Here is a 68,581-nt window from a genome sequence, read left to right on the forward strand (position 1 = left end):
CTTTGTTGAGTTTAACGGAACGGGACAGCGGCGTGCGCCCCGCGGCTGGGCTGCTCTGGCCGCGGGTCTCCCTGGGCGCCCCCTCCCCCTTCCTCGCCCCCTCCCCCTCCGGGCACTGGGGCGCGGCGGGGGTCCCCGGCCCCCTCCCCCGCAGAGGTCAATGCCAACGAACAAACGTCCCTTTTCCCTTCCTCCCCACTCCGAGCGCCCTTCTTTGAGCCAGACGCCAACTTGACCCTCACCAGCATTAATCAGGAGCGCGCTCAGCAAGTTGGTAGTTTCCTCCCCGACCCCTTCCCACGGAACACTACTCTTCCCCTCCCTCCGGGAGGTTCGATGCTCCAGGACAGGTCCAGCCACGCTGACAGGTCGATTTGCCCAGGCCCGCGCCCGCACGCACGCACGCACACAGCCCGGCACACATCCCCACCCCACCCCGCAACCAGCCCTGTCGACTGCCTTACACACCCGCCCCCGCGCTGGCCGGCCGACCTAGTGCCTTGTTCTCACCCCCGTGCTGGCGGAGCGGACGCCGCGCTCTGGGTCCCAGAGGGGCCGGGTGGCTCAGACGACCCACCGTTTCCCCACCCCGACCGTGCTGAACGGACCCCCCCACGAGAGAAAAATAAAGGAGCAATAAAGTTATGAGAACTTTTGTCCCCCAATCGAGAGCCCTAGGGGCACCCCAGCCCCACCTCTGCTCCCCCATCCCATCCACCCAAGGGGCGCCCCCCCCCCCCGCAAGCCAGCCGGGGCCAGCCCCCGCTTTGGCCCCTCTTGGGAGATCCGTGCGCCCCACCAGCACCAGCATCGCGGACCGCAAAGGCCGCCCGTCCCGTCAAACAAGTTTCTTCTTAGGCTAAGAAACGCAGTATATACGAGTATCTCTATATATAGTACTAATGGATTTGGTGTGCTTCCCCCTTAGCGTCCCCTTCCCTCTGCTCCTCTTTCAGCCTGGTCTCCCTTCTCTGCCCTCCACCCCCCGTCTCTGCACTGAGATACATAAGAAACAAGGGTAGTTTACTGTCTGTTTTGTTTTCTGGGTTTTCAGTGTCCTAGCGGAATGCAAGTAGGCAGCCAGCCCGTCTGTCCCCTCTCCGCCCGCCCCGCCCCACCCCCGTCACTGCGCTTCTGTTATACCATCTTTGCCTGACTCTCTCCGGCTTCTCCATTGAATGGCTAATGTGTATGTGAAATAAAGAAATAAAGAAAAACAAATTCAAGAGTGTCCGAGTCTTCGTTAACGCGCTGAACAGGATCATGGATCAAGCGCAACCAGTTGGGCTCGCTGGGGTGGGTCCTCCTCCCACACGCTGTCCTGGGCTTCCCGCCTCCAGCAGGGGGCGCCGCTGCCAAGGCTTCCAGACCCTTCCCTACCTCTCCAAGCACCCCTAAGGATCCCAGAGTCACTTTGCTTTGTTGAGTCTCTGGCCTTGGCCCTGGGAAGAGGACACTGGCCAGGCCACCTCAAGTAGCCTGTGGGAGATTTTTCTTAAAAGTCTGCGGGGCCCCTGAGTCGCCGGTCACCCTTCCAGAGCTACAGGGCGTTTCCTCCTCTGGGCGACCTCAGTCCCCTTTACAGGGAGTTCACTGCGCAGCAGGTGAGGGGCCACTGCCTTGGGTCACCGCACCTCAGGACTCAGGGCCGTCTGCTCCATCTTGATGGTTCGCACCGACCCGTTGGGGTCGCCGTCGCAGTCCCCAGGAGGAAAGGGCTGCGAGCGCGCAGCCTCCACCCTGTGTCGGGCCCCGCAGCGCGCACCGCCCTCCACTCCCCGGTGCGTCGGCGCCTTGCGGGGCCCGGGAGCGCTGGGGCCAGAGGCCAGCACGGCCGCCTGGTCTCGCAGCAGCCGCACCAGAAAGCCAATGTACTTCATGGCCAGGCGCAGCACCTCGTTCTTGCTCAGCTTCCGGTCGGGCGGGTGGGTGGGCAGCAGCTTCCTGAGCTCCGCGAAGGCGCCGTTAACGTGCTGCTGCCTCCAGCGCTCCCGGCTGTTGGTGAACACGCGGCGAGCCACCTTCTGGGGTTGGTGCCCTGAGGACCCGAGGCATAGCGTCAGCATAGAGGCCAGAGGGCACTCACTGCTGTCCTCGATGAACACCACCAGCTTGGGTTTGAACCCAGACTGTGGGCTGTGTCGACACCAGAGCTGCTGAGCCTGATCATGCCTTGATGACAACGATGTGATCCCTTAAGAAGTCTATCCTGTGGCCTCATTCTGAGCGAGCGTGTTCCTGGGTTTGCAGAGGTTCTCTTGCCTGCCGTGGGCCTGTGGGTGACTGGTGGCCTATCTGATGGCTGTGGTTGTGTGAGATCATGCCATGTGGTTGTGGGTGTTGTGTGTGTGGCTGGGGTTCTGAGGAGGACTGTGGTCTCATCGCTCTGTGTGATTCTAGTCCAGGGTTGCCTCTTTCACCACTACGTTTTCGGCTTGGGGAGCGTCATCTGGTGGCTGCAGTGTCTTATTGTGGCCATGACTAGCTATAACGCTTGGTTTGTTGGGACTCATTATGTAGCCCAGGCTGGCCTCTGAACTGATTCTCTTGCCTCAGTCTGGATGACTGGCAAACCACCACCGAGCTAGGCTCAGTACTGCGGGGTTGCATTGGCTATGACTTGTGTGAACTGTTCCGTGTTGGTGGTGTGTGTGTGCATTCCACAAAACACCTCTCCCTGTGGCAGAGTACAGGCCAGTCAGACCTGGGCTGCAAGCACCCACAAGTACACACACGGATACACACTCACCCTCAGCCAAGTTCAGCTCACCGTGGCTTGGTCTTCGCTTCAGCCGGCTATTAGGGAAGATGCTGAAGGGTCCTGCTGGCCCAATGTAGACGCTGTAAGGGGTTGTGCGCCATGAACGCCTTGTAGGCAAAGACCCTGACCACCAACCCTCAGCCCTGCCCACAGTCCCAGCTCCTCACTGACCTGTTGAGGAAAGGGTGGGGATGGTAATGCAGGGCCAGGGTGGGCGGAGCTGTTCCCAAGGCAGCTAGCTGCAGCAGGGAGGGGCGGAGAGCACTCAGCTCTGTGGTGGGCATGGCTGCCCCTGTGGGCCTGGTATGACCCAGGTTTATCACGGGCACACCTGGAGGCAACCAGGGCGTGCATGTGTTTCGGTGGTCCACCTCTGCAGGAAGGGGCCCAGGTGAGGCCAGATTAGGGAGAGGAGCAGGCGCTGGGCTAGAGGCACACACCAACTCAGCTTTCTCAGCCATGGCGGAACCCACCTCTGCCTGGGCCTGGGGTGGGCACATGGACCCAAGGTTGGAATGCTAACCTGTGGGAGGGAGCACAGTTACTGGGAAGGCCAGAGACCATCTTTCTCCCACGTGTTTGACCTAAGTGAACCCTTCAGTGAGAGAGCACCTTGAGGAGAGGAAGGTGCTCTCTCCTCAGGAGTCAAAGGCCGCTGAGTAGACTGCAAGGACATGCAGGGAGGCTTCCCCCACAAGAGCAGTGTCTCCTAGTGCTAGGCAGCACTGGCCCTCTGCCTGCCTGCCCAGGGTTCTTTGTCAAGGGCTTCTTGCCTCTGAGCCAATTCCCCACCTTTCAGAATCTCTCCTACCTGCAGCTGGGGTACGGCAGGGATCCCCTAACTAACTCTGAGACCCCCTGAAACTCCAAGATTCACCCTATGCCACCTCTCCACGGTTGGTCCAGGAGCCCCTACCCTTGTTGAAAGTTCCTCTCAGTAACCCTAACCCCATCAGCATCCAGATTTTTGCACCCTACATAACATGTTTGCTGGACTCCAGGGTCTCGTGTGTCCTGAAAGGGTGTGACCCCCTATCTCTCTGCCCTGTCCTCCCCAGCTGGAGAAGATCCCCTGGCTCCTCAGTTAAGGGGCCCCACCTGATGAATGAATAAATGAACTAAGGAACGCAGAATGCAGGAGCAGACTCTCCCTCCTAACTTTCAAAGTGTCTTTCTTACCCTGTATCAGTTCTCACAGCCTGGAGTGCTGTATGGTCAGGGCTGTCAATCCAGGTTAGGAGGCGGTTTCCACCGTCCAGTCCGGTCAGTGTGCCCCAGGTGGTCGCGTTGGGCCTCAGAGCTGGGCTGCGCCACCTCCCGGGCTCCGGAGGGCCTGAGCAGTCTCAGAGTGGCGGCGGCGTGGTGGGTAACCCCGAGAGAAAGTGAGCGGCTCCTGGACCGACCCGCCTTTTCCCCCGCCCCCGACAGCCTGGCTTCCTCCCTCTTACCCCCAGGCGCAGAGGCCAGAGGATGCTGGGCCTGTACAGATAAGGGTCTGGCTGCCTGGCCGCGCCTGATAAGGAGCTGGGCCGACCCCGGAGGAAACCAGCAGACAGGGATCGCGGAGTTTGCACCTCCTGGCCCACCCTGGCCAGAGCAGGCAGTCACCCTTCAGGGCTTGCTGCTCCCCTTGGCACTGGGAGACCCTAGCCCTCAGGAGACCCTGGAACCAAACTCACACAAAGAGAAAACAAGGCAAGGCTGCCTCTGGTGTCCTCTGCGGTTATTCTGGCTTTGAACCCCACCCCTTGCCCAGTGTCTGTGCTGATGGGGGTGGAAGGGGCCCCTTTCCGGTCCTCTGACGCCCCATTACCCAAGGGCCCCAGCCTCCAGCCTAGTTCCTCTTTTTTACAGATCCCCTGTGGGCTTCCCCCCACCCCCCACCCCCAGGAACAGGGCTCCAGCAGAGAGTTCTGGCAATTTTGCCTTGCTGTGTCCTGACGGCTTGTGCAGGTGTCCTGAACCCTGTGGCCCCTCCAGGTATTCCCAAGCCCAGGGGAGTTGGATCAAGAGTGTCAGAGCTGTGTTTCCCAGAAGCTGCTCCAAGGCTCCCCAAGACACCAGGCCACTAGGCCACGCCACAACTGGGTGGTGTCCCTTGCTGGCAAGTATTCTGGAGTGACATTCTGAATTCTGGAAACCTGGAGGCTGGAGAGATGGCTCAGTGGTTTAGAGCACTTGTTGCTCTTGCGGAAGACTCAGGTTCCGTTACCAGGATCCACATGTTGCTCACAATCACCCCTAGCTCCAATTCTACGGGATCTGACACCCTCTTCTTAACTCTGAGGGTCCCAGGGAAGCACATGGTGCACATACATTCATACATGCAGGGAAAAAGTCATATACATAAGAATAAATAAACCTTTTACAAATCCTGGAAACCCTGCTGAAAGCTCCCAAGAGGGCCAGGCATGTTGGCTCATGCCTTTAATCCCAGCACTTGGGAGGCAGAGTCAGGCAGATCTCAGAGTTCAAGGCCAACCTGGTCAGTCTGCAGACCGAGTTCCAGGACAGCCAGGGCTATGCACAGAAACCGTTTCTGGGGTTTAAAAAAAAAAAGGCTTCCAAGAGGAGCTGAACTGTAGGTAGTACAATATGCCTGTCCTATGTCCCATGTAATGTATCTGGTTAATTGTAGGCACACTCAGGGAGGTGCTCAGTGGCCATCCAGCCTGATTAAAGTGCTGAAGTCACTACCCCACTGACTTCCTCTAAAGGAACTGTTGTAGTGGGCCTCACTTTATAGCTGGTGGTGAAGGGTGCATGTACCCCCAGAACTCCCTCTTAGCATTACTAACCCTCTACTCTAGGGGAGGGGGAGAGTCTCTTCATTGGATGTCTGGGCAGTCGCCTGCTCTGCCTGTGTTCTCGGCAATTGTACCCCATGGAGGAGCAGGCAGGGCAGGAAGCACCTGGTCTGGGGCGGATGCACAGAGTGCCTGCTTCCGGTTTGGCTTCCGCCACCACACCAACTGGAGAGAGCTGGGCCCAAGAAACCAGGCAATAAGAGACTGCAGGGGGATTTGTGGGGTGCTGGGGAGGTGGGGGGTGGGGTGGGGAGGGGGAAATGCCTGGATAGTCACAGGGGAGGCAGCAGGGTGACAGGCGAGCATGCTTGAGGCTGCCGCCCTGTGGCCACCTGATGAACTACTCTCCTGAACTGCCAGATGCATTTCCATGTCAGACAGACACAAAGCTGCAGTCGGGCAGGAACAACAACCCCTGTCCGCCCCGCCCCCAAACACAGGCAGAGTCCCTCAGGCAGACAACCTCCCCACTCAAAATGACAACCAGCAGAAAAGGGTTTCTCTTTATTGTCTCAGTCCACACCTGGCCCAGCAGTGCCCCCCCCAGCAGCAGCATCTGGTCCGGGGAGGATCTTGGGGGTGGTCTCTGGACAGTCCGTGAGGGGAGGATCCGCAGAGGCCTCAGGTGGTGTAGGGTTGTGTGAATAACAGCACTGCTCCCCTCGCTGACAGATGCCCTGGTAGGAAGATGGAGGGTGTGAAGTCCAGGCTGTGAGCACGGGGCTGGGCTTCTTTCCTTAGTCCCTAGCCCCTGCTGTGCCAGTCAGCCTGGCCCTTGGCTCTGTGGCAGGGAGGGTGGAAAAGAGACTCACCTCCTTGAATCGTTTGCAAGGAAATGTCTTGAGGCGAGCTGCCCTCTGGGCCGGGTCCTCAGCAGGCTCCTTCCGCTTATTCTGCAGCAGCCTCCGCCTCTCCTCCAGATCTTTACTTGCTGCCTTGCCCCTGAGCAGAGACAGGGCTGGTACCCTATGTCGCCTCTGCCCAACCCAGCCCTAGCCAAGCCCCACCTCTGCAACAGTACCACTTACCCTGGCCGGGCACGGGGCCGGGGACCCCAGTTGGCTTCTGGATTGGCCTGGAAGCGCTTGAGTCCTTGCTGGCGGGAGCTGGGGTTGGCATCTTCCCGGATGTTGAAGTTGGCCTTCAGCCTGGACAAAGGGTGGGGGCTGGAGGCAGCAGCCATGCAGGGTGACCACAGACAGACCTAGAAGCTGCCCACCCTGAGGCAGCACCGTAGGTCTACCAGGCTCAGAGTTCTTCCATTTGTTGAGTAACACCCGGATTTCCTAGTGAATTTCTGACAAAGTGGCCTGGATCTGTCTCAATGGAGCTGGATTTGCAGCATCAGAGACAGACAAGCAACAAGACAAATCAGAAGTAACGAGGGCTAGGGGTATGGTCCAGGTAGAGCGCTTGCCCAGCATGCACAAGGCTCTAGGTTCCATCCCCAGCACCACAAAGAAATAAAAAATAATAACATCATACTGTGTCAGGACATGCCACTCAATAACTATTTTGGTAAAAGACCTAAGTCAGGATGCAATGCTTGGCAGGGTGGTCTAGTCCAGAAGGGTTCTCTGAGGTGAAGTGAAGTGAAGGGATGACCCGACTGTGTGCTGGATTCAGGCTGCTATGAGGAAAAGAGCCAGCCAGCCATAGAAGGGTCTGTGCTTTGTCCTGACCCAGACACTCACGGGTCTGTAGGGCTGAAGGAGAGTGGGAAGGGTCCGAGGCAAGGACAGAAGCGGGAGGAGCGGTTCTGGATCTCCCTCCAACAGCGTCGTCGGTCTGGCCTGCTGTGCCTGTGAGGTAGCTTGTCCCTCCCTGCATGTCTGTCCATACCTGGGCTCCACGGCCAGAATTCGGAACGCCGGGCTGGTTTCCGACAGCCGCTCCCGTTTCACAGGACACTCCTTCTCCTGGGGAGAGAGGTCAAGGAGATGCTAGGCCTGAGGTGCACCCAAGTCACCATCCCTTCCTTGCCCTCCTGCCTCGAATCATGGAGTCATCTGCCCTCACCCAGCAACGCATGATGTCCCAGAGAGCTAGCGGGGGAGCGTCTGTCTTCACTGCATTCTTACAAGCATGGGAGAGAGAGACTCGGAAGCCAGCGTGGAGGAGAGCTGACCTGGGTGCACAGAGACCACAAGGGAAGGCTAGACCCCAAAGCAGGTCACGTGGAATGGCATGTCTGTTTCTTTCACAGGAAAGACATGTCACTCAGTGTGACACCAAACCACCTGCTGGGGGCTAGGGAGATGACTCAGTGGTTAAGAGCACTTGCTGCTCTTGCAGAGGACCCTGGGCTTGGAACCCAGTATCTGTATCACAGCGCACAGTCCTCTGTAAGTCCAGTCCTGGGGAATCTGACACCTTCTTCTGGCCTCCTTAGGCACTGCATGCACATGGTGTACATACACATGTGTAGGCAACACATACACACATAAAAATTAAAAAAACAGCACCTGCTGGAGGGCTCAAGGCCTCTCAGCTCTGCCCTGGGCACACACTAGACTCTTGATGGTCCAAGCTGCCCCCAAAGGCCCTCACCGAAGCTGCAGAAGGCGGGGTGTGTTGCAGTGGATGGTGCTGCTCAGTTGGTCCAATGTGTAGTAGAGAGGGACATCGGGAAGTTCCTGAGAGGCAAGGATGGAGTAGCATCGAGTGCTGGCAGGGAGATGGGTCCCCTCCCTGTCAAGAGTTCCCTCCCTATGTATATACCAGTTCATACCTCAGTAACAACACTCAAGACACCTTGGATCCGCTTGGAGGTGTGGAAGCGGCCAGGATTAGTGGTCACTGCCTCAAGAACTCGGCCCACAAAGTCCAGGTCATGGATGGGGTCTGCCCACATGGGGCCTCCAAGCTGCGGACACACAGGGTACAGATGAGCAAGGGGCATGAATACATAGGTACTGGGACCCTGGGCCCACTGCCTCTCTGACCTGGGCCCACCTGGTGTCGCTGTCCACAGTGTTCACACTCAGGGGTCACTGGAGGACCACAGGCAGCAGAGAACTTGACCCTGCAAGGAGAGGCAGTTTGAGGAGAGGCTGCTGGAGGAGTGGGAACCTAGGCCGTCCTTCCAATCCAAAATACCCTTGTTCACCTGCCAGCAGGGTCTCGCGACGCTTTGCCAAGGCGTTGCAGGTAGAAGGCTCCACAACCCACACACTGGTACACCAGGGCCTGCTTGCTGTAGAAGCCCAGGAGAGGCCGTGAGTCCCTGATGTGCTCACAACACCTCAACTCTTCTCTCAGACCAACTCAGTCCCTTTTCAGACACCAAGGTCCCTTGGGCAAGACTTAGCTCCCCCATCAATTCATCAGGTTCCTGCCGCTGGGCTTACCTGGCTGAGGACTTAACCTTGGCCTGGCCTGTGAAAACGCGCACAAAAACCCGGACATAGAAGTCGGCACTGATGCTGAGCAGTGGCACCACGAAGCGCTGGTAGCAGTTGGCGTGCAGGTCCAGGCTATGCAGCACAATTCTCAGGGCCTGGCAGCAGGGTGAGCATTAGTGCTGGAAGAACAAGCTTGGGAATGCAACTTGGGTTTAGAGCCCACATTTCCTGGCTGTGTGACACTGGCAAACAGTGTTTTCTGTTCCTCAGTTTACCCATGCCATTCCGTTTCTGTGGCTGGTAGCAGGCACATGAATGCAGCCTGCACAGGTGACCCCACCCTGAGCTGAGAGCGTGCCTTCACTATAGACAACGGGAGTGCTATCAGGAGTACTTCGAGCCTGACATGAAAAGATGGTGGCACTGTCCAGGCTACAACAGACAGCAAGGGATCTTATGCAACAGGACAGGATGCCACCTTTGTCTCCCCCACCACTTTACCTTCCCATCACAACCACACAGGGTAGGCGCCATGACCACACCTGTTCTGTAGATGCAACACTAAGGCCCAGAAAGGCGAGGTCAGCAGAGTCAGCAACTAAGCCAAGATAGAACTCAGACCTTGGAAAAATCACTCCAAGATTTCTTCTTTGTCCCAGCATTTGGGAGGTGGAGGTGGGAGGATGTGGAGTTTGAGGTTATCTTCAGGTACAAAGCAAGTTCAAGGCCAGCTTAGGCTACACGAGAGCCTATCTCAAACCCTCCACACAACTTCTGTGGTGGGGATATGGCTCAGTGGTAGAGCACCGTGCATGCACAAGGTCCATTCCCAGGCACAACATGAAAACCTAGTTTCATTCTGAGAGCTGTGCCTGTAATCCAGCACCTGAGAGGTAGTTGCAGGAGACCTCTGCTTGGGGTACTCAGTACCCTCAATTTGGGATGGCAAGATGGCTTAGTAGGTAAAGGCACCTGCCACCAAGACTGATATAGGACCCAAATGGTGAAAGGCAAGAATGGACTCTAGGAAGCTGTCCTGACTTCCATATGTTCACCATGGGCACATATGACCCATAACACACAAAAAGTGTGCACACAGAAAATACACACCAGACTGGTCTCATAAGAGATCCATCTGGTGGCCGGGCGGTGGTGGCGCACGCCTTTAATCCCAGCACTCGGGAGGCAGAGCCAGGCGGATCTCTGTGAGTTCGAGGCCAGCCTGGACTACCAAGTGAGTTCCAGGAAAGGCGCAAAGCTACACAGAGAAACCCTGTCTCGAAAAACCAAAAAAAAAAAAAAAAACAACAACAAAGAGATCCATCTGCCTCTGCCTCCCAAGTGCTGGAATACACCAACACACCTAACAAAAATATTTATTTTTAAGGTTATACTGTCAAATGCTAGGGGAAAAAAAAAAGATTGCCTAACCACGCCTGCCCATTGACAAAGGATGTCAAGGATCTGCTTGCCAGTCACGTCACAGCTTGGGATGGACCAGTCCTGGCCATCCGAGGTGTGCTGGGAGGACCAGGGTGGAGTGCTCACAGCCGGTCCCCGCCCCCAGGACAGCTCGGGAACTCTCACCATCTCATGGCAGGCCCGGCTCTTGAGGGCCATGGCTCCATACTTGCTGTAGCACGTCTCCCCGCTGTTCCCTGCCAATACTGCCATGTCCGTGCAGGTGACACACAGCAGTCCTGTGGGGAAGGGCGACAGTGATGACCCTCGAAGCGCTGGCCCTGCACCTGCTTGGGCGTTCGGGATGCTCCGGCCCAGCCTCACCTCCGTCACTCACAGCCTGCACTGCTGCGTCCAGGAAGGGGGCAGGGCTGCCATAAGGGTCCAGGTCAATGACATCAAAACGCTCAGATGCCTTTTGGTGTTGGTACATCAGCATCCTAGATGTAAGGAGTCCAAGTTCTCAGCCTCTTACACCAAGTCCCTGCCCTGTCCCCTATGGCACGGTGATTCTGGCCTTGGATCTGAGGCCAGCTTAGCCATTTACGGCTTTCTTTATATCTTTTAGCCATAGGGATGGAACCCAGAGTCTCGTGCATGCTGGGCAAGTGTTCTAATGCTGAGCTAAACTCCAGCCTATCATTTTTTTTGTTTGGTTGGTTTTGTTTTATTTGAGACAGGGTCTCACTACGTAGCTCTAGCTGTCCTAGAACTCACTCTGTAGACCAGGCTGGCCTCAAACAGATCCACCTGCCTCTGCCTCCTGAGTGCTGGGATTAAAGGCGTGCATCACTACACCTGGCTTCCTTTGATATTTGTTAGCCAAAAGATTTTTCTGTTTTACACAGGTCTCAGTCCCCCACCTATAACCCTGACAAATAAAAGCCAATAGGAAGGACAGTTCCTTGACTCCTGTAGCCATAAAGAAACCACACTGCAGGGGCTGGTGATGTGGCTCAGTGACTAAGAGAGAAAGCTGCTTGTACACAAGACCCAAGTTTGTTCTCAGCACCCATGGACACCCTGCTCACAGGTCTCTCTCTCTCTCTCTCTCTCTCTCTCTCTCTCTCTCTCTCACACACACACACACACACACACACACACAATAATAGATAAACAAGCAAACAAATAAATAAATGGGGAGCAAGAAACTGGGGTCTGTGCCAGGCCTGGTAGTGCAGACCTAGCTAACTGTGAGGCTGAGGCAGGAAGACTGCAAGCTCAGGCCGGCCCAGAAAACTGAGATCATGCCTAATGCAAACCGACAGCACCAAGAACTCCACTGAGTGGAGCCGGATTCAGCGACACCTACACCTGGACACTCCAGGGAGCTGGACAAACCCCGAGCGAAGGCCAGATCAACCAACAGCATTAGCGTCGCTTACCTGGTGACATTAAAAAGAAGATTCACAGCTGTATTTTTTAAATATATATATTTTTTGTATTTTATGTTCATTGGTGTTTTGTCTTCATATATGTCTATGTAAGGGTGTTGTAAGTCCTGGAACTGGCGTTACAGACAGGTGTGAGCTGCTGTGTAGGTACTGGAAATTGAACCCAGGTCCTCTGGAAGAGCAGCCAATGCTCTTAACTGCTGACCACCCCTCCAGCACCACCACCAGCGTATTTTGAAAAGTCCCTTGATTTATAACTTTTTTTGTTCTGTTACTATAAAAACTCAAGCCGGGCGGTGGCGGCGCACGCCTTTAATCCCAGCACTCGGGAGGCAGAGCCAGGCGGATCTCTGTGAGTTCGAGGTCAGCCTGGGCTACCAAGTGAGTCCAGGAAAGGCACAAAGCTACACAGAGAAACCCTGTCTCGAAAAACAAAAAAAAAGAAAGAAAAAGAAAGAAAGAAAAAAGAAAGAAAGAAAGAAGATTCATTTGTTTAATATGTACAGGCATTTTATCTGCAGGAATGCCTGCTTGTGCAACATGTGTGTGTTTGGTGCCCTGAGAGGGAACCAGAGTGCAGGTCCTCTGGATGAGCAGGCAGTGTTTTTAACTGCTGAGTTCTCTCTCCAGTCCTACCCGTTGACATAGCAATCTTCTCTTGTGTGAGTACACTCTACAATGTTCTCATGACAGAAATCATTACCAGCCCAGAAGGGCAGTGCACACCTGTACTGTTAAGACAGTCTACAGCTATCAGTTCCCATCTGAACCCAAGGCTAACACACACTATGCAAGCATCCCACAGGGCTGTAAGCCATGCAGCCGAGGTAAGGGATTGTCATGGGTTTTAGACTTCCTCTGCTATATAGTAAGGCCCTGCCTAAAAAAAAATAAAATAAAATAAAAAATAAAGGAGGTGGGGGGAGTAGCAGAGACAGGGATGGGAAGCTAGTTCAGAAGAGCACTTCCTGCTCTTCCAGAGAATCCAAGTTTGGTCCACAGCATATAAGTTGGGTGGCTCATAACTGCCTTTAACTTGTTCCAAGGGATCTAACACCCTCTTCTAGCTTCTGTGGGTATCTGCACAAAGGTACACACATTCACACAGATACACATATCCATAAATAAAAAATTTAAAAAATAAACTGAGGGGGTGTAGAGAGAAGACTCAGCAGGTAAAGGCTCTTGCCACCAAAACTGACAACCTGAATCCCTGGGGCACGCATGGTAGAAAAGAACCAACTCTCTTACATTATCCTCTGACCTCTACAGATGAGCTGTGGCAAATATACCCTTTATAAATAAATAAGTGCAAAAAACTGATATTTAAAACAAGACACCCAAATCTCAAATTATATCACTGTTCAAACAAATAGCATTATAGTCACAAGTTTTTAAAAAGCCAGGTGTATATCTTTAATCTCAGCCCTTGAGAGGTAGAGGCAGGCAAATCTCTGTCAGTTCTAGGCTATCCTGGTCTACACAGTGACTTTCACGCTAGTCAGGGCTTTAGAGTAACAACCTATTCAAAATCAAAACAAAACTAATACAGCTGGAGAGATGGCTTAGCGATTAAGGACATTTGTTGTTCATGCATAGGACCCATATTCAGTTCCCAGCACCCATGAGGTGGCTCACAATGACCCATGACTCCAGTTCCAGGAGATGCAATGCCCTCTCTTCTGACCTCCTCGGACATTCATCTGCTGTACATGTATACATACAAGCAAAACAATCACACACATAAAATATTTAAAACTGAAAAGCAAGATGAAGTAAGTACAGCACTTGGCAAAGGAGGTGTGGCAACAGAGTGGGAACAGGTCCCAGAAAGACAGCCCGAGGCAAGAGAGGTTGGCAGTGTTACTACAAGGTGTTAGAAAAGAAAGTGATTTCTGGAGCCTGCTGGTATACATTTATAATCTTAGTTACTTGGAAGACTGAAGAAAAGCATGAGTTCAAATTGGTCAGACCATGTGTCAAAATTAAGTCCCTATAGAGAGACAGTTCTCATCACTAAACACCCTTGTATAGAGTCTGGGCAATACACTTCTACTATTTGAGAATCCTGCTATGGGCCTGTGTGGTAACTCACACCTTTAATCCCAGCACTGGGAAGGCAGAAGCAACTGGATCTCTATGACTTTCAGGCCATCAAGGGCTACAAAGTGAGACCGTTCCAAAAATAAGTAAACAAACAAACAAACAAACAAACAAGACTCCTGCAATCAAGCCTGTAATCCTAGCACAAAGGTGGGAGCAGAAGACAGAAGTTCAAGGACACAACCACAGTTCACGAGACCAATCTCACCAAAGGGGCTTTTCGTGCTGGGGATGTAGTTCCGTTGGCAGAGTGCTTACCTGGCTCTAGGCTCCATCTGATCCCCATCACTGAATAAACCAGGTGTGGTAACTTGCGCCTGTAATCCTAGCACTCAGGTAAAGACTCAAGTATCAGAAATTCATAGTCAGAGCCAGGTGTGATAGTAATCCCAGCACTTGGGAGGCAGATCTCAGAGTTTCAGGCCAGCCAGGGCTACATAAGGTCAGAGCCACCTAGTTTTATCCCCAGACCCATAAGTAGAAAGATAGAAATGATCCCTGTAAATTATACATACACATAGGTACACGTGTATATATGTACACAGGTATACACATACACACACACACACACAAACACTAAATGAATGAATGAATGAATGAATGAATGTAATTTAAAGTTTTAAAAAGGGCCAGAGAGTTTGCTCACTGGTTAAGAGTGCTTGTTGATCTTGCAGAGGGTCTGAGTTCATTTCCCAGAACCCATATGGCTCAAACTAACTGTAATTCTCTTTCCAGGGTATCTGACACCTTCTTCTGACCTTGGAGGGCCCCAGGCACACATTTGTAAGCTAAACATTCATACATATAAAATAAAGTACATCTTTTTTTGAATTATAAAAAAATCCAAGGTCATCTTCAGTTACAAAGCTAGTTCTGGGCTATATATTTCAGCACCATGACAGGCTCTGAAGAGACTACCCAGATGGCTGGGTGGGTACCAGCACTTCCAACACAAGCCTGAGGACCTACTGGTGCTTTCTCAAACACAAATAAAACAAAAGTTAGAAAAATATAATTGTATAGCTCCCGTGAAATTATTATTCTTTTAGAAACAAGGGAATTAGAGTCCAAGAGGCCAACCCACCCAAGGTCATACTTGGAGGCTAAACAGGACTTGGGGTGTCATCAGGTAGCCTTATTCCAGGTGTAAGCTGCAGGCTCTGGGCAGGCCTGACTAGAACCTACTGGGAGCTATTGCTTAGCATGCATGAAGCCCTGGGTTCCATCTCCAGCACCACCCCACCAATGACAACGGCCAATCAACTTACCGGGCATCCGCCTGGTTGGGCTGTACAAGATGTGCTACCCCATTGAGGTGCACGTTTCGGTCTATAAGCTCTACAGCCCGGGCAGAGGCATCATTGGCAACCACAGACTGGAGGCCAGGAACCTCTAGGGCGAATCGGATGGAGCGCAGACCAGATGCTGCCAGGCCTTCCAGCACCCGTAGACCTTCCTGTCAGAAGTAAGCAAAGATGCTGTCTGTCTTCTTTTTTTTTTTTTTTTTTCGAGACAGGGTTTCTCTGTGTAGCTTTGCGCCTTTCCTGGGACTCGCTTGGTAGCCCAGGCTGGCCTCGAACTCACAGAGATCCACCTGGCTCTGCCTCCCAAGTGCTGGGATTAAAGGCGTGCGCCACCACCACGCCCGGCTGTCTGTCTTCTTTTTTAATATCACTTACTATTGAGTCAGTTTTCTCTTTCCACCACGGATTCTGGGGACCAAACTCGGGTCTTAAGGCTTTCTTGGTATGCGCTTTACCAGGGAGCCATCTTGCTGGCTGACGCTCAGGCCTCCATCTTCCTTCTGGGCCCTCGTGACCTCCCACAACCACCCTCTGTAGTTCCTGGGCTCCTTCCTGTCACCCAGACCCCCAAGCCGCCACCCCGCTCACTCAGGCCCTACCTCACAGATCTCACCAACTGCAGCTGTCCGAGGCTGGTCTCCTGGGGTCAGGTTTTCACCCTCTTTCTGTTCAGGCCTTTTCCTCTTCTTGCTCAGACAAGTTCACACACACTTTCTGCAAGTTCTTCTCTCCTGGTACCTTGACTGCAGACACCCAGGCAAACAACCAGAGGCTATCAATGATTCTTTTAAGAAATTCCACCATAATTTTCAAATCGTCAAACCTCCTGATGATACATGCCAGAAAAGTCTTTCCCCAAATCCCAGGAGAACGGCAGAAGGAGCAGAGAGTCTAGAGGTCTTCAGGAGCCCAAAGAGAGCCATGGATAAAGTGGGAAATGCCGGGTGGTGGTGGCAGCAGCGCACCCCCTTTAATCCCAGCACTCAGGAGGCAGAGCCAGGCGGATCTCTGTGAGTTCGAGGCCAGCCTGGTCTACAGAGTGAGTGCCAGGACAGGCACCAAAACTACAGAGAGAAACCCTGTCTTGAAAAACCAAAATAAAATAAAGTAGGAAATGAACTTTATGTGACCCTCTCCCCCCTCGGCCTGAGCCTCCACTTACTCTGGATTCCCTTGGCCCCAAGATGAGTTCGAGCAAACTCAGTGATCACGGCACATCTGGAGGAGGGGACGGCAAGAGACGGTCAGCTTGCAGACTCTTGTATGCCAGCTCCTTAGCTGGGAGCCAGGTCTGAAGTCCTCCCTTCGACATTCTTGAAAGGTTATTGTCCCTCCCTAATCCATAAAATTCATCCCCTCTGTTGCACCAAATTCTAAATAAAGAGAAACCCCACCTCAAGGGCTAAGATGTTAACTGTTGCGTCTTTAGATCTTTAGACCCAGAAAACCTGATAGTGACGTTTGCAAGGTCGGCCCTCAGTCCTCAATTCAAAGCATGTAAATTGATGTGAAATTCGACTTGCAGAAAAGTAACAAGTCTGTGTAAATACAACTACAGGAACCAGCTCTGGGAAGTCCAAGTCCACCACCAAGTTGAAAGAAAAGGGAAAGGGGGAGACACGCCTTGAATGCCCAAGAACACTAAAAGGTATGTATAACCTTGTCCCTTACAATAAAAACCCCTGGTGCGCGCCTTCATCTTTCAAGATGCGGGCCTTCGGCCTTCGATTAAAGCTGACTCCTCCCTACCAACTCATCTCTCCCGAATAGTGCTTCGAGTAGTGCGCGTCCCGAACTGATATTCCCAGAATATCTTCTACCTCCCTGACCCTTGCTCACGTCAGGTCCCGGTTGAACTCCTGCACTGGGTTGTAGAAAACCTCGTTGGCGTTGGGGAAGACGATCTTGGCGGCGCCCTCGGTGATAGTCGCCTCCGGGGCCGCGGGTGGGCGCTCTTCGCAGGGCTGTGTGCCGTTCTCCATAGCTGGTGGAGAGGGCGGTCCCTGGGCCTTCTGTTCCATGAACTGAGTTCTACAGAGGATGCGGGCCTGACGGAGAGGGCGGCTTAGCCACAGGACCGTCCTCGCGTGGGACATCCACGGGCGCCTCAACCCTCCTGCCGTTTTCGAGGGAAGGGGAAGGGCACAGGGAGGTCAGAGTGCTGCATTCTGGGTCGGGGGTGGCCTACACATCTATAAAGTAGGAACTAAACCCCCCTGGCCTCGATAAGGCCTGCGTTTCCAAAGGCACTGGACTCAGTAGAGCCTGAGGCTAACGGCGCAGATCCACCCCCAGCCAGCCAGCCAGCCAGCCAGCCAGCAACCCCCCCCCCCCCCCACACACACACACATCCACACCCGGGCACGCTTCACCTCTCTGCTCACAGGACACAAGTCGCGGTGCACGCTTCGCGCATTAGGACCTGGAAGCGGCCATGTTGGCAAAGAGGGCGGGCCGATCACATGACAATAGCTGACCAATTAACGACACGACTCACGGTGGGCGACCAGGATCAACATTCTTCCAGGAAGGGAAGTGCGGAGTTCGCTGCATGAGCGGTTTTTTATAGTGCAATTCTTCTACAAAGGAGTTTCATTGCAGTTTAGTTCAGGACAAAAGCCGGAGAAACTTGGCACCTTTAGATGCCCATGTGTGCACTTTACAGGTTAACTCAGGCTGGGGAATAGATCCACTGGCTTTGAATCTCAGTCCCACCACATACTCTTTTGAATAAGTTACTTAAAATGTTAGACTCTCATTTCCTACCTCTAAATAAGAATCTTACCTTCCAAGAAAGAGCAAAGATCAAACAACCGAGTGCCGGGGAAGTGTGCAGAGGAGCCACTTAAGACAGCAAGCCCTCTGAGTTTTGGCCTAATGTATGAAGGCAGAGTGTGGCCATCCGTGATGTGAGCTGTCCAGCTCGCCTCGCAAGTTCTCTCTCTCTCTCTCTCTCTCTCTCTCTCTCTCTCTCTCTCTCTCTCAATGGGGTGTAAAAGGTACTCGTAGTCCAGGTTGTTCTGGAGCTCACTATCTAGCCCAGGGCGGCTTCGAACTCCTCAGATTTTCCTGCTTCAGTCTCCCAGATGCTGAGATTACAGACATTAACTACCAGGCCCGGCAGTACTTGCTTTGTTTTACATTTATCTTATTCTGAATGTGTGTGTATGTATGTAGGTATGTGCTCTTGTGTGCAAATCCCCGAAGAGCAAAGAGGTGGTGGATCTTCTAACACTGTAAACAATTGTGAGCCACCTGACATGGGTGCTGGGAACTGAATTCTATACTGCAAGGGCAGTATACGCTCTTACTCGCCAAGTATTCTCTCCAGTCCGAACTATTTGTACTTGATTCTGCTTCCCCATCTGAAAAGTAGCCAGACCGCTTTAACGTTATGAAACATAATTATCCGAGTTAGTGCAAAATGCTAACAACTTGACATCGCGTAAGCACCTTAAGTCTTAGTTAGCTTCATTGACCTCTTGAGCCTACGCTTAAACATCTTGGCATTCACCGTCACTTCCCTCTGTGTGATCTTGAGCGAGTTCCCTCAGTTCCATGAAACCTCATTCCCATAACGAGCTTAAAACTGGAACAACAATCTGTCCCATAGTCACGCAACTAACTAGACAGTCTACAGAACGGAGACCCTGGAGGAAGAAGCCGGTGAGAACTAAAGGGCTCGGAGCGCAGCTAAGTTTGCCTAAGGGGCGGGGCCGACGCCGTTTCCTCCCTGCCGGCTGCGCCGTGCGCTTCCTCGGCGCTCGGCTGGGGCGGCCTGGCCCACAATGAATGGCCGCCGCGGCTACCACTGCTGTTGAGGCGGAGGCCGCGGAGGCCGCAGAGGCGGAGGCCGAGGCCGAGGCGCAGGGGGGGCGCGCCCCGGGCCCAGGCCCGGCCCCAGCTGCCGCTGCGGAGCCCGCCGGGAGGCCCCGGAGCGCGGCCACAGCGCAGGTGAGATGGCCCGCCCCAGGCCCAATTCCGGCCTCCTCCCGCCGGGGCGGCCCGAGGACATCCGAGGTTCCGGCCGAGGGCCGAGAGGGGGGCCCCGGGGCGCCCGGCTAGGAGCGAGAAGCCGAGTCCGCGATGCTGACAGCGGCGGGAGGGCGAGGTTGAGGTGGCCTGGCCTCAGCTGGCGGCCTACAGCGTCCAGCCCCGGGCCAGGCCCGTGGGGCTTGAGGGCGCCTCGAGGGAGGCGGCGGTTGCCGGCTCCTGGAAGTCGCAGGGCCGGAGGGAGTAATTGTAAGGAGGCGGCGGGCGAGGCCGGAGGGGGAGGGGAGGCCCCAGGCTGGCCGGGGCGGGGGGAGGGGGAGAGAGGCCTCGCCGCCCAAGGGATAGGGCCTGGAGGGGACCCGCAGGGCCGGAGCCTGCAGGTAGGGAGCACGGGGGAGGGGGTGGGCGGGTCAGGTTACAGGCCTTGGGGGACAGCAAGGAAAAGCCCGGGAAGTAGGACTTGGTGGGTGTGGGCGGAGCCTGCTCGAGTGGGGGCGGATTGGAGATCCCAGGGATGTTTGCAGGGGGTCATGCGAGGTCAGGGCTCAGAGACGTGAGGGTAAGGGACATCGCGGGGGTGGGGGGGCACAGGTAAGGCTGGGGACTACGACAGAGTGTTGGGAGTTTGGAGGAGGCGCAGGGCCTATGGACTAGGCTGGTGGGGATGTGGGGGCAGGTGAGGAAAACTAGGGTGACCTAAGGAATCTGCCTCCCCCTACCCCCATTCCTCAAGTGTTTGCCCAGGGTCAGAACCAGGGGGTTTCCTCTTTCCCACGCCTCTTCTCTGAAGCCTCGGCCAACTGCTAAGCAGGGACCGGCCGGCGGGTGGGTGGGAGTTTGCGTGGGCTGCACCGGATACCTAGCTCAAGCATCGTGTTTTCCGTATGGATGGCCCCCGTTCATCCCCCATCCCACCTCACCCACCCTGCATAGAGACAGCCCAGCAGACTTTACCTGAGTGTTTTAGAGTCCTGTATTCGTTCTCAGCCCTCTGGCGCCGGAACCTGGGGTCTCAAGTCTAGGAGACAAGACCTCACAGCCTGGTAGTGCTCCCTAGCTTTCCAGGCCCAACCTGCTGCTTAGGCCTTAATTCTATGTCCCCTCGGAGGTAAAATATTGGGATGGTGAGTGCCTGAAGCTCTGTTCTATCTTTTGAGACCAAGCAGGCACCTACACATCCTGACTCTTGCCTTGGGGGCTCCTGATTCCGGGACCCATCCTCCCTCCTTGGTGCTCCTTCTAGGCCAGGTAGTATGCTAAGCCGATCGACGAGTAAGCTCATTGATAGCTCACCACCGATGGGTCTTAGGCTTTCTCTTCAGAGAAAGAAGCTGAGGTTCGGGGCGGGGCTTGTCCCTGGTCATATGACTACACTGTGGCCTATGCCTAGTAAATCGAGTTGGCCCTCCAGGGCACCAGCAGAGAAACTCCTGCTGGTCTGATTCCCTGTTGATGGACTCTTCTTGGACCTGGCCTTTTCTAGGCTGCCTGGAGTGGCTCAATCAATCCCTTTGCAGATGGATCAAGTTTCCCTGGAGCTCAAGGAAAAGTGTGTGGGGCCTGTCAGCTGAGGCCTGCTCATATTTTCTCTTCCATTCCGCATCTGGGAGCCAGGGGCACAGGCTGTAGGAGGTGGTTATAAAAGTGGGTCTTGGTGGTTTGGGAGTGGGATTTTGTTTTGCTTGCTTGCCTAGGCTTTGTTTCCCCGCTTCGATTTCTTATCAAACTGCTCCAGCTCTGGACTAATTGCAAGGTTAACAGTGTATTCCTGGGCAGGGTGTGTGTGTGTGTGTGTGTGTGTGTGTGTGTGTGTGTGTGTGTGTGTGTGTGTGTGTGTTGGGGGGTTAGGTTTTGTTTTAGTATTTTTTTGTTGGTTTTTGGTTGCTCTTGGGTTGTGGGGGCAGTGACAGTGTTACTCCAGCTCAGGCTGACCTTGAGCTTACTGTGTGGCCTAGGCTAGCCTTGAACTATGGCCCTCTTGTCTCAGTATCCCAATGCTACGATTATATAGGCATGAGCTACCAACACAGGATGTCCTGATGGCTCTGATTGGACATCCTCAGCACCAGAGGCAGGAACCACAAACTTCTGGGTGCCTGGTACCAGCCAGTCCTGGGTTTGATGATGACTTTTCTCCCTTTCTTCTCATCTCCTTGAAGTTTCCAGACCACGACTACCACCAGTTGCCTCTGCCCTGGTCTCTTGGTTCTGTTGGGGCTGAGGACTGGACCAGCCACCTGTGTGAAGAACTTAGTGCTTACTTGCATTGTTCTCCCCACTCTGCTGCTGCAGCTCTCCTTAAAGCCCTGCCGCTGTTATCCCCTCAGTATCCCCTCAGAACCTTTATAATTGCCTTTATTCCTACCACTGGTTGCTACTGCAATCTTGTGCTTTGGCTGTTGAGGGACTATTTCCTGCCTGATTGGACCAAGGGAAGCTGCTAGGGCATATATGGGCTGCTCCCAGGCCTCAGCTGGGTGGATTATTGAGGACAGATGGTGTCAACTAGTCACAGCTGGAATGCAGAACTAACTGGTAGGAGTTAGTTGGCCCTGAAGTATGGAGGCGGAAATGGTTAGCCAGCACCTCCACCTGAAACTAGAACAGAAGGTGCACTGGTCATATCTGCTTTTCAGTGAGAACTCAGGCAAGCCCAACAAGCAGACAGGCTGAAGTGGACAGTTTGAGTTCAGTGTTCTGTGCCCGTTCCCTTGCTGGGAACTGAAGAAGCCGCTCTGAGTAACACATTCATCAGAAGTTGGTTCTGGCAATTCCTGTTCAGATGGTGACCAAACTTAGACAAGGAAATGGTCCCTGGAGGTACAGAGAAACTAGGCTGCTCTGTTAAAGACAATGGTATACCAAGGCGAGGAGATGGTCAGTGGTGTGGGGGCAGAGAGATTTCCATTGGGTAGTCAAAGAAGAGTCATGATCTGAATAAGAAGGAAGTTAGGTTGGGGGTGGTGGTGTTCTGGATGAGGACAACACATTCAAAGCTTTTATTGAGTGCGTGCCAGGCTCCTGCTGAGTTACCAAACATTCTGTCTTTGTGGGAGTAGAGTGAGGGATGACCCTGGTGTGGGCAGAGATCCTTCATGCTGTCCACAAGAAAGAAGAACCCAGTCAGAGGATCCCATGGGTCTCCCAAACACCTCCAGGCAAAGTTCAGATCCCTTGACTTATATCCAGACCCCCCCCCCTTTTTTTTTTTTTCAAGACAGGATTTCTCTGTGTAGCTCTGGCTGTTCTGGAATTCACTCTGTAGACCAGGCTGGCCTCAAACTCACAGAGATCCGCCTCTGCCTCCCAAATGCTGGGATTAAAGGCGTGCGCCACCACAGCCCAGCCATTCAGTCTCTTAAAATCTGTCCACTACCACCCACCTCAGGTTCATGAACTAGGCTTTCTGGAAATCTGTGTTTAGGCTGTACAGGGCCCATTAGAAGGCTGGCCAATGAGCTCTGACCCAGGGGTTCATTGCCAGAGCCAGCGAAACAGCACCTGCCTGGCCCAGCTGCACACCTGAGCAGAGTTTGAGGCAGTGCTGGGTGCGTGTGTCCCCTTCTTGTGAGTTCCTTTCCCTTCCATACTAGGATTCTCCCCCTGGACTACACTGAGCACTCCTCTGTGTTTGAGCTCATTCAAGCCCATGACTAGATAGCACTACGTATTTTCATCACTACCTGGCACATGATAAAACGGAAGCAGTCCTTTCTTCATGTAACCTTCTCTGAAACCTGCAATAGTGGCCTGTTTGCTAATGGTGTCTTCCCTAAAGTGCATTGACCCTGTCTGTGGGATTGGGAGAGAGAATCAGGCAGGTCAGAACTAACATGTCATAGTTTGTGCCCCAAGGATGCTTGTCATCCTGTCTGCTCTCCTCTGTGCTGCCTCAGCCGAGGTGCAAAAGTTAGAGCTTGTGGGACTTCTGTGCCTGGTGTTTTCTAAGTAGAGCAGAGAAGATGAGGATGAGTGGATATTATGATGGAGCAGAGTCAGATGTCACTGCTGGGCCACTCTACTTAGCCCTGAGACCCTGGCTAGAGGTCTTAGGCCAGGGTTACTTACTAGCCTAAGGCAGTTGTGTCGGATAGCGCCCCATCACCAAGAATTGAGCTGGTGGCCAGACATGGTAATACACACCTTTAATCCCAGTACTAGGTGGCAGAGGCAGGTGAATCCAGGCCAGCCAGGGCAACATAGTGAGACTCTGTCAACAACAAAAGAATGACCTGGTGTAAATGACATTGATTTGGTGCTCAAGTAATACCTGGTGTCTGATTTTGGGGGAGGGAGGGATTATGGGAGATTCCTGTTGTCTGTGTGCTGAACTGGGCTGTGAAAGTACTGAGGAACCCTTCAGGACGACTGCCTGATGGGTAATCCCTGCAACAGTACAGGTTCCAGGAGACAGTGAAAGGCATAAGATGACAGTTCACAGACAGGAAGGTGCACAAGAGACAATGTCAATAATAGCTGGTGGTGTTGATGTCAGCTCAGAACAACTGAGGTGGTTCTCTTGTTAGTCCTAAAACATGTTTGTGGGGGCAGTAATTTGTGGGAGTTGGCTCTTTCCACCTTGTGGGTGTTGGAGATTAAACTCAGGTTGCCAGGCTTAGCAGCAGATATCTTTACCCACTGAGCCATGTCACCAGCCTGTGTTAATCCATTTCATAGACTGACATCAAGCCAGTAGTACTATACATCACCAGTGGCAAACATTGTCAGAGATTTAAGCCTGGTGGAATACAGAAATACCTCTGTTTGCAGGTTCTGCATACTTGACCATAAATTGAAAACTATTTAAAAACAGTGTTGTGTCTACATTGAACATGTACACACTTCACTTGCTTCTTTTTGTGGTTGTTTTGGTTTTGGTTTTGGTTTTTCGAGACAGGGTTTCTCTGTGTAGCTTTGCACCTTCCTTGAACTCACTCTGTAACCCAGGCTGGCCTCGAACTCACAGAGATCCTCCTGGCTCTGCCTCCCAAGTGCTGGGATTAAAGGCGTGCGCCACCACTGCCAGGCTCTTTTTGTGATTTTAAGAATGGAATCCAGAGCCTGTGCCTGCTGGGCAAGCACTGTACCATTGAGCTGCACCCCCTGCCCTGAACAGACTTGTTTTTTCTCCTTACCCCCTAAACAATACCGATTTGAGACAGGATCTAGCTACACATACATAGTCCAGACCAATCTTGAACTAATGATTCTCCTGCCTCAGCCTCCCAAATGCTGGGGTTAATAGGGCATATAACTAGATTCTTTGATTTGTGTATTTACTTTTTTTTTTTAATTAAATTTTAATTTATTTATTTGGCAGGGTGTGGAGATCAGAGGACAACTTGGGGAAGTCAGTTCTCTCCTACCATGTGGGTCCTGGGGATCACTATTCTGGAGGCAGGCTTTACCTAGTGAGCCATCTCATTGGCCTTGCACCTAGCTGGCTTCTGGCCTCTCTTATGTAGCATTTTTATTAGATTTGGTACTCGAAGCCGTCTAGAGACAATTTAAGGCGCAGAAGCACTGGGGGTGTCGCCCTGTAGAAGAGCACTGGCCTGCTATGTGAAGGTCCTAGGTTCTATCCCCAGCACCAAACAAAGAACTTCCAGAGGAAGTGTTTACAGTCTGTGTACTACTGTGCCAGTCATATAAAGGACTGGAGCGTCTGTGTTTGAAGAGATGTGAGTTCTCCAGGCAGGTCTTTGTTCTGTTGTTTACTTTGTTTTACCATAGTCTTGCTATGGAACCTTAAACTCTTAGCTCAAGTGGTCCTTCTGCTTTAGCCTTCCAGATAGGTAAGACTAAAGTCTCAGTTTTCTTACTTGATGAATGGGGAAAAACAGTCATCATACCTGACCTGTAGGCGCTCTCAGCCAGGGTCCAGAGCTAGACTGGACTACCTACATGTACCAAGACTTGATCTCAAAACAAGTAAGAGTTGATGCGTTGTCTCGTTTAACATGTGTCCCTTTGCTGGTACCGTGGTCCTGCAAGGTCTCAAGTGCATCCATCTGCAGTGGAACCATCCTCCCTCAGCTCCACTGCTAATATTAGTTATGCCTGTCACCTCAGAGACTTTGCACTTGATCTTTGTTCCCCTGCTAGGTCTTTTGGGTCTGAAGGTGCTCAGAGTGGACTCTGACTGTGACTTAAGATCAGACCTGATGGCAATACCCAGGTCAGGGCTCCATGAAGACAGGCAGAACAGCTGCTGGGCTCTATAAGGATCTGAAGTGGCTACAGGCAGAAGGTAAAGTGCAGGGACTACTTAGAGCAAGGAGGAAGAGGGAGCAGACAGAGATGCCCATTCCTGGAGATGCTAGTGGAGGAAGAAGATGGAGGGGCATGGGCAGGAGGAGAACCAGACCAGATTGACCTTTGGAGACCCTGTGGTAAGGGCCCCCAGATAGCCAGCGACTCCTTTTCTGGATGGTAAAGCTTGGCCCATCCAGGGCTCCTGACTGCCTCAGTATTGTCTGTTTCATGGACAGGATTCAGGAACAAAGTTTGCCCCTGTTCTTTGTGTGATCCAGGCCTCTGTTTTTGCTTCTCTGGCCTGTTCTCCTGAATCAGATGTTAGGGGGGCTCATTTCATCTCAGGAAATATCCTGAGAAATGAGATGATCTTGTCTGAACTGTTATCAGGCACTGTGAAAGGGAACTGCTGTTCATCCTGTTCCTGCCATAGGTTTAATGACAGACTTTCAGGGAGGGAAAATGAATTCTGCGTGTGTGTGTGTGTGTGTGTGTGTGTGTGTGTGTGTGTGTGTGTGTGTGCGCGCGCGTGTGTGCGCGCACGCGCACCCCTACAACTTGGAGGGCAGAGGCAAGCAGATCTTGGTGAGTTCAAAAGACCACAGAAATGGATGCCAGCTGATTGTGGTGATACACATACTAGGGAGGCTAGTGTGGGAATTCAGTTTCTTCCTCTGCTATCTACCTATTCAAGGTAGAGTCCAGCCTGGGCAACTTGAGACCCTGTCTCAAAAATAACAGCAAAAAGCCAAACTATAGGATCCATACAAGTAGACCACTTTTCTCTTTACTATCAGGATGTTTACTTTTCCTTCATACTGTCTGAATATATGTATCCCATTGGTGCTGCTGAGGTTGGAACCAGAGACTTTGCCACTGAACTGCCCCAGCAGAAATTTATTGCTCACACTCTGGAGGCTGGAAGTTCAAGATGAAGGTACTGCAGGCTTAGTCTTCATTGTTTGCTGAGGGCTGGAGAGGGTGGGAGTGGGAGGGGTAGGCAGGCTTCCTTGGTATCTCATGAAGGTAGAACCATCATGAACTAATTACCTCCCAAAGGCCTCCCCCCGCCCCATTTTTTTGAAACAGGACCTCTTTTGGCCTGCATGTATGTCTGCAGCATGTGCATGCAGTGCCTGCAGAATCCAGAAGAGGGCATCAGATCCCCTAGAACTAGAGTTACAGTTATGAGTTGCCATGTGGGTGCTGGGAATTGAACCAGGAATGACAGTGCTCTTAACTGCTGAGCCATCTTGCCAGCCCCAGCTTCAAACTTACCTTTTGACTCCACTTGCCCAGAGAATAGTTGTGTGCCTCTGTGCCTGCCAAAGTCCTGCTTAACTATTGCATTAGAAACAGATTTTGACATACAAATTAGTTTTTTTTTTCTTTTTCTTATGGTGATTTGATTTATTGTTTCGAGATTGGGTCTCTAAAGCTCACGCCGGCACTGTTGCTTACTTCCTTTACCCACTGCTACGCACCATCATAACGAGCTGGTTTGTTTATTTGCTTGTTTGTTTTTGTAGTGCAGGAGTGGGACCCACTGCCATGTCTGTGTGACCTTGGTGGGGCTCAAGTCTATTGTCCAAGGCCCTTTTCCCCGAGAGCCCATGGTCTCTTCCCACGAAACACTCTGTCAGCCCTCTTCCCACAGACAACGAGTCAACAGCAGTATCAAGGTCTGAAACTCAGTGACATCAGTTCCCAAGTTTGATCCTAACTTCTGGCTGTCCTTAGGTCAGCTGTCAGAGGAGGCCAAGATAATGCTTCAGAGCTCCCACTCTTGTTTTAGACATGGAATTAGATTTGAAGCAATAGGGCTGATGATTGAATCTTTTTAAAAATACTGTTGGTGGGTATTTATATTTTATGTATTTGGGTGTTTTCCCTGCATGTATGTGTCCCATGGGCATGTCATGCCCAAGGAGGGCATCTGATTCCCAGGAACTGGGGTTAGAAACAGTTGAGAGATCTGGTTTATATGGCCCAAGCTGATCTTGAACTCCTGTGTTCAGACTGTCCTCTACCTCAGCCTCCTGAGTAGCTGGAACTACATGCAAATACTACCATGCCTGGTCCAGTCCTAGGGTCAAGGGACACAGGTGTGCTGGGTTCTTCATGAAGCAAAGACAAGGCCCAATATGCTAGATTTTCAGATTTGTATTTGCTGGCTCAGCAGATAAAAGCACTTTCTGTACGAGCCTGGCGTCCTGAGTTCAATCCCTGGAGCCCACATAAAGGTGGAAGGAGAACTGACTCCATAAAGTTGTCTTTGACTGCCATGCATGTACTGTGGTGTGTGTGTGTACATAGGCATTAAGGGGTGTGTGTGTGTGTGTGTGTGTGTGTGTGTGTGTGTGTGTGTGTGTGAAGGAGGGCTCAGCAATTAAGAGTTATTTGTTGCTTTTGCAGAGGACTCGGGTTGGACTCCCAGTATCCCCATGGTTTACAACTATCCATAACTCCATTTCCCTCTTCTGACCTCTAGGGCACCAAGCACATAGGCAGTGTACAGATACACTTGCGGGCAAAACACAAAATGAATAAATGTAACTTTAAATTAAAAAAAGCCCAGAGTGATGGCACATGCCTTTAATCCCAGCATTTGGGAATAAGAGGCAAGTGTGTTTCTGAGTTTAAGTCCAGTCTGGTCTACATAGTGAGCTCCAGGCCAGCCAGAGCGACATAGTGAGACCTTGCCTTAGCCTACCCTCTGAGTGCTGGGACAACATGGTGGTTCTACTCCAGCTGAGTCATTTTCTTAAAAACCATTTAAGTAAGCCCAGTAAACTTAACCCCAGCACTTGGGAAGTAGAGGCAGGTGGATTATCTGTGTGTGAATTCAAGGCTAGCCTGGGGCTGTATAATGAGATCTTGTCTCCAAAGAAAGAATTGGAAAGAAAGAAAGACAGAATTGGAGCTGGGTGTGGAGGCTCCCCAGCACAGAGAAGGCTGAAGCTAAAGAATTAGTGCAAGCTCAGAGAAAGCCTGGGCTATATAGCAGAAACCTGACCATACACAAAAGCAGTAAGAGATCTTTTTTAATCTTGCAAATGAACAGTATGCCCACAAAGTACAAAATTTAAGATCAGAAAAATGTACTTTGCACAGCTTTCCAGTTCTGTGCAGAGGGAAACGGTTGTGGTCTCCTTTTCTGTTTGTTTGGGGGTGGGGATTTGGCAGGGTAAAACCCTAGCATCATGTAAGGCAAGTGCTGTATCCCAGCCCTATTTGCTGGTTTTTGTTCAACAGTTTTGTTGAGATAAACCATGCACTCCACCCCTTTAAACTATAATAGTTACTTATTTTTGAGATGGGGATCTATATTGCCCAGGCTAACCTCTGTATTTAGGCTCAGTGGATCCTCCCCTTCGCTGCCCTTCAGAGTTGCTAGAAGTACCAAACCTGGCTGCATAGTGGTCTTTCATGTATTCAGAGTTGGGAAACAGTCCATCATTGATCAATTGTTGTTAACTTTTTTAAAAATTTTTATTTTTATGTTCATTGGTGTTTTGTCTGCATCTCTGTCTGTGTGAGGATGTCAGATCTTGGAGTTACAGACAGTTGTGAGTTGCCATGTGGTTGCTGGGAATTAAACGGTGGTTCTCTGGAAGAGCAGCCAGTGCTCTCAACTGCTGAGCCATCTAGCCCTGATCATTGTTAACTTTAAGTGATAGTTCATTACACCAAGAATAAGTACACATCCCTTTGCTCTAAGCAAATTTATTTCTTCTTTCCCAGCTCCTTGCAACTATGTTTCACGTGTTAATGGATTTGCCTGTTCTGGACATTTCGTATAAATGGAATCATATGTCCTGTGGTCCTTCTGTCGGGCTTTTTCCTATCATATGAAGAACCTTGAGACTTTTTCCAAGTACTTTCCCATATTATATTCTCTCCAGAGTGCGTAAGAGTTCAGAGTTCTTACCTTTGGTACTACCTGCCATATTTTACAGTGGATATGGAGGTGGCTGAACTTAGAGCCTTGTTCACACACCCCAGCCTTTTGCCTGCTTTGTTCCTGCTTTCAAGCCAACAGTATGAGGTGATGCCTGTTTTGCATTATGGTTTGAACGTACACTTCCATGGTGACTAGCAGCATGAACAGTGAGTGCCAACAGTCATATTCTGGGCTGCAGACAGTGGTATTGACATGCCAATGGCCATTCTTACATAGAATGTAAGAATGTTGGTGCAGTATACCTGTGTCTTCTTGTGTGCTCTAAAAGACTGATCTTGGCCATCTGCTCTCAGAGTCTGCAGGTCCCGCATCCTCACATTCAGCCAACCATAGATCCACAAAGAGTTCTTCTGATGGTGAAACTCAGTGGTAGAGCATGTGCCTAGCTATGTAAAACACTGGGTACCATCCCCAGCACTGCCCAGAACATTGTAAAAGTTTTTTTAGATTCATTTAATTTTTGCTTTATTTTATGTGTGTGGATGTTTGCCTACATGCGTTTATGTACACCATATGTGTGCCTGTTGGATCCCCTGGAACTAGGGTTATGGATAGTTGTGAGCCACCATATGGATGCTTGGAATCAAACCCTGGTCCTCTGAAGGAACACAAGTGCTCTTAAGTGCTGAGCCCCTGCCCAGAACATTTTTAAATCCAGGTATTCACACCTATTATCCTGGCATTCTGAAGGCTGAGGCAGGAGGAATGCCCTGAGTTCCAGGCCAGCTCTAACAGGAAACCTGTCTCCAACAGACAAGAATTTTGAATATGGAAAGTATTTGTATAGCACTTATATGGAACCAGGTATTACAAGTCCTCTAGAGATCATTAAAAATGTATGGAGCCACATCAGTAACCCCAGCACTCTAGAGGTGGAGGCAGGAAGACCAAGACTCTAAGGCCAGCCTGAGTAACATGAAGCCCAGGAGCTTAGTGGTGGAGCACTTGCCTAGCACACTGAAGGCCCCGGGTTCAATCCCTAGCAACACAAGAAAGCAAGGGGACTTGAGTGGCTGCGGATTCCAATATCTGTAGTGCCCCTGAACCAGTCCCCTGCAGATAACCACGGGGTGACTGTTTAAAGGCAGGACTGTGTGGGGACAGGAAGTGGAGGTGGCACTGCCATTCTTAGATGTGTCACAGATTTCACCATGTGGACGTTGTGGCTCCCATGTGCTCTCCTGCAGGAGGTGAGGTTGCTGAGGCAAGGCAGGGCCTATGTTGGTTTCTGCCACCTGACCTGTCCAGTGTCTATCTCCTGTCCTCACGCAGCTGCTGCCATGGCGCAGACCCTGCAGATGGAGATTCCAAACTTTGGCAACAGCATCCTTGAGTGCCTCAATGAGCAGCGGCTGCAGGGACTATACTGTGACGTGTCAGTGGTGGTTAAGGGCCACGCCTTCAAGGCCCACCGTGCTGTGCTGGCCGCCAGCAGCTCCTACTTCCGGGACCTATTCAACAGTAGCCGCAGTGCTGTGGTAGAACTGCCAGCCGCTGTGCAGCCACAGTCATTCCAGCAGATCCTCACATTTTGCTATACAGGCCGGCTGAGCATGAACATGGGGGACCAGTTCCTGCTCATCTACACAGCCGGCTTCCTGCAGATTCAGGAGATCATGGAGAAGGGCACCGAGTTCTTCCTCAAAGTTAGCTCTCCAAGTTGCGACTCCCAGGGCCTGCACCCGGAGGAGGCCCCATCTTCAGAGCCTCAGAGTCCTGTAGCGCAGACACTGGGCTGGCCAGCCTGTAGCACGCCACTGCCCCTTGTGTCACGAGTCAAGACAGAACAGGAGTTGGACTCTGTGCAGTGCACACCCATGGCCAAGAGGCTGTGGGATAGCAGCCAGAAGGAGGCTGGAAGCAGTGGTGGCAACAATGGCAGCCGCAAGATGGCCAAGTTCTCCACACCAGACCTAGCCCCTAACCGCATGCCCCAGCCAGTCTCAGTGGCCACAGCTACAGCAGCAGTGGCTGTGGTTGCAGTGGGGGGATGTGTGAGTGGACCCAGCATGTCAGAGCGGACCAGCCCAGGTACCTCCAGTGCCTACACCAGTGACAGCCCTGGCTCCTACCACAATGAGGAGGACGAAGAAGAAGATGCAGGTGAAGAGGGTACAGATGAGCAGTATCGTCAGATCTGCAATATGTACACCATGTACAGTATGTTGAACGTTGGTCAGACAGGTGAGTGCCACCCCTTCCGTGGGCGTGTATGCATGTGTACGTGTGTATGTGTGTGTGTGTAACATGAGTACACTTGCCACTGTTCCCACAGCTGAGAAGGTAGAGGCCCTCCCTGAGCAGGTGGTCCTCGAGTCTCGAAGTCGAATCCGGGTGCGACAAGACCTGGCATCTCTTCCAGCTGAGCTTATCAACCAGATTGGCAACCGCTGCCACCCAAAGCTCTATGATGAAGGTGACCCCTCCGAGAAGCTGGAGCTCGTGACAGGTGTGCTGGCCAGGCTTTAGTCCCCCCAATCCTTTTGCTCTGCAACCTATGGTCTCATGTCATAGTTATTACAAACTAGCGCCCTATCTGTGTGTCCCAGGGCAGCTGACATCCTCAGTTCTCATTTGGTAGCAGCTGTCCTAACAAGAGAGGTGTTAAATTAGATGATTTTGGGCTGGGGGCTCCTTACTTAGCATACATAAAGCCCTAGATTCCCTACCAAGCACTGCATGATCTAGGCGTGGTGGTACACATCTATAATTTCAGCACTGGAGATAGAGGAAGAAGGGTCAAGTTTGTTTTTGTTTTTGTTTTTGGTTTGGTTTTTCGAGACAGAGTTTCTCTGTGTAGCCTTGGCTGTCACTCTAGACCAGGCTGGCCTCGAACTCACAGAGATCCACCTGCCTCTGCCTCCCGAGTGCTGGGACTAAAGGCGTGTGCCAGCACTGCCCAGCTAGATTCCAAGTTTTATTTGAAGCACCACAAAAGGGAGGTGGGTGGAGAGAATGGTACCAAGCTATCTTCAGGGTGAGATGGAACACATCTAGGATCCTAGATTCAGAGTTTGAAGCAAGCCTGGCTACATAGTAAGACCCTGTCTCAACCAAAAAGAAAGGAACAGGAAGAGGGAGGAGAGAGACATTGATTTGCTTCTCATCAAAGACCAGTCTGTAGGTTTCTGAGTCATAGGAGCTAGTGGGGAGGGGTTGTGGCTGGGCCAGAAGATTGGAGCTCACTGCCATAGGGGTCTGGGGGTGCTAGTCTTTCTGGCCTCTGACATCTTGTTTATACCTACCTAGGTGTATTCAGAGTGCCTCTGGCACACTTGGGTGTTCAGACTAGGTGAGTTGAGATTTGGGTCCAGAGCATGTGACTTCTCTTACTAGGCACCAATGTGTACATCACAAGGGCACAGCTCATGAACTGCCACGTCAGTGCAGGCACGAGGCACAAGGTCTTGTTGCGGCGGCTCCTGGCTTCTTTCTTTGACAGGTGAGGTACACCCCAGAGCCCCAGGATTGGGGAACAGGTTCTCCCCTCCCACCTCTACCAGGAACTCTGATGCCCTCCATTCCTCTGCCCCATCTCCAGGAACACGCTGGCCAATAGCTGTGGCACTGGCATCCGCTCTTCCACCAATGACCCTCGACGCAAGCCGCTGGACAGTCGCGTCCTCCATGCTGTCAAGTGTGAGTGTTCTGCTGGGCTCTGGGGTGGGCTGATGCGTCTTTGTTTTGGTTTGGTTTTGGCTTTGGTGTTTTGTTTTGTTTTGTTAGTTTATTTGTTTTTTGTTTGTGGTGTGGGTGTGGGTGGGTGGGTGGTTTTTCGAGACAGGGTTTCTCTGTGTAGCCCTGACTGTCCTGGAACTCACTCTGTAGACCAAGCTGGCCTCGAATTCAGAGATCTGCCTGTCACTGCCTCCCATGTGCTGGGATTCAAGGCTACCACTGCTCAGAGGGCTTTTGTTTTTTCCTTCAATGTTTAATATGACAGATGGGTGGAGTTTGGTTTGGTTGATTTGTTGGTTTTGGTTTTTTTGAGACAGGGTCTTTCTACATAGTCCTTGCTCCCTGGCTGGCCTGGAACTAACTAGATCAGACAGGCCTTGAACTCCCAAGTGCTGGGATTTAAAAGCCTGTGCCAGCATACAGGCTAGGAGTTGAGTTTTGAGATGGCTTGGTGGATAAAGTGCTTGCCTCATAAGCATGAGGACCTGGGTTCAGCTCTCTAGTATTCACAAGCTGCGTGCGTATCTAAAATCCTGGACCTGGGGAAGCAAGACAGGAAGATCCCTAGAGCTCACTGGCTGTCCACTCTAACCAATTTAAAAGGCTTCTGTGTCCAGGCATGGTGGCATGCACACAGGAGACAGAGGAAGGTGACTCTGTGAATTTGAGATCAGCCAGGGCTATGTAGAAAGAGAGACCCTGTCTCAAAAAAGGGGGTGGGGTGTCTGGGGCCAGTGAGGTGGTTCAGTAGCTAAACAACCTGAGTTTGATCCCCTGTATCCTTTCTACAAGTTGTTCTCTGACTGCCATATATCCAAATAATGATAAGTTTTAAAACTTGAAAAGGGTTCTAGCTGGGCGGAGGTGGCACACACCTTTAATCCTAGCGCTCGCAGAGACAGGCAGATCTCTGAGTTTGAGGCCAGCTTGTTCTACAGAGTGAGTTCCAGGATAGCCAGAGCTACACAGAGAAACCCTGTCTCTAAAAAACAAAATTTAAAAAAAAAAAAAGCACTCAAGAGTTCAGGGTCAGCCACAGCTACATTAGAAGAGGGGTGGGGGGGGTGGTTCTGAGGTTCTCTTGTGGCTTATTGGGAAAGAGGCTGAAATTAGGGGTTTCTTCACATTTGGCACATAGTATGGAAGGGACCTGAGTGCCTTTGTCAAGGAGGAGGATCTTTGTCCAGGGTAGTCAAGAGAAGATTGAGGTGGCCAGGCCTGTCAAAGGGCAAGTCTGTGGCAGTGGCAGCCACTTGTCAGGGAATGCCTGGGTTTGCATTGGCAACCTTCCAGGCTCTGAATCCTACAGCACTACATGTCCCTGAGTGGGAGCCCAGGTGGGCAGCAGTTTTGTATGGATAGTGGGATCCACTAGACACAGAAGCTGGGAGACTTAATGAGAGGAGTCTAGACCCAAGCTGCCTGCTCTGCCCCCACAGACTACTGCCAGAACTTCGCCCCCAACTTCAAGGAGAGCGAGATGAATGCCATTGCAGCTGACATGTGCACCAATGCCCGCCGAGTGGTACGTAAAAGCTGGCTGCCCAAGACCAAGCCGCTGCACCTGGTGGAGGGTGATAGCTACAGCAGCTTCATCAGCGACACTGGCAAGATAGAGCCGGACATGATGAGCATGGAACACAGCTTCGAGACAGCCAGCCACGATGGCGAGGCCGGCCCTTCAGCTGAGGTTCTCCAGTAACATACGTGTGACACCCCCCTTACAGGATGTCACACTCCCCTTCCTATCACACCCCCCCCACCTACCACCCGGTCACAATCTACTGTCTGTCCCTCTCCAGGACCTGTGAGGGGTACTCCATGCCCTCTGTCAGGATGCAAGAGCTGGCAGACCAAAGCCAGGCACTGCACCCAGCAGAGGGTAGCACCTACAGCAGCTTTCTCAGAAACCCTGAGGAAAAGCTGAACATGATGGGCATAGAATACAGCTTCAGACAGACAGCCCCTCCTGTCACACACATCCCTACCACCTTAGTCACGAGCTACTGTCTGTCCCTCCCCAGAATCTGCAGGGGGTGCTGCATGCTCCCAGCCTCTCTGCCTCCCTGTCATCCCACACCTTTTCCCCAAAGCAAGCTGGGCTGGGTCAGGAGAGGACAGGCATCAGGTGGGATCTGTGACCTTCCTCAACACTCATGGGGAGCCCTGGTTCCCCTTCCTCTTAGGCATTTCCCAGCACCAGGCCCGGCTAGGGGATGGGCAGAGCTCCAGAAGAGCCTGCCCCTCACTGTGGCTGCTTGGGACTCCATGGGCCCAGGGGTTCTCAGGACCCCTCCCACCACCACCCCCAGTGCTTCCATGTCTCCAAAAGCGCCTTCCTGTCCCTCTCGTCTGTCCCTGCACCTTGGGGCTGGGGTAGGTGAGGCCAAGAGGGACTGTCCACTTTACAGCTGAGGAAATAAGCCCAAAAGGCTTAGAGAAATTCTAAAACTGACCCTCTGTGGCAGCCTCCATCATACCCCTCTTAATCCCTCCCTGCTCTGCCTCTGTGGGCCCCCTCAGCCCACGAGGCTGGTTCTAAGAGAGCAGTGCTCCTGTGGGCAGGCGAGAGTCTCAGGACAGGTTTCCAGTCTGGCAGAATTTGTGGGTGTGCGTGCGTGTGTGCGTGCGTGCCTGTGTAGAGTGTTTGCTTTTAAAAACATGAAGATCAAGAGGCAGCAAGACCGGGGTCGGAACCAGGGAGCAGGCTGGGTGGCTGCTGCCCTTCTCCCATCCGACCCTGGGCAGGGCTCCCAGCCCCCACCCCCTGTACATAACTTTTTGAAACATTTTTTTAGCGAATGAAATATTGAAGTATAAGATTTCCTTTTATTTTTCAAATCAATGGGAATGTGTCTTGAGGTCCCCTGGGTCCCTGGGCTGTGGAAGGCAGGATGCAGGGAAAACTGAATGTGTGTGTGTGTGTGTGGAATGTGGGTGCATGTTTCCACAGGGGCCCAGTCCCAGTGCCCCAGGGCTCCTGTGGATCCAACCAGCTTCCTCTCCCCCAGGACTACGGTTAAAGGGTGTTCACAGGTCCCCAGTTGGCTGAGCCCACTCCTGGGGGATGAGGCAGGGCAGGGTCCACATCCATTGTTGGTGGTTTGTGGAGCTTTCTCTGGCCGTTCCTTTCCACTCTAACTCTCCAGGAGCAAGCTCTTGGGTTTCTGAGTTTAATATGTGAGCACAGGGTTTTTGTTACCCCCTCCATTAATGTCATTTCACCATCTCACTGGTTCTGTTCTAGCCCTGACCTCCCTCCCTCTTCCCAACTCTGCATTCTAGCTGCCTCTTCAGAGGCAGGGGGTTGCAGGATTGGAGAAGGTGGGATGGAGCCTTTTGAGTCAGATCTGGAGACCTGCCTCCAGGCCAGCAGCACCCTCTAATCTGCCAGGGTCCCTCTTAACATCTGATGGTGAGGGTGGGGTGTTGGGTCTGACTTGGCCCCCAGTACCTTAGCCCTGGGTGGCCAAGTGGAGGGGAGTTGACACCCCTAGCTAAAGCACAAGCACCTTAGTCATACCCCCTCCCTCCACCCTTGCCCTGGCCTGTTGTCCCACCTCCCCCAGCGAAGATCCCAAAGCACAATCTCCTGGTAACTTGGCAAGCAGCTGAGCCTGGCCATGGTGAGGGCAGGCTGTGCTCCCTGCCCAGAATTAGTAAGGGGGCAGCTCCATGGGACTGAGAGGTCTTGTAGTAGAGTGGGCAGCAGAGCCCATTGGTTCCAAGCACCTCAGGAGGTGGCCCTGACTCCCGGGGCTTGGGGTGGGGGAGGTATAAAGCCAGGGGTGCAGGGGAGAAAACTACTCACTAGGAGAGCCAAAGACAGGGTTGTGCCTTACCTCAGGAGCCACCCCTGCGCCCCTCCTCTGGCGGTCAGCTGCTTGCCCTGCCCTCCTGAGAGCTGCATGCTCCCCACCCCAAGTACCCAGGAGAGTGACAAAGTAACCCACCTAGCAGGAAAGACAACTAGGGGCAAACCCAGTGGCCACCCTCCCACCCAACCATGCCTCTCATGGGGACAGGCCATCACCCACTGGCCCATGTGAAGTGCCAATGCCCTCCCCACCCAGAGCCAAGCCCCCACCCCTCCCAGGCCCACAAGTGAGATTGCACATTAACTACTGTACGGAGAGGAGCGGTGTTGGGAAATGTGAACCCTGAGAGTCAGTGATGCTGATAAGAATAAAGAAGACGCCTTTGTAACAGCCCTGCTGTGCTGTGCTCACTGGAGAGGGATGTGCTGGCCACCCACCAGGAGCACAAGTGCACCTGGAAAACAGCCAGGGGCTCTGTGGCAGAGGAGCATGCAGAAGGCACTGAGTCCCAGGATCCCAAGAGGCCAGAAGAACAAAGAAGCATGGGGAAACCATAGTGGCTCACACCCAGAGGGGTTGAAAGCAAGACATGGCAAGTCTGAGAGTAGCCTGGGCTACTTAAAAGTCTTCTAAAGAGGACGTTGGGGGTTTGGTGCTCAGGTCTCATCAAGTCACTGGCCTTCTCTGTGCCATCAGACTAGCCCAAGCCTACCCCCCTCTGTGAGGAGTTTGTCTGTAGGGGTACATTCTTGTGAAGATAATGAAAATTACCAGGAGCACCTGGGATTAGAAGGTTGGTTTGGTTTGTGATTTATGAAACAGCTCCCTAACAGCTTAGGTTGGCCTATGACTTATGACCCTTTGGCCCCTGCCTTCCAATCCTATGTTTCGCTGAGACCAGGAGCTTATATTGTGGTATAGGAAAAGAAAGCCCATACTCAGCCCTTGGGAAATAGTTTGAGGCAAGTGGGATGGCTCATCAGAAAAAGGCACTTGCTACACAAGCCTAGTGACCTGTCTTGGATCCCCAGAGCCATGTAAAGGTAGGAAAGAACTCACTTCACAAAGTTATGTGACCTCATGTCGCATGGAACATGTGCCTACACACTAACAATAGACTTTTTTTAAAAAAGAGACCAAAATCTTTTCTGTATCAAATATTGGCACTTGAATTCCCAACATACACAGATACCGGAGAGTGAGCAGGAAGCTTAGAAAAGCCTTCTAAAAGAGAACATCCAAAGCTTGAATCAACGCTGTACGGTACATTTTATTTATTTATTTATATATTTTTAAATTTAATACTGGATTTTATTTCTATTGGAACGATTAGAAGGCAAGGAGGAGGGTAGATTTGGGGCAGTTTGTGCAAGGTCTTCCCAAATCATCACCCTATAAATGCAGTGTCAGAAGCTCAGGGTCCAACCTAGGGCCTAAAGATCCTACTAGTTCTGGAAGAGATCCTTGGGTTGGCCCTCCAGGTTCACTCCCTCTTTCCAGTAGACAGGGACATCCCAAGTCAGAGAAAGGGGAGTAGAATCAGGACCGGAAAAACCACACAAGCACCACAATGGCACACCATTGTTGTCTGAAGACAAAAGGGTCAGAAGTCAAGAAGACAAGGCACCACCAGCTACTCCCTCCTACTCACATCCCAGGCTTTAAACCCTACCAAAGAGAACTCATCACTCATCGTGTGGGACACTAGCCATCTTTCTGAGGACCCATCCATCTGAGACTCTGTGGTCTAGTTCATGAGTAAAGGCATCCAGTATGCCACCAATGCCATGGTGGAATCCAAGCCGCTATGCACCAGGAAAGCCAGAGGCATGCCCCCCAAGCCCTGGCCTTACATGCCCTCCTCCCCAACATGACCCAACATGTGTTTCAGAACCTGGATGCTCCCAAACACCATTTCCAGCTGTTGATCCTAGTGGTCCAGGGTCAGCTGCTGAGTGGAGAGCAGCAGCTAGAAAACCTGAGGGTTCCACAACCTCACCCTGCCACACCTCCCCAGCCCCCACAAACCTGCTGGGTAGCTTGCTGCTCTAGATATCAAGAGGACTCTGAGACTTCTGGGCAGCTGGCAGAGTCAGAGCAGGGTACTGACCCAAAGCAGACCACCCAGGGTAGGTTTGTAGCAGATTGTAGACAAATTGGATGGGCTGTCTCCCCAGACCTGCCACTTACTAACCAAGGGGGGGCCCTAAGGTCATGCCACGCCTTAGTTTCCTCACTGCTGGTTTGTCCTGAGACAGGGTCTCACTATGTGGCTCTGGCTGGCCTGGAACTCAGAGATCTCTGCCTCTGCTTCCCAAAAGCAAGTGCCACCTAGCTTATGAGAGCTATAGTCCTTATTGCCCAAAATTGAAATAAGGATTATTAAATTAATGTATAAACAATAGCTAAACCCTGGCAGTGGTGGCACAGGCTTCTGATCACTGCACAAGGCAGGGGCTGGTGGATCTCAGAACTACAGAGAAACCCTGTCTTGGAGAAAAAAAGAATGCCCAGAATAGGACTCAACAACAGGAAATGCTGATACACCTTGGCTACTCTTTGTCTTTGTGACATTTATTTACTGTGTGTATGTATATATACACTCATGCCAAGCACTTTACTCAGGGCACTGTGGCACCTGCCCTTCTTGTGAATTGTTTTCACTGTAGTCTAGGCAGGCCTTCAACTTAAATCTTTCTGCTTTACCTTAGTCTCCAAGTACCTGGGATTACAGGTGTCTGCCACCTAGCCTACTTTTTGTTTTTAATTCTGTGTGTGTCCCTGTGTACACAGCCACATTTTATTTAGGTTTTGAGTTTTTTAAGGCAGTATCTCATGTGTCCCCAAACTCTTAAGTAGCTGAAGATGACCTTGAGCTTTTGATCCTCCTGCCTCTTCCCTGTGAGTGGTAGGATTGCAAGTGTGGGCCACCACACCCTATTTATGAAGTGCTAGGGGTATAGCCTATAGCTTAAAACACACTAAGTAAGCACTCTACCAACTGAACCAGGCATGGTACTAAACAGCATTTGGGAGCCTGAGGCCAAGAGGATTGCTGTGAGTTCAAGGCCAGTCGGGGTTACAGAGTGATTCACAGCCTGGATCAAGACTTAATTCCTGGAGCCTTGGACCCAGATTTGCTGCAGGAGGTCTTTCTGGACTTTCCTGGCCCCTCTGATAGGAAGCTGGAACTCCCCTCCACCCCACCCCCCTACCCCCCACCCCCCCACCCTGTCCCAATACTCCAAGGCCCCTTTGCTTCTCAGGTTAGGAGGTCGGATGGCTAATCAGTCTTTAGGCTAGGTTGTTGCCATCTCTACAGACATTACTGAGTTGTTCTGTTCATTTAGTCAGAAGGGCTGCGGGAGGGTGTTTCATGGAACAACTTCACAGGACAGTGAGTTGGGGGCGGAGGGCAAGATGTGGAAGGTTTTTTGGGTTTATTTTTCTCCTTTCTGCCTTTAAGACAGGGTTTCTCTGAGTATCCCTGGCTGTCCTGGAACTCTCTATAGACCAGACTGGCCTTGAACTCAAGAGATCTGCCTGCCTCTGTCTCTTGAGTACTGTGATTAAAGGTATGTTCCACCACCACCCAGCTTGTTTTGTTTTTTTGAGACAGGGTTTCTCTTTGTAGCCCTATCTGTCTTCAAACCTGATCTGTAGCCCAGGCTGGCCCTGAACTCAGAGGAAGGCCTGTGCCACCAGGCCTGGCTCTTTTGCCCCAACCCCCAGACATGTTTAAAAGGACTAAGGAGAAATATGTAGCACGGTGCTGGTAGACGCATGCACACAGTGAAAAGAGGGCTTTCTGGTTGGATGTCTTTAATCCCAGTGGTCAGGAATGTCCAAGCAAGCAGATCTCTTGAGTTTGAGGCCAGCCAGGACTACAGAGTTTGACCTACAGAGTAAAACAATTAGAAGAAAAAAAAAGTAAATAAAAAAAAAAGTGAAAACCTGGGGGCTGGAAAAATGGCTCATTGATTAAGAGAACTGCTTTTACAGAGGACCTGAGTTCTGTTCCCAGCTCCCATGTCAGGCAGTTTACAAGCTCAGATAACTCCAACTCCAGGGGATCAGATGCCTTATGGCCTCCATGGAAACCCACATGTATGTATACATACACAAGAGACACACACATATACACATAAGTTAATGTTTTAAAAAAACAATTTCCAGCCTGGGCTACCAAGTGAGTCCCAGGAAAGGCACAAAGCTACACAGAGAAACCCTGTCTCGAAAAACCAAAAAACCAAAAAACAAAACAAAAAAAAAAAAAAAAAAAACAATTTCAAAAAACAAAAGATTAGGTCTAAGGCTGTGAAGCTGGCTCTGAGACATTTGATGCCAAGCCTGAAGACTGAGGTGAAAAGAGAAAATCAACTCTGTCTTCCACACATGCATACTCACAATAAATATATAAATAAGTAAATGTAAAAAATTGAGATCTCTTATCTAGGCCTAGAACTGCTGAGTTTCCTACATCAGCCTCCTGAGCGCCTGGATTATAGGCATGAGCCACCTTTCCAAGATTACAATGAATTTACTTTGTTTGAGATGGGGTTTCTCTATGTAGCCCTGGCTGGCCTGGAACTTGATATGTAGAACACAATAGCCTTGAACTCACTGCAATCCTCCTGCCTCAGCCTCCTAGATACTGGAATTCGAGGCATAAACCACCATACCCAGCTCACCATATACTCTCCTTATCTCTAGACAACTCTCGTGTGTTTGAAGAGCACTGAAGACATCGGGTTGTGCCTGCTAAGTACAGACACATCATTTACTTCCCAACATTTTTATTACTGAGAGCTTGGGTGTAGACATAAAGAGGCCGGTAGATAGCTGGGCGGTGATGGTGCACGCCTTTGATCGAGAGGCAGGGCCAGGCGGATCTCTGTGAGATCCAGGACAGGCACCAAAACAACACAGAGAAACCCTGTCTTGAAAAAACAAACAAAAAAGGCAGATAATGAAAGAACGCACAGGCTGGACATTGATGCAGAAGGGCAGGTTCCCACATACAGAGGACAGAACACATGGTCAGGCTGACAGAAAGTAACACCTGGTGGTACTGAAACTAGATGAATCCATTACCTCTTTATGATTCCTCTCTATGAAGGCCAGGGCTGTTGGGCTAAGTGGTCCTTCATTTCCTGAGGATGAAGATAGCATTAGTCTAGACACCCTAACACAAGCTAAAAGTGGTGTTGCACGATTTAATACCAGCACTCATGAAGCAGAGGCAGATGGATCTCTTGTTGCCAAGTTACAGTGAAACCCTGTCTTGAACAAACAACACACACACTAATCTCCCAACACAACCCACTAGAACTTCACCTAACCTGTACTGCTTCCTGATCTGCTCTGTGAACGAACACCTTCTTTCCTGCAGGTCAAGGGTCAAGGCTAGAGACATAAACTCCCTCAGGCATACTCCCATACCTCAAGGCTTTAACGCTTCCTAGCTGTTCAGCTTCCTTAAAGGGCTGGCTCCCACCGCCCCTTACTGTGGCCAGACTCCGCCATACGCTGTCTCTAAAGTCCCAGCACATCGACCATTTCTTCCAGGTTCCCGAGGTCCCACTCAATGCTTTGCAGGCCGTTTCGGCGCTCATTGGCGGTCCAGTCGAGCTCTTCCCGCCCAGCTACAGCGCTTCCCCGCAGGAGCTCACCCCAGCGCCGGTACAGCCACGGGCCGTATTCACCGCTTTCTGCACCTCGCTGCGGTACAGTGAGCACGACAAACCAACCGAGGCCTAGACACCCCAACCGCCCTCCAAATTTTCTTCCACTCCATCACAGGTAGACACGTGCACCGGGACGGCTATACCCGCCACGGCATTGGCTAGCCAGGAGACTGCTCCTTTCCACCCCTTTCCAGCCACTGTTACTCACCCTCGGACTACAAAGAGAGGGTCCTGGAAAAAACATATCAAGCCCCTCCCCCCACTGGGCGAGTGCAGGAACTCCTTCACTGCTAGTGAGCGAAACACGCTCGATGCCACCCCGGCCTGGGAGGCCACCATCGAGAGCCCAGCCGCCAAGAGAGAAAGAGCGGCCCTAGAGGGCCAAAACGTGTGGACTTCCGCCTGCACCTCGGCCATCTTGGTTGTGGGCGTGCAGTGCACAAGCCTCACCCTACACGGCCAATGTCCTACAGAATTGGGTCGAACCTCAGACTGCTGCTGTGAAACCTCAGTTTCCTTTTTAGCCAATATCAATAATCCTAGTTTTCCATAAATCTTAGGGGATCACAGCGGGGTAAGGAGCTCATTCTATCGATGCATTAAATTTAGCTCAGCAGTTAAGAACACTTACTGTAGCCGGGCGTGGTGGTGCACGACTTTAATCCCAGCACTTGGGAGGCAGAGGCAGGTGGATCTCTGTGAGTTGGAGGCCAGCCTAGTCTATGTATTGAGTTCCAGGACAGCTAGAGCCACATAGTGACCCTGTCTCAAACTTCCCTGGCAAAAAGGGAAAGAACGAGCACAAGTTCGGTTCCCAGCACCTACATGATGGCTCCAGTGTCCAGAGATCTGACGCCCTCTTTTGGCCTCCGCTGCCACTACAAACTCGTGGTGCACAGGCATGCAAGCATATATTAAAAACAAACACAAAAAACGCTCGTGAGACAGAAGCAGTCGGATCTCTATGAGTAAGTACAAGTAAGACCCTAGTTCAAAATACCAAAAATTAATAAAAGGCCATTGAGATGGTTCCGCGGGTAAAGACACGTGTCACCAACCCGGGAGGTGGGAACAGACCGAGACATTTGCCTTCTACACCTGCGAGTGCAGGAGGGTTTCGAAGCCGTTTTTCCGTAAGCCCCATAAGTTCACTCCACCCGGACTCATTCCTCATGACGGTGCCGCAGCATGGACATAGCAGAAGAGAAGGAAACCATAACCACTAGTCCAGTGGAGGGACGCCGGGACTCAGAGCAGACCGGCCAGACCACGGCTGTGCCAACCACACGGGAACTACCCGGGACAGCGCTAGGGCTGGAAGCACCAGAAATGAGGGGGTGTGGTCTACGATGGAGGCTCCGCCCCGGAAGCCCATAGCTCTGGCTAAGACATGGGGTCCTTGTCCTTATATGGGCTTCCGGAAGTGGCTCGCGGCGCCACGCTACGTCATCACATCCAAATTTAGACAGGGAAGTCGGCCCGCTGCAGTGGCGGGAAGCCCACGCGCTGGTGTGTGGGGGTGTTCCTTAAAGGGCCAGCACAGTAAGTGAAAGACAGTATGAGAACTTTATCCTTTTGCAACTAGAGTCAGGTTTTTTGTTTGTTTTTGTTTTCTTTGCGAATAGAGCAGGGTGGAACCGACATCTTTCTTTACTTGTGTATCTCTTTATGTGTGTGGGGTGTGTGTGTGTGTGTGTGTGTGTGTTTTCGCGCGAATGGCGCGCGTGGGAATCGAACTCAGGTCGTCAGGCTTGGCAGCCGGTGGCTCTACCCATTGAGCCCTCTCATTGGCCCGGATATCTTTCTTGGGATAACTCAGCTTCCCGGGGTGCGAAGGCAGAACACTGTGCTGTCGGCGGGAGAGGGCGGCAGGCCCTATGTTCATTGGGACTTCTATGGTACTGGGTTCAGCAAACGGGAAGATGTTTAATGCTGAGCGTGAGGACAGCAGTCGCGACGTGGATATAGGCGGCTACGGCGTAGCTCCCTCCAGGGTCAGCCAGCGTCGTCCGCTCCCACTTCCCAGCCGTGTTCGAGAGGATAGAGATGGAAGGGCTGGAGGCTTCGTGCCTCTTTCGCAGTAGTAGTTTGTTTAGTAAATATTGATCAGGTGATCGCCTCAGGTTTCTCACCTGGAAAAAATAGACCTAACGGTACTTTCTGCGGAGTGGCGGTGAGGAATCAGAGACATTGCATAAAGAGAAAGCTCAACAGCCCCGGCGTGTAGTAACTGCTTAATAAGTAGCAGCGTTTTTACTGGTCAGAGAAATTAATTAGCTGGCTGGCAGGCACGGTGAACAGTGCCCTCTCGGGGAATGTACCCCGTCCCGGGTCTTCCTCACTGCAGAGGGAAGATTACCACCCCACCACCCGTTGTCTAGTGGGTGGGCCTCATCGGCTAGCCCGCCAGTGAGTCTGAGAACCCAGACCAAGCTGAGGCCTCCAGGCGCAATGGGGGAAACTCTTCCTTGCCGGGGCTTAAGTCCCTTCTCCTTCGAGGCGTAAATTTATCTCTATTGCTTTAAGGAGTCTCCGGCCACAGTGGAAAGCCCGGATGAGGCCTTCTGATTGGGCGTGGCGTCTCCGTGACGTCATTCTGACTATATTAGGAGGGCTCCGGCACGCTTCCCCCGCCGGAACTTCTAGCTGTGTACCTGCCGGTGTGAGTTAGTTGTCTGGGCAGCACCGCCTGCTGTAATCCATTCCCGGCTCTCCGCTACGCTCTCGTCGAGCAAGCATGGACGTGCAGAAAGAAGCGCAGCGCATCATGACCCTGTCGGTGTGGAAGATGTACCACTCTCGCATGCAGCGAGGTGGCTTGCGTCTCCACCGGAGTCTACAGCTCTCCCTCGTCATGCGCAGCGCTCGGGAGCTCTACCTCTCAGCCAAGGTAGAGCCCCACCAGCCCGAGCTCCCGCCATCCGGCCGGACTCTTGACCCTCGCCTGCACCCACCGCGGGAAGCCGAAGCTGCAGTTAGAGCGGCGACCCCCGACGCGGAGCAGTCCCCGGAGCCCATGGACACGCAGGAGGAAGCGCGGCGAGTCCAGGAGACCCCTGCGCTCTGTGGCCCGCCCCCCGCCAGAGTCAGCCGCAAGCGCCGGAGCAGCAGCAACCTGAGCGACGGCGGCGAGGTGGGACTAGTACCCAGCAAGAAGGCCCGTCTAGAAGAGGCGGAGAGGGAGGACACGTCGGAGGTCGCCGATCGCCTGCAGCTTCCACCCGCACAAACCGAAGGTGCCTTCCCTAATCTCGCCCGCGTCCTCCAAAGGCGCTTCTCCAGTCTCCTGAACTGTGGGCCCGCCGTGCCCCCGCCGACGCCTCCCGCCTGCGAGGCCAAGCCAGCCTGCCGCCCGGCCGACAACATGCTCAGCGTGCTGGTGCGAGCCGTGGTGGCCTTCTGAGGATTCTGAGCGGCGTCTCCGGAGCCGAAAACGCACAGCCGAGGCCAGGGCCGGCTGGGGAAAGCCTGCGGGGCCCGTGATGAAGAGCCGCGGCCTGAGCTGCCAGGGGCCCGGGGAAGGACTGAGGAGCTGGGGGCGCGGGCGCCTTTTCCCAGACGTGCGTCCACAGGTGCTGTTAAAGGACTGTCCCCTCCCTGGCTGGGAGAAGGGACACCTGGATCTTGAATCTCAGGGTCGGACTCTCCTGGCCTGGCTGCCCTTTCAAGGCCGTTTCACTAGCACACGCGTTTTGGCCCCTACAAGGGGCACGCTTGTGCAAGCGGTCATAGTTGCGTCATGGGGCAGACGCGGGTGCTTCCTGTTGCCTTGCGTGGGTGTGGGGCCTGGGAGGAGGCCAGGGTGTGGACCCGCCCTAGGGACTGGGAAGTGACTTGAGTCACCTCGCCCCCACAGGCTGCTATGGTTGAGCCGGCCTTCGGCGGCTCACAGCCTGGACTGGACCGATCAAATCTTTCCGTAAGCAGTGGAGGTCTGGAGACCCTCGGAACTGTCGGCCTAGACCGATCGCCTGGCGTGGACCACCGCGGGAAGGCTGCTCGCAGTTGCTGTCGCAGACCCGGCCTCTTCGGGCAGGAAAGGAATTTTTTGCCATCACGTTTATGAAGTCTGTTTAGCTTTCCCTTGATGGGTTGTATTTAACACCCGTCTACTTGGCGTTTTACAGTGTCAGCTAGGAAAATAAAGACCGTCAGAGTAAAGAGCGCTGCTGTCTTGGCTTGCTTCCCTGGAGGGGGAGGGGCGAGGTGAAAGGGTCAAGACTGTCGGCCGCTCCCTAAGCCTCTGGAACTGGTTTGACTGGGTGCCGGGAGGGAGGGAGGGAGGGAGGCCGGGTCCCCATTTCTTTGCCTTAAATTTACAGGCTGTTGCTTAAACTATAACCCTGTGATTTGGGGGTTCCCTAGAAATTAACATACGCCCTGGGGGGCCAGCGAGTGTGGAAAGTTTACATTTCGGGGTGCAGTGTTCCGAGAGGAGCTGGGGGATTTTAAAGGATGGCGTTTTTCTCGTGCCCTCCCCTCGAGTAGAACTGTTGTGTGGGGCCCCCACGCGTAGAGTGGCGGTGAACTTTGAACACGTCCTCATGTGATTTCTCTAGTGCAGCTTTGTGAGTGCTAACTTAGAAGTTAACTATGAAACGGGCCTAGGCCGGGCATTGTGGCACATGAGAAGCCAAGACAGACGGATCTCTTAAGTTCGAAGCCAGCCTGGTCTACAAAGCGAGTTCCAGGACAGCCAAAAGCTGTTACAGGGAAACCCTGTCTCGTATTTAAAAAAAAAAAAGAAAGAAAGAAAGAAAGAAAAGAAATGGGCCTATAAACCGCTTCCCCAGCACGTTTAGGCTTTAACAATACTCACGTTTAATCCAACCGGAAGTTATTGTGTACACCAGTCCAAGAAACACAGTAAGTTCCTAAGATTTTGTGTTTGTTTTAAAGCCAGACAGGGTGATGCACTCCTTTAATCCAAGCAAAAGGAAGGCAGAGGCAGACGGATCTCTGATTTAAAGCCAGCCTAGTTTCCGTAGTTAGTCCCAAGTCCACACAAGCTGTAGTCGGCCTTGATCCATCCATCCAGCTGCGGGTTACCCAACCAACGTAGTAAACGAATTCCTCTCGCTTTGGTTTCCGACATGCCTTAGGCATAGCCTAGGGGGTAGGGGCCCGACTCTAAGGACAAAGGGACCGCAGGTGCGGGAGGCTGGCCCCACAGCGGGCCCCACCCCCTCGGGCCCCTCTTGACCCCAGGGCGGGAGGAGGGGGATTACTGTGGGGTGACGAGCTGACTGCGGAGCTCCCCGGAGCATCCCAGCCCCTTCGCTTCACCTCCGTACTGGGAAGCAAAGGTAAAAGCGTTACCTGGAGACCCAGACGAGCCCCTCTCCCAGAACTGAGTCCTACTAAAAACCTGAAGGACCCCTAGCCCTGCCCACTGAGCCTGGACCCTTGAGTCCTCGGTGAGGGAGGGGGCAGATCTTGGGCACAGAGGAACATGGCCAGGCCTGAGAAGTCCCTGGTGGCTAGGGAGGGGGCCTCGGTGCACATCCTGTCCCAGGAACCGCAGGGCCCTTCCTTCCCCGGGAAGTGGCTTGCCCGACCCCCACTCAGACCCGGCTTCCGGTGCTGCAGCCACTGTGGGGTGGGGACTGAAACCCAGTTCCCTTCACGTGCAAACATTCTCTTTAGTGGGACGAACGACATGAAAAATTGTCACAATCTGAGCCTGTACTCCCAACACTTAAGAACATGAAGCAGGAGGATTAGTGAGTTCAAGTCTAGCCTGGGCTACACAGAGAGACTGTCTCATAATAACAGAATTAAACAGGGTGTGTGGTGGCCACAGGAAGTTCAAGGTCCTTCTTACCTTCATAGTTTGGAGCCAACCTAGATTCCATGAGACCTTTTCTAAGATTCTCAAAGCTGTGAGATTACTGAGGAAACGCTAGATGGGTATCCTTAGTTGGAGAAAAACAGCCAGCTTACAAAGGGTCTGAGAAAGCCACTCTGAATCATAAACACCCCTGAATCTGAAGCCAGCCTTGCTGCTGAGGGAGGTGCTAAAGGTTCCATCCCTAGCACCCCCCCCCCACAAAAAAACCCACCAAGTATACAAGACTGTATACACAAGGTCTGGAATAAGCCCATCTGTTTAGTACACAGGGCCTTGGTAGTTATTGTAGAGGTATGTGCGCATATTGTGTTAATTTAAGAGCTACTGTCTCAGGCTGGAGAGATGGCTCAGAGGTTAAGAGCACAGGTTGCTCTTCCAGAGGACCGGGTTCAGTTCCCAGCATCACCTGCCGCCCTCACACGGACATTCCTACAGGCAGTGACGCCAATGCACATAAAATAATAATAAATGAATTTAAAAAGCGAGGGATACCGTCTCTTGTGCCCCAGGCTGTCTTGGAACTCCTGTGTCCACTTTCTGGGTGTTGTGATTAGAGTGCTCCATCCGGGACTAGAACTCAGGTCCTCTGGCGGTCAGGCTTCTTCCTAGCCACCTCATGTCTTCTGGGTTCATCAGTGTTGTAGCACAAAAAGAACCACTTTCCTCTTTTATGGCTTCATAATGTCCCTGTGTATAAGGTCACGTTTTTTCACCATCCACCTGCTGGTGGAGATTTAGGTCATCTGTACTTGTGACTGCTGTGCAGAAATATCTGTATGAATGTCTGCTTTTAATTCTTTTTTAAAGATTTATATTTATGAACTCTAAAAGAATTTTTAAGATTTATTTTCTGTGTATGAGTTTATTGCCTGCATGCCTGTACATACACCATCACATGGGTACCTGGTGTCCTCAGAGGCCAGAAGAGGGCATCAGATCCCCTGGAACTGAAGTTATGGATGGTTGTTAGTTCTGGGAATCAAACTCTGGTCCTCTGGAAGAGCAGCCAGTGGTCTTAACTGTTGAGCCATCTCTCTCTCCAGCTCCTACCTTTAAGGGTTTTCTTTGGGGGGGGAGGGCGGGGGTCCACACAAGGTTTCTCTGTGTAGCCTTGGCTGTCCTGGAACTTGATCTGTAGACCAGGCTGGCCTTGAACTCACAGAAATCCACCTGCCACTGTCTCCTAAGTGCTGGAATTAAAGGCTGTGCCACAAGTGCCGCATTGAACTCCTGTCTTTCTAAACAAGAAAGCCTCCTTGGAGACAGAGCCACCACCTGGCTAGACCCTTTTCCCTTTTTACAACAGAACTTCAGAGCACAGGCCTGAAACTATGTAGCCAAGAATGACCTTGAACTTCTGGTCTTCCAGCCTCACAGGGACCCTTCACTGGGAATGATTCTAGGTAGGCAGTCTACCAAGCGAGCAACACCCCAGTCCCTGCGCTGTGCTGTGCTGGGATCCGTTTCACCTGGTTACATAAATTGCAAATGCTCAGGAAGTGATTAAGAACAAATTAAACACAATCATTACTAAAGATCATTACTGGGGGCTGGAGAGATGGTTCAGCAGTTAAGAGCTTATGCTGCTCTTCCAGAGGACCCAACACTCTGTAAGTTCCTAGCACCCACATTCCTGTAAGGCAGCTCACAATCATCTTTAACTCCTGTTATAGAGGATTTGATGCCTCTGGCCTCTGCACTCACAGGAACACACACACACACACACACACACACACACACACACACACACACACTTTACAGATAATTAAAAAAATAAATCTTTTTAAAAAATGATCTAGCTGTTCATCTCAGAGTGCAAAGTTGCTTTTGGTGAATTAACGGTCCATATGTAACTTCCTTTGAGATTTGTCCTTTTAATATTTTTCTTGGGTTGTTTTTGTGTTCATTTTTGTGTTTTGTTTTTTCAAACAGGGTCTCAAGCTATGATGTCACAAAGATCAATATGAACTGCCTTCTGACCCACCATACTTGGTTTGGTATTTTTGTTATGGTGGGGTTTGTTTGTTTGTTTGTTTGTTTCAAGACAGGGTTTCTCTTTGTAACAGCTCTGGCTGTCCTGGATCTCACTCTGTAGCCCAGGCTGGCCTCACACTCACAGAGATCCGCCTGCCTCAGCCTCCCGAGTGCTGGGATTAAAGGCGTGCACCACCGCCTGCTCCTATCTCTCCCAGTACATTGATGTCCTTTTTCTTTTTTTTTTTTTTTTTCCCTGCAGATGAGGAAACTCAGAGAAAGCAAGGGAGTAGCCATAGTCCCCGTTCCCCGTTCCATGAACAGATGGCATCGAGGTCAGCCCCTGCAGTCTGGGATCACAGGTCGTTGCTAGTCTGAAGGAGGAAGTGTCCAGACGGGTTTCCAGAGCTCTTGGACTCTGGCGAGACCCACTGGCCTGAGGCGGGGAGACTGCAGACCTGCCCAAGCAGTCCGCAGGGTGGAGCCCGGACTTGACTCCGCGAGGAAACAGGGGCGGAGTTCCGGAGCCCCGCAGCCCGCCTGTTCTAGGGGGCCGCTGACGTCAACCAGAGACAGGCTGGGACGTGCAGACTTCGCCTTGCGTGCAGAGACCTGCGCCTTCTGGGAACTCCTGGCCCCTCGGGCCGAGCCGCTCCGTCGGTGGCCCGGGGACCCCCCACTCCCCAGCGCGCCACAAGGTCGCCAGCGTGGGCTCTTGCAGCGCGGGAAGAAGGGTCTGGAGGCCCAGGGCGGCCAAAGGGAGAGCCGACAGGCTTGCAAGAGCATGAAGCTCAGATGCCCCATGTTGCCTTGAGGGCTGCTAACGCTCCTGCCTGTGTCTGGAGAAACCCAGAATATCACACCAGTGTTCTGGGAAGGCTGCGCCCACACTCCCCTACGAGAGTCGCCTGTTAAGCTGAGCTTGGGACTCCTCAAAATCGTGTCCAGGGAAGCTAAGGCCTACCCGTCCTGCTTTCTGTCTGACCGGTTCAGGAGCCTACCTCTCTCAGTTCACGGCCCCTCCCTGCGCCTCTTGTTTTCCGACGGCCTTCAGTTTCCCGGCCTGTGGGCCCCAAGGCCACCCCTCCTCCCAGCTAAGATCTGGGCACTCGGCGACCCCTCCCCCAGGGCCCTGCCTTTCCAGCCCGCCGCCGCCACTCAACTGGCACCAATTAATTTCCTCCCCAGCCGGTCCACTCACATCTGGCCTCCAGCTGCTCGCCCTAGCCCTGCAGGTCTCTGGGGGTTCCCAGAGACGCTCGCAATTTTTTGCTTGAGCCCACCCACGAGCCCAGGCCACCCCACCGGACCAGCGGATCCAAAAAGGCTTCCAGATCTCTGAAGTAGAGATCTGAAGTCGGACCGAAGAGGAGGTGCAAAGCTTTCGGACCCACAGATGCCTGGTGGGGGAAGGGAGAAGGCAGGTTCTCCCGGGTACCTGAAAGCCACAGACCACAGCCTTCTGGCTTCCAGATGGAAACTGGGGGAGGGCTCCTCCAACTCATCAGCTCCCCGGGACCAAGCAGTGACAGCCGTGCCCCCACCTCCCCAGCCCGCGCCTGGCTGCAGAGTTTCCTTTTCCTGTTTGCCCTCCCCTAGGGCTGGCCTGGAGAGAGCGCGGGGCCGCTTTGAAGGGGCGCCTGGGAGGGTCTTCCAGGAAGAGGGGGAGGGGACAGACAGGAGAACAATAAGGTCTCTGTGGCCGGCCGGTGGGGCCAGTTGCATCCTGTTAACCCTTGCCTCTGAAGGCGGCGTTGGGGAGCCCCTCCAAGGCCTGGCCTCTTTGGGGAGGGGGCTCGTCCACATCTCCTTTGTGAAAGTGGTCAGGACAAAGGTGCCTTCGGTGAGCTGGGTTCCCCTCTGTAGCTTCGGGTGGGAATGCAAGTCACAGGAGTGTCTGCACTGGGCTGGAGTTTTAGCCAAAAGTCCGGACCTTGCAACCCCAAGTGGCCACGCTCAGCCACCTGTCTCAACATGCCAATTAAAGTAATATAGGGGCTGTGGAAAGGGCCCAGCGGTCTTAGTGTGCAAGCTTACGGACCTGAGTTCAAATCCCAGCACAATGTAAAAAAAATAAAAACCAGCAGTATTGCTGGGCAATAAAAAGCTGGAAATCAAGCCCGATGGTGGGGGCGCATGCCTTTAATCCCAGCACTCAGGAGGCAGAAGCAGGAGGATCTCTGTGAGTTCCAGGCCAGCCTGGTCTGCAGAGCGAGATCCAGGAAAGGCTCCAAAAGCTACATAGAGAAACCCTGTCTCTGTAGTAAAGAACTGCTTGTTTGTGACTGAATGAAGCTATGTGGACAGTGTTCATGCATTTTGGTAATGCATTTATTTATGGCCCCCAAATCACTTCACCTTTTCCCGCCTTTATGATTTATCTCTAAAGGCAAATAAAGTGGAATTTTGACCCTAAAAAAAAAAGAGAAACCCTGTCTCAAAACGACACTCCCCCCCAAATAAATATAAATAAATAAATAAATAAATAAATAAAAGCTGGAAATCTGCAGCACTGTGAGGAGGGAATAGAGGGGAGATCCCTGGGGCTGACTGGTCGCCAGCCTGGCTGCAGGTTCTTGAGAAACTGTTTCAAGAAAATAAGCAGAGTGTAGATCCTCTGGTCTATGCATTGTTTGCATATAGACCACACATGGAGAAGGGATTTAATGACATCACTGAACAGAGCAAACGAAGGGTCCAGGAACCCTAAATTCTTCTGAGATTCAAGACACGTGGCACCAGGCCCAGCAAATTTCAGGTTTAATTACAAGAAAAATTGGGGCAGGGGGCAAGAGGTCTGCACGATGAAGTGGTTCTGGTCAAGGCATGGCCTCCCTGTTCTTGTCTCGGTTCTGGTGCTCATCACTTCAGCAAGGAGTGGCGCTAAGTCCATCCTGTGTGGCAGGCCACACGCAGGGGGAGGGGGGACATCTAGGTTCTTGGGTCCCAGGACCAAGTCCACAGGTTAGAAAGGGAAGACAGACAGACAGTTAACAGACAGCTCAGCAAGGGACCCCGCCGCTCTTACAGAGGACCTGAGGTCGGGCGACAGTACTCACATGGCCGCTGTCTGTCACGGGGTCTGCCTGTTGCCCTTTGTGGGCCTGAAGGACAACTACACATGCTGCAGAAACCTACACACAGACACACATATACACACAAACTGAAAATCCACCCCCTCCTGAAAAAAAGAAAATCCCAGCACAGCAGATCTCTATGAATTTGAGGCCAGCCAGGTCAACACATCGTGTTCCAGGATAGCCAGATTTACATAATAGAGAGACCTTGTTTCAGACAAAGGAAGGAAGGAAGGAAGGAAGGAAGGAAGGAAGGAAGGAAGGAAGGAAGAAAGAAACATCCTCTGACCGTTGGGCTAGGCATGGTTGTGTCACCTTTAATTCCAGCATTCAGGAGACAGGCAGGTGGGTCTCTGAGTTTTAGGTCAGCCTGGTCCATATAGCCAGTTCCAAGCCAACCAAGGCTACATCGTGAGACTCTGTCTTAAAACCTTTAAAAACAGTTTGGTCTCCAGATTTCTGTCCATTTCTCCTATGTCCAACTAGCACAGCCCCTGTAATTTTCTGACTCAGTCCTGAGAGAGCAGCTGCCTGCTGGAGGAGAGGGGGCCCTAGTGCCGCCTGTTTGTCCGTAACTCCAAAGAACTCTAATCATGCCTCACAGTGAAAAAGGACTGTAAGAATGTTTCTTACAGCTACAGGATGAGATCCTGTCAACAAGTTATCTCTCAGAAAAGGCTGTTCTTTTCTTCTCTTCCCCAGTGCTGGGGAAGAGTCTTTCTCTACCACTCTACACATGACGCAGAGTGCTTTAATGCCAGTCCTCGGGAGGCAGAGGCAAGCAGGCAAGGCCAACCTGGTCTGCAGAGCAAGTTCCAGGCTAGCCAGGGCTACAGAGTGAAACCTGTGAAAAACGCCCTGGGCCTGGAGAGATGGCACAGTGGTTTAGAGTATTTGTTGTTCTTGCAGGGGAGGGTTCAATTCCCAGCACCTGCTTGGTGGCTCACAATCATTCATAACTCCAGTTCCAGGAGAATCCAATGCCCTCTTCTGACTCTGAGGACACTAGTCATGCCTATGGCACACATACATGCATGCAGGAAAAGCATTTATACACATGCAATAAAATGAATCCAAAAAAGTAAAAACAAAAACAAAACAAAAAAACACTGTCCCCCCCCAAACAAACAAACAAACAAACAAAAACAACCACAGCATGCCTCTATTACTAAATATAAAAACATTTCCTCCTGTTTTTTGAGACAGGATCTCACACTGTAGCCCAGGCCTAGAATTCCAGCATTGCATTAACCTTAGCCTCCCAAGGGCTATGATTACAGTCTGGAGCCCCCATCACACTTAACCCCCCATTTTACAGGCACCGCACGTGAGGAGTAAGCACCAGTTTAGCAAAAGCTATTCTTCATCTCTTAGATTCAGCTGCAGTGAGTCCCTGGGTTGCTTCTGCAGTCTCCTGGTTTTGACCAGGGCGCTGGCTGCAGTCCCCTTTGCGAGCTGGTGTGGCTCTCACGAGGGCTCTTCAGTCTCACTTCCGGTTTTCAGGTCAGGAAAGCGCCCTTGCAGTGCAGGATGCCTCCACTTTCTCTCACTCTCCCGTTTCTTGCTTAGATCCTTCCCCTGGGTGCCTTAGTTTCCACAGAGTAAAAACCTCCCACGAGGCCAATTTGTGCACACAGCCCACAAGCCCAAAGAGGACAAAAATATTTGTTTGTGGTGTGATTACGATTTGAGTAAAACCAAACTGACATTGCTGAGCACAAAGAGACAAAATTAATTAAAGAAAAGAAAATAAAGGTTGCAACCCGCATTCCTAGCACTGCAGAAATGCATACAGGAACTTCTCCACTTCAAGGCCAGCCTGGGCTACATAGACTTGAAGGGTCCAGGAATATAGAAATATAAAATAATAAGCTTAAGAGATGGAAACTGACCATCATCAGCTCTAAAGGTTAATTGCTAACAGTGGCTCTCAACTTTACAGCCAGCTCCTCTGTCAACAGCCAGGGGTTAACTTTAAACCCCCTTGCCCCTTATAGCCAACAACTCCCTGGACCAAAGTTAACTTTTAATAGTTGTTACTACATGACTTCTAGCATGCATCCCATGCCTGATGTTTCTACGTGACTCCTAGCATGTACCCAGTGCCTAATGCTTTCTCCCTTACTATAAAAAGGGGGCCAGAACCTACCTCCAAAGTCTCAGAAATCCCAAACACTGGCTGTGGTCTCAGCTAGCCAATAAGCTTCTGTGCCCCATGGTGATTTTTTTTTTTTCTGGAATAAAGTCTGCTTCTGGTTTAATAGACTTTGGTGGTCTGTCCCCCATTATTGTGTAATCCTGGACCCAACAGACTCTCTTTGAAAAGAAGCAAACCAGGACTGGGAATATAGCTTTGCTAGCATCTGTGAGGTCCAAAGGTCAATTCCCAGCACTGCACACCGTTAAGAAACCAAACAAACATGGTGTGTAAGCGGCAGGTATGGTGCATATGGTAGCTCAGAGATGCTGCACTCAGGGAGCCGAGGCAGAATTGCTAGAAGTTCCAGAACAGTCTGGGCTAAATATTGAGATACTGTCTCAAAAAAAAAAAAAAAAAAAAAAAAGAAAAGAAAAAAAAAAGGAAAAAGAAAAAAGAAAGAAAGAAAAAAGAAAAAGAGAAGGGGAAAATGAAAGAGCTAGAGACATGGCTTAGTAGTGAAGGTTAAGAGCACTGACTTTGAGCTCAGTGGTGGCGCATGCCTTAAATTCCAGCACTAGGGAGGCAGAGGCAGGTGGATCTTTGCGAGTTCAAGGCCATCTTTATTTAGAAAGTGAGTTCCGGGACAGTCAGTGTTGTTACACAGAGAAACCCTTTCCTAAAAAACCAAAAAGAAAAAGAAAGAAAGAAAGAAAGAAAGAGAGAGAGAGAGAGAGAGAGAGAGAGAGAGAGAGAGAGAGAAAGAAAAGAAAGAAAGAAAGAAAGAAAGAAAGAAAGAAAGAGAAAAAGAAAGAGAAGCCAGAACACTTGTATGGCTAGGAAAGCCTGTACCCTCAGTCCTTGGGAAGCATAGGCAGGAGGTTCAAGTCTTCAAGATCATTCTCTGCTACATAGTGAATCCTAGGTCAGCCAGGGCCACGTGAGACACAGCTGCAAAAAAACAAAAGACTAGAGAGAGGGGCTACCGCGGCATCTCTCATTCCTGGTTGGTATCCAGGGAGCAGCCTGACCCTGGCCCTGCTGTACAGGAATCCGAATTCATTTGTTTGGCCCCGTTATACCTGAGAGACTAGACTGCCACGTACACATCAGGGCTTGGTGAGGTCTGCTCCCTCCTGACCTCAGGTCACCTGAGGGCTCTTGGCCACTGTTCCCTCATGGACCTTGCCTCTTGGTACCCAGAAATTGCTGTGAGCTTGCAGTTGCAGTGAGTCCCTGGGAAGCTGCAGCTCTCTAGGGTGGGGTGAGGTGGGGGTCCAGGGACTCTTACCTCCAAGGTCATGTGCTGGGAGGGGCATCAGAGCCACTAGGTAGTCAGAGTCCCCAGGTACTGAGGACTTTCCTGAAGACTGGCTTTACAGACAGCTTCTCAAATTTTCTTTCCCTTTCTCTCTCTCTCTCTCTCTCTCTCTCTCTCTCTCTCTCTCTCTCTCTCTCTCTCTCTCTTTCTTTTTTTCTTTTTTTTTTTTTTGGTTTTTTGAGACAGAGTTTCCTTGTGTAGTTTTGGTGCCTGTCCTGGATCTCACTCTGTAGACCAGGCTGGCCTCGAACTCACAAAGATCTGCCTGGCTCTGCCTCCCGAGTGCTGGGATTAAAGGCGTGCGCCGCCGCCGCCACCGCCGCCGCCGCCCCCCCCCCCCCCCCCCCCCCCCGCTCTCTCTCTCTCTCTCTCTCTCTCTCTCTTCTTTATTGTACTTACTTTTTTTTCTTCCCAAGAGAAGTCACAGTTTATTTACTACACTGCATGGGACAGTGACTAACAGTAACAGGAATACGATGATACCACCAGAAGAATCCTGATCTCCTTTCTTTAAGTTTTTAGATTTTATTTTTATTTTATTTTAGAGATAGGGTAGCCCTGGCTCATTTGGAACTCCCTGTATAGTGCTTAGTTGTTTTTGTTTGTTTGTTTTTGTTTTATGGAGACAGGTTTCTCTGTGTAGTCCTGGCTGTTCTGGAACTCTCTCTGTAGACCAGTCTTGCTTCGAACTCACAGAGATTCACCTGCTTGTGCCTCAAGTGCTGGGATTAAAGGCGTGTGCCACTACCGCCTGGCTTGTTTGTATTTAATTGTAATTTCATTCTGTGTGTATGGATGTTTTGTTGGATGTATGTCTGTGCATCACTTGCATGCCTGGTGTCCTCAGAAGCAAGAAAAGGGTGTCAGATTCCCTGGAACTGGAGTTATAGATGCAGATGGCTGTGAACTGCTGTGTAGGTGTTGGGAACCAAATCCTGTCCTTCAGGAGGGCAACCAGTGTCCTTAACCACTGAGTCATCTCTCCAGTCCCATTTGTTTGATTTTTGAGCTAGGATCTCATTTAGCCCTGGTAGTCTCTATGTCAAGAATGACCTTGAGGGGCTGGAGAGATGGCTCAGAGGTTAAAAGCACAACTGCTCTTCCAGAGGTCTTGAGTTCAATTCCCAGCAACCATATGTTGGCTCACAACCATCTATAATGAGATCTGGTGCCCTCTTCTGGTAAGTAGGCATACATGCAGGAAGAACACTATATAAATAAATCTTTTTTTAAAAATATTTAAAAATATAACTTATTTATTATTATTTTATATGCATTGTTGTTTTGCCTATATGTATGTCTGTGTGAGGGTGTCAGATCTTGGAGTTACAGAACAGTTGCTAACTGCCATGTAGGTGCTGGGAATTGAACCCAGGGTCCTCTGGAAGAGCAGCCATCTCTCCAACCTCGTAAGTAAATAAATCTCAGGAAAAAAAAAAATGACATGGAGCATCCTCCTGCCACAACCTAATTGCAGGGATTACAGAGTAGATCAGCATGCCTCTCTCCTTGCACTATGTAATGCAGTCTGGCTTTAACTCATGGTGATCCTCCTGCCTCAGATCCACAAGTTCTGAGATTACAGGTGGGCACCACCAGTTCCAGCCATCTATTAGAACTTTTCAAGTGTTGTCATGTGGCATCAGACATGAGATGGATGGGAAACCAGGTCCTGAAGACACGTGGAGGGAGGAAGGAACAAACACTCTGAGGCGCCCCAGAACCCGGCGCTTGGCCCATGCTACCGCTGAGCACGTCTTTCAGTTTCGCTTTCGATGGCTGTTAGCTGTTGGAGTGAAACACTTTGTGGAAGTGCCTAAGGGGAGGCATGCGGAACAAGGCCCTTGTTTCCACACTTCCTCCATTTTCAAAGGCAGCATAAGACTTCATTAAAACAAATTATTGCCAGGTGTGGTGGCACACCTTTAATCCCAGCACACAGGAGGCAGGAGTAAGTGGATCACTGTGAGTTCAAGGCCAGCCCTGGTCTACACAGAGAGTTCTAGGATAGCCAGAAATACATAGTGAGATTCTTTCTTAAAAAAAAAAAGGGGGGGGGGGTTGGGGATTTAGCTCAGTGGTACAGCGCTTGCCTAGCAAGCACAAGGCCCTGGGTTCGGTCCTCAGCCCTGAAAAAAAAAATTAAAAAAAAAAAAAAGTGGGGGCTGGAGAGATGGCTCAGTGGTTAAGAGCACTGATTGTTCTTCCAGATAGTCCTGAGTTCAACTCCCAGCAACCACATAGTGGCTCACAACCATCTGTAATGAGATCTGGCGCCCTCTTCTGGCATGCAGGGACACATGAGTACTATATACATAATAAATAAATATTTTTTTTAAAAAAAAGTTATTGGGAGTGGGAGCCTGAGGGAGGTGTGCACATGCTGTGGTGTGCACCTGTGGAGGTCAGAAGACAACTTTGTGGAGTCAGTTCTCTCCTTTGTACACACACACACACACACACACACACACACACACACACACGCACACCAAAATACACACACACACACACACACAAATACACACACACAAAAAAAAAACCCCACCACAACTCTTGTGGGGTCTCCATGCCTTTAATCCTAGTACTCCAGGGGAATCTCTGATTCCAGGCTAGCCTGGTCTACAGATCGAGTTTCAGGGTAGCCAAGGCTACACAGAGAAACCCTGTCTCAAAAAAAACAAAAATAAATAAACCAAATCAAACTAAACCAAACAACCAAACAAAAACCCCACAACTCTCACCTCAAAGGGATAAGAGTGTATTCTGGATCCAAATTTAAGTGACCATGAACCAGGAACATATATTTATGCTTCCCTAAATATAATGCTCCAGCATGGAAGTAACTTCATTTGAGTTTTTTGTTTGTTTTTTTTTTTTTTGGTTTTTCGAGACAGGGTTTCTCTGTGTAGCTTTGTGCCTTTCCTGGAACTCACTCTGTAACCCAGGCTGGCCTCGAACTCACAGAGATCCTCCTGGCTCTGCCTCCCGAGTGCTGGGATTAAAGGCGTGCGCCACCACCGCCCGGCTTGAGTTTTTATAGTAACAGAACAAAGAAAGTTATAAATCAAGGGACTTTCAAAATACGCTGGTGGTGGTGCTGGAGGGGGTGGTCAGCAGTTAAGAGCATTGGCTGCTCTTCCAGAGGACCTGGGTTCAATTTCCAGTACCTACACAGCAGCTCACACCTGTCTGTAACGCCAGTTCCAGGACTTACAACACCCTTACATAGACATATATGAAGACAAAACACCAATGAACATAAAATACAAAAAATATATATATTTAAAAAATACAGCCGGGCGGTGGTGGCGCACGCCTTTAATCCCAGCACTCGGGAGGCAGAGCCAGGCGGATCTCTGTGAGTTCGAGGCCAGCCTGGTCTACAGAGCGAGATCCAGGAAAGGCGCAAAGCTACACAGAGAAACCCTGTCTCGAAAAACCAAGAAAAACAACAACAACAAAACATGGAGGAAACATTGATGGGCAGACACAGTAGGTGGAGAAATCTCAGCTATAGACCTGAGATGCTGCCTGGTAGCGTTGTAGTCCCTGGATTGGTGGGGAACAGGCTGTTAGTTGTCAGTTCTACATTCTAAAGGGTTTATGGTTTGTCAGGTGTCGTGTCTGACACAGAGGTGGGTAAGGAATAGCTGTTTGGTAGGCTAAAGACCACCCAGGAGAAACTGTAATTAGGCTCCCTCAGTGTTCCAGACCGAATAGACAAAGACGTTGCTATCATTTGAGCACCTATCAGACACTTCTTTACAGGAACTCTCTCATACCCTTCCACCTTTAATATGAGTTCCAGAGACTGAATTTCGGTCTTTGGGCTTTTGTAGGAAGTGCTTCTATTCACTGGATCTTGGTGGCCCTGACACCTTGTTTTTCCACTTGTATGGGGGACTTAATATGACCCACCCAGAGTGTTAGTGTTCTGAATCGCCCCTTGGGGACCTGCCCCTTGGGGACCTGCCCAGCGTCCTGACATCATCCTATGTAAAGTCCCTTTTAAGAAAAAACTCCCTCCTTCATGCTCTCTCTCCCCCACTCTCACCAGAGGTAGCCGGCACCCTCCCCTCTCCCCCTTCTCTCTCCCCCACTCTCACCAGAGGTAGCCCATACCCTACCCTCCCCCCCCTTAATAATAAACTTTCCACGTGGACATGTGTCAGCACAGCCTGAGTGACGTTCCACGGCTCCATGCTGCAGCCCACCACTGCGTCTGCATGGCGAGTCTCCATCCACTGGGGCACCCAACCCGCCAAGGCCTCCCACTTGCTGTATCATAACACCAAGTATAACACCCTTGGCACTTAGAGCTCTTTGTACTGAAGGGCATTGAGAGGGCTTAAAACTAAGCTTTATCTGATTTTAATAGGCCAATCAATTTCACCCAAGCTAGTCAAAGAAACCTGAATTATTCTTCCTCAAGTAGGACCTATAAGAAACATTAAATATAAGTCTTTCCTTTTCTGTCAAATACTATAAAACTACCAACCCCCCCACCCCCCACCCCCACCACCAGGATAGGGCTTCTCTGTGTAGCCCTGACTGTCCTGGAACACTCTTTGTAGATCAGGCTGGCCTTGAATTTAGAGATCTTCCTGCCTCTGCCTTCCAGAATGCAGTGATTAAAGACATGAGCCACCACCTCCAGCAAAAACTTATTATTTTTTTTCGAGACAGGGTTTCTCTGTGTACTTTTGGTGCCTTTCCTGGATCTTGCTCTGTAGACCAGGCTGACCTTGAATTTATAGAGATCCTCCTGCCTCTGCCTCCCGAGTGCTGGGATTAAAGGCATGTGCCACCACCGCCCCGGCTTCCAGCAAAACTTTAAAAATAAAGAATTCAATGTTTTTATCTTGTCACTTGTAAAACCTTCAAACAAATATTTTAATCTCGACACTAGTAAAGCTTTTGTTTACCAAAGGTCTGGTCCTCAGAGCTTAAGTGATTGACATGCCTACTCCTAGATTTCCTTTAGCTTATCTTTTAAAGCTGGCCAATCATGAGAGACTGTGTGTTTGGACTTCAGCCAATGGGAAAACGACACAGTCACTGTAAGTAAGGGTGCAAAGTGAACCGTCAACATAGCTGCTCCTTGACTAGGGGAAGGTTTTTACTGCCCCTAAAATAAAATAAAATAAAATAAAATAAAAGAGACTGCCCCTGCTTGAAGCCCCATTCCTGTCTCTCTCTCTAAACCCCTCCTGCTCAGAGATTCTTCCAGCAAAGAATAGGTGCCCAAAAGCCCGGTTCCACATCGTCGGGGTTCACTGCGGTTTCCTCCCCTGAAGTTGCCAGCCGCTCAAGTCCCTTCCTTCTAAACGTTCAGCTTTTGATCATACTTGGGCACAAACCCTGCTTGTGTTATCATCCCTTGCTTACAACCTATAAACTCTCCCTGCTTTAGTTTGGAGGTGTGACTTCTCTGGCCTTGATCCCTGGGTCTGGAGAACCCACTGGGCGTTGCTTTGCTCAATGTACCTGTCCTGCAGTTTGGATTGATCTGGCTTACTGCGTGGGTGGAGAAACTTATTACAGAGAACACTCAGAACAGAGAGAAAAGGAAGCAGAGTGGACATGGCCAGTGCTAGGGAAGCAGGGCATGGAAAAATCATGTGGGTTAGAGGGAGGATGAGCAGCCATGGGGAGGGAAACCTGTGAACTAGAGCAGCCTGGGAGTTTAGTGTGGAGGAGGAGGTGAGAAGGGCCAGGATTCGAGTAGGGACTGAAGGAGTCTGGAGGCTAGCACTGGCTTTGGCATGCACCATAGGCACATGTCAACAGGGAACTGGATGCCTCATTTGCCAGAGGAAGGGAATATAGGGAAGTGGCTCTGGCTGGCAGAAACTTCAAAGGTCCCTGAGGAATGCTGAGAATACTCAACAGCAACCCTATAGTTCAGCGTGAACTGAGCCAAGGCTGTCATTTTGGACCAAGTCAATGATCTACCCTTTTGGGGTGCTTGGGGCTTTCCTTCAGACCTGATAGTCGCCACTGGCATTAGAATGAAACCAAGTGCTCTTGCTGCCCACATGGCTTGTTCTTTGTCTTTGCGCCCTTCTGGTCAGAAACAAGGTTTACCTCCTCCAGACACCGACTGGGTGATGGCCTCTTTCTTTGGGACCTGGAACGTCTTTCTGACAGACCTCGAAAGTAGAGCCCCTCCCCGTAATGGCAACAAGAAAGCCTAGAATGATGGGGAGGGGAGGTTAGTTTGTTTTAAGGATTTATCTGTTTTTATACATGTGGGTCTTTTGCCTGCATATGTGTGCACACATGCATTAATACCCTCAGAAGTCAGAAGAAGGAGTGGAATCCCCTGAAACTGGAGTTACAGCCCATTGTCAGCTGTAACGCCCCTTTTGGAACTGAACCCAGGTCCTCTGAAAAAGCAACAAGTGCTCTTACCTGCCAAACCATCTCTCCATCCCTTGTTTTATTCTTATTTGTTTTTGTTTTTTTGAGACAGTGTGGTGGTTTGAATAAAAATGGCCCCCGTAGGTTCATAGGGAGTGGCACTATTAGGAGGTACACCCTTGTTGGAGTAGGTGTGGTGTTGTTAGAGGAAGTGTGTCATTGGGGATGGCTTTGAGGTCTCAGGTGCTCAAGCCAGACCCAGTGTGTTATTTTCTTCCTGTTGTCTGCTGATCCAGATGGAGAACTCTCAGCTACCTCTCCAGCACCATGTTTGCCAGCATGCTGCCATGCTTCTGTGATAACAATGGACTAAACCTCTGAACTGTTGCTGTGGTTAAGGTGTGTCTTCACAACAATAGAAACCCTAAGACAGACAAGTTCTTTCTATGTACCCTGGCTATACTGGACCTTGCTCTGTAGAGCAGGCTGGCCTTGAACTCACCACCTGCCTCTGCCTTCTGAGTGCTGGGATGAAAGGCATGCATCACCATGCCTGGCTCTTGTTGTTTTTTTGAGACAGGGTCTGGTCATGTAGGTCTGCTTGGTCTTGAATCCACAGTGATGCCCTTGCTTTTACATCCCTGGTGCTTAGAATTACAGGTGAGATACCATGCCTGACTTGCGTTTTGTTTTTGTTTCTTAGGTGGGGGAGTCATGTATTCCTTTCATGTAGCCTGTCTTAGTTAGGGTTTCTATTGCTGTGAAGAGATACCATGACCATGGCAACTCTTATAAAGGAAAAACATTTAATTGAGGTGGCAGCTTGTAGTTTCAGAGGTTTGGTCCATTATCATCATGGCGGGGAGCATGGCAGCCTGCAGGCAGACCTGGTGCTGACTACATCTTGATCAGAAGGTAACAGGAAGTGGAATGAAACACCAGGTGGTATCTTGAGCATGCATGAGACCTCAAGGCTCACCTCCACAGTGACACACTTCCTCAGACAAGACCACACCTCCTAATAGTGCCACTCCCCTTGGGTTTATGGGGACCGATTGCACTTAGATTACCACCTAGCCCAAGCTGGCCTTGAACTTATGATGGAGCTGAGAAGACTTTGATTTTCTGATCCTCTTGCTCCTACTTTCCAGCTTCTGGGGTTGCAGACTTGCGCCACTGTACCCGGTCACTAGAAAAGCTCTCCCTGTCCCTCCTCTGTCACCTCTGCCTTGTCTTGTGAATCCAGCACCATGACAGGACGATGGACTACTCCGAAGCCCACCCTGGGCTATGGTATAAAACCCTGACATCAGGCGGTGTTGGCTGGAGAACGCCTTTGGTCCCAGCACTTGGGAGGTAGTTCAAGGCCAGCCTGGTCTACAGAGTGAGTTCCAGGACAGTCAGGGAACCCCGTCTCAAAACCAAACCAAACAAAACAACAATAACAAAAACAAAACAAAAGAAAAAGAAGAAAGGAAGAAAGAAAGATGTTGATTTTTCCCCTTGCTAGGGCAAGGTCTAACATTCCCAAGCGAGCGAACCTTCTCCCTTTCTCTTTCTCGCCAGCTTGTGGCCCTCCCTGGGTGGTTGTGGGTGCACACACTGCCTGTCTCCTATGGTTCTGACCTAACTAAGCCAGCCCTGCAGCTGGGGCTGGAGAGGCCAGAACCCAGCTCCGCCCTTGTAGCCTTAAATCCCAAGCTCAGACTTGAGTCTCTGGTCAGACCAGGCAGACAGGCTCAACCTCCCACAGCCCCAACATGCCCCAAGACTCCAAGCCTGGGAAAAGTGGACCTCACCCTCAGGCTGCCCCAGAGGGCACAGGTTCCTCTCAGCACACGAGGTTACCTGGCATATGATTCACTCCTCTATTTGTTCTCATTGAGAGAGGGTGACCTCCAGTTTGTGATCTTCCTGTCACAGCCTCCCAAGTGCCAGGATGGCAGGCAGGCCCGATATACTGGCCAGACTTGATCTGTCTTCTGCTTCCTTCCTTTTTTTCTTCGCCTCCTCCCCTCCTCTTCTTCCTCGACAGGGTCTTTCTATGTAGCCCTGACTGGCCTGATAGTATTCTTGTACACCAAGATGACCTCAAACTCAAAAGAGGGATCCAGCTGGCTCTTCCTCTCAGGTGCTGGGATTAACTCAGCCCTTTCTTTCTTTTCTTTTTTTTTTTTTTTTTGGCGGGGGGTGAGACAAGGTTTCCCCATGTAGCTCTGGCTGTCTTGATACTCACTCTGTAGACCTGTAGACCAGGCTGGCTTTGAACTCAAAGATCTGCCTGCCTCTGCCTCCTGAGTGCTGGCATTAAAGGTGTATGCCACCGCCACCCAGCTTCTTTCTTTTAAAAAACATTTTAGAGCCGGGTGATGGTGGCACATACCTTTAATCCCAGCCCTCGGGAGGCAGAGCCAAGCAGGTCTCTGTGAGTTCAAGGCCAGCCTGGTCTACAAAGCGAGATCCAGGACAGGATCCAAAGCTACACAGAGAAACCCTGTCTCAAAAAACCAAACAGCAACAACAAATATTTTATTAAATCATTTACTTATTCGTAGGGGAAGGGACACAACAGGATGACCTTGTGTTGAGAGCATGTCCCCAGCATGTTCAGGCTTGCATTCCAGTCCCAGTGCTGAAGAAAAGAAACAAAGGCCCCAGGTGATTCAGCAGGACATTTGTCACCAAACCTAGAGACATGCTCTGACTGGAATGAGCTGACTCCACAACCATGTCCTCTGACATCCACACACATGTGTAATAGAGGTTTGTGCGTGTGAGGGCAGCTACCCACAGAGACCTGAGGTAGCCTGTCCCTCTCAGGGATCATGGCAGGCCTCCTAGTGCGGGTGCTGGGAGCTGAACCCCAGTCCTCTGGAAGAGCAGTGTGCACTCTTAACCACTGAGCATCTCTCTTTGCTTTGGGTTTTGTTTTCTTTTTCTTTTTTCTTTTTTTGGTTTTTCGAGAAAGGGTTTCTCTGTGTAGCTTTGCACCTTTCCTGGGACTTACTCTGTACCCCAGGATGGCCTCGAACTCACAGAGATCTGCCTGCCTCTGCCTCTCAAGTGCTGGAATTAAAGGTGTGTGCCACCACCGCCCAGCTGCAATTTGGCTCTCTTATTATTAGCTGTCAAAAATTCTCTGGGGGAAGTTGTTGGGTATAGGTAATAAATTGATGAAAGAGTTCATGAGTAAAAAGAAGGCAGGTTACCATTCTCTCAGCTAAGGCATCAGTGGTGTGTGATGAATGGTTTTGTCTAAGGGCCATCCATATACTGCTCCCCTGGTTTTTAATTCACTGGCAAATTTAGGGGCTATTCACTTAGGAGTTAATATCACTGAAAGAGATTTTAAACTGAGTGAGGTTCTTTTTATAAGAATGGTAAAATATTAGCTTGAGTGTGTTTGAGATTGTAACAGGAAAACCAATCAACCATAGCAAACATGTGTGAACGACTTTTCTTCCCAAACCTCTGAACGTCATGTGTGCCCTCGAGTTGGGAGTCATTGCTGGTGCTGAGCCTGTGTGCACACACCCCTCTCCAACAACACACCTGAGATTATCGTGGAAAGGCCTGGGCCCCGTTCCTAACAAGGTCATGACTTTCTGTCCGGCTGGGGCTGAACCTTGCTGGTGGGGCAAGTAGTTGTCCAGAAAGAGCGTGTCATTTGCCAAAATAAGACTGCTTTCAGTTGTTAATGCTAAGACTAACTCGTCGGAAACAGGCATCTGTCATTTGACCTGAGAGGAGGCTCCTGTTCCTGGCTCCAGGGTGGTGCCCTCTAAACAATCACACCCAGGCAGAGAGCTGTTGTCTTGTATTTCCATCACTGGGCGGCTGAGCTACTTGCCAGACATGACCACTCCTATGTATGGTTGAGGAGAAGAGTTTTATTGTAGAAATGAGGAGAGAACAGCCAGAGGCATCTGGAAGGGTCCAGACTGAACCCAGCCATGAGAGAGAGAGAGAGAGAGAGAGAGAGAGAGAGAGAGAGAGAGAGAGAGAGAGAGAGAGAGAGAGAGAGAGAGAGAGAGAGAGAGAGAGAGAGAGAGAGAGTGAGAGAGAGCAGAGGAGCTGAGGACCAAAAGGCTAAAAGTGAGCCAAGAGCCGAGAGAGCGTAGTGGAAATGGCTGGTTTATTTAGGAAAGAGAAGCTGGGTTGGTGAGGTTTAGGGTAGGGGGTGGAGCTAGAAATGTTGGGAAGAGCTACAGGTACTGAGTGAGCTTTGTCCAGGATTTCTTTGGCACCGTTCATTATTATTATCAATATTATTATTAATTACCATTGATTATTACTCTCTCTCTCTGAGACTGGGTCTCATCTACTAGCCCAGGCGTTGGCCTCAGACTTGTTAGAAGCCAAATGTGACTCTGAGCTCCGATCTTCCTGCCTTCAGCATCGGATGACAGGAGTATTGGCCTGCACCCTGTCCTTTCGGAGCTGTGAGCTGAAGCCGGTCTTCCCAGGCAATGGCGCCACCCCAGGAGCCGCGCTCTCAGCCTGCTTGCCTCTTCTGCTCTTTCACACTCTGACCACACTCCTTTCCAAGCCTTTCTCTTTCCTCTTTAGAACCCCACACCCAGTGCTTTTCTCTTCCTCAGCCAATGACCTCGTGACCCTGTGACTCCCTGCTCCACCTCTGCGGTAGCTGGGTGGTGTGGGTGAGCGCCCAGCCTTCAGTGGGTGCTAATGCTGCCCGCAGCTCTGTGGCACAGGACAGCAGTGGCCAGTGCAGGGCACGAGTGCCCACAGTCCCAGCTCCTGTTGCTCCTGGGTCCCTGCAGCATCCAAGGCCTCCACCGTGCGTGAAATGACATGAAAAAGATGGTTATAACATTTTAATGGAATGCTAAAAGGCAAAAGTCTGGCCGGCACACAGCTCAGCTGCCCAGTAATGAAAATACAAGGCAGGTTGGTCAGACTTTGCAATGCCCTGTTTTGTATCCATACACCCTTGCTTTGTGGTGACTACACTAAATCCATAATTTTAGAATTTATTTTGAGACAGTTTATAACCTTGGCTAGCCTCCATCTTGTAGGGAGTCTCCTGCCTCTGCCTGTGCTGGGATGTTAGATGGTGTGTCAACACACCATTTTTTTCCTTTCTATTTTTTTTAATTAAATTATTTTATGTGTATGGATGTTTTGCCTGCTTGTGTCTGTGCATCATGTGGGAGCCTAGTGCCCAAGAAGGCCAGAAGAGGGCATCAGATCCCCTAGAACTGCAGTTACAGACAGGTATGAGCTGCCTGTGGGTGCTGGGAACTGAACCCATGTCCTCTGAAAGAG

General features: G+C 51.2%; 6 protein-coding genes and 1 long non-coding RNA gene across 14 annotated transcripts in view; 3 read left to right on the forward strand and 4 right to left on the reverse strand.

Annotated features, from left to right (window-relative positions):
* Nfix (nuclear factor I X) overlaps positions 1-1,226 on the forward strand; it is a 97,780-nt gene extending 96,554 nt beyond the window's left edge. For all 6 annotated transcript variants that reach the window (XM_052729351.1, XM_052729353.1, XM_052729350.1 and 3 more), the window contains one exon: positions 1-1,226. This exon is cut by the window's left edge and continues 2,659 nt beyond it. The gene's annotated coding sequence lies outside the window, so the exon portion shown is untranslated.
* Positions 1-4,502, reverse strand: part of Lyl1 (LYL1 basic helix-loop-helix family member) — a 4,899-nt gene extending 397 nt beyond the window's left edge. The window contains exons 1-4 of one of the 2 annotated variants that reach the window (XM_052729355.1): positions 3,941-4,502; positions 2,933-3,284; positions 2,771-2,841; positions 1-2,038 (exon numbers count right to left, since the gene is read on the reverse strand). The exon at positions 1-2,038 is cut by the window's left edge and continues 397 nt beyond it. In XM_052729355.1, the coding sequence (XP_052585315.1) occupies positions 1,626-2,038; positions 2,771-2,841; positions 2,933-3,261 (813 nt within the window). In that variant the 5' untranslated portion in view covers positions 3,262-3,284; positions 3,941-4,502 and the 3' untranslated portion in view covers positions 1-1,625. Of the gene's footprint in view, positions 2,039-2,749; positions 2,842-2,932; positions 3,285-3,940 lie in introns of both variants that reach the window. The other variant, XM_052729354.1, reaches the window with a different exon arrangement.
* Positions 4,503-6,057: 1,555 nt separating this feature from the next.
* Trmt1 (tRNA methyltransferase 1) lies at positions 6,058-18,948 on the reverse strand. Its single transcript, XM_052729644.1, is given in 18 exon segments — positions 6,058-6,245; positions 6,381-6,510; positions 6,597-6,716; positions 7,411-7,487; positions 7,588-7,696; positions 8,119-8,204; positions 8,300-8,434; positions 8,524-8,593; positions 8,678-8,764; positions 8,919-9,067; positions 10,500-10,612; positions 10,698-10,813; positions 15,139-15,326; positions 15,774-15,845; positions 15,847-15,917; positions 16,337-16,392; positions 17,014-17,290; positions 17,547-18,948. Coding segments are annotated over 17 exon segments (2,001 nt in total). The 5' UTR covers positions 17,271-17,290; positions 17,547-18,948; the 3' UTR covers positions 6,058-6,080.
* Positions 18,949-19,021: 73 nt separating this feature from the next.
* Positions 19,022-37,272, forward strand: Nacc1 (nucleus accumbens associated 1). Of its 2 annotated transcripts, none has more exons than XM_052729646.1 (6): positions 19,022-19,128; positions 30,659-31,570; positions 31,662-31,835; positions 32,723-32,828; positions 32,928-33,025; positions 34,504-37,272. In XM_052729646.1, the coding sequence occupies exons 2-6, from the start codon at positions 30,667-30,669 to the stop codon at positions 34,764-34,766; spliced, it is 1,545 nt and encodes a 514-aa protein (XP_052585606.1). In that variant the 5' UTR covers positions 19,022-19,128; positions 30,659-30,666; the 3' UTR covers positions 34,767-37,272. The 2 variants fall into 2 exon arrangements, with proteins under 2 accessions (XP_052585606.1, XP_052585605.1); XM_052729645.1 differs by lacking the exon at positions 19,022-19,128 and adding an exon at positions 26,220-26,359.
* On the reverse strand, positions 36,088-42,986 carry Stx10 (syntaxin 10). Its single transcript, XM_052729544.1, is given in 5 exon segments — positions 36,088-38,672; positions 38,738-38,812; positions 42,424-42,569; positions 42,572-42,603; positions 42,778-42,986. Coding segments are annotated over 5 exon segments (567 nt in total). The 3' UTR covers positions 36,088-38,567.
* LOC128104681 (uncharacterized) lies at positions 40,108-42,432 on the reverse strand. The gene is made up of 3 exons (XR_008216048.1): positions 42,325-42,432; positions 41,977-42,035; positions 40,108-40,780 (listed from the first exon to the last, which is right to left on the reverse strand). It is a non-coding gene; the product is annotated as an uncharacterized LOC128104681 (long non-coding RNA).
* A 2,195-nt stretch (positions 42,987-45,181) lies between the features above and the next one.
* On the forward strand, positions 45,182-46,734 carry Ier2 (immediate early response 2). The gene has a single exon (XM_052729647.1). The coding sequence runs from the start codon at positions 45,307-45,309 to the stop codon at positions 45,970-45,972; it is 666 nt and encodes a 221-aa protein (XP_052585607.1). The 5' UTR covers positions 45,182-45,306; the 3' UTR covers positions 45,973-46,734.
* Positions 46,735-68,581: the final 21,847 nt, after the last annotated feature.

This window comes from Peromyscus californicus, unplaced genomic scaffold, assembly GCF_007827085.1.
Source record: "Peromyscus californicus insignis strain IS unplaced genomic scaffold, ASM782708v3 Scaffold_8__1_contigs__length_139910024, whole genome shotgun sequence".
In the NCBI taxonomy this organism is placed as follows: domain Eukaryota; kingdom Metazoa; phylum Chordata; class Mammalia; order Rodentia; family Cricetidae; genus Peromyscus; species Peromyscus californicus.

Coding starts and splice junctions, on each gene's coding strand:
- Nacc1 (XM_052729645.1), top strand. CDS start 26,221: ATGTTTACTTTTCCTTCATACTGTCTGAATATATGTATCCCATTGGTG. Junction 31,571..31,661: donor GTTGAACGTTGGTCAGACAG/GTGAGTGCCACC, acceptor CTGTTCCCACAG/CTGAGAAGGTAGAGGCCCTC. Junction 32,829..32,927: donor CTGGCTTCTTTCTTTGACAG/GTGAGGTACACC, acceptor CCCCATCTCCAG/GAACACGCTGGCCAATAGCT.
- Ier2 (XM_052729647.1), top strand. CDS start 45,307: ATGGACGTGCAGAAAGAAGCGCAGCGCATCATGACCCTGTCGGTGTGG.